The 72,089-nt window shown below is 44.0% G+C and overlaps 2 long non-coding RNA genes across 2 annotated transcripts; both read left to right on the forward strand.

Moving 5' to 3' along the window:
• Positions 1-6,173: 6,173 nt before the first annotated feature.
• Positions 6,174-32,881, forward strand: LOC307220199. The gene is made up of 3 exons (XR_013840765.1): positions 6,174-6,214; positions 8,088-8,129; positions 32,668-32,881. It is a non-coding gene; the product is annotated as an uncharacterized lncRNA (long non-coding RNA).
• A 3,224-nt stretch (positions 32,882-36,105) lies between these two features.
• Positions 36,106-57,043, forward strand: LOC307220201. The gene is made up of 5 exons (XR_013840767.1): positions 36,106-36,281; positions 36,552-36,656; positions 45,175-45,277; positions 46,799-47,147; positions 56,783-57,043. It is a non-coding gene; the product is annotated as an uncharacterized lncRNA (long non-coding RNA).
• Positions 57,044-72,089: the final 15,046 nt, after the last annotated feature.

Raw genomic sequence — 72,089 nt, forward strand, 5'->3', positions numbered from 1 at the left:
TATACGTGTGTGGCCTGTATGTGTAATGTTTGTGTGCATGTATTTGTGTATGTGCCGATCTTGATCTTTCCCACTGGTGGCATGTGGCCATCAGAGGGGTTGTTGTTGTTTAGTCGTTTAGTCGTGTCCGACTCTTCGTGACCCCATGGACCAGAGCACGCCAGGCGTCCTGCAGTTTGGTCAAACTTTTTTGTAGCTTCGAGAACATGCTCCAACCATCTCACCCTCTGTCGTGCCCTTCTTCTTGTGCCCTCCATCTTTCCCAACATCAGGGTCTTTTCCAGGGAGTCTTCTCTTCTCGTGAGGTGGCCAAAGTATTGGAGCCTCAGCTTCACGATCTGTCCTTCCAGTGAGCACTTAGGGCTGATTTCCTGAAGAATGGATACGTTTGATCTTCTTGCAGTCCATGGGACTCTCAAGAGTCTCCTCCAGCACCATAATTCAAAAGCATCAATTCTTCAGCGATCAGCCTTCTTTATGGTCCAGCTATCACTGCCATACATCACTACTGGGAAAACCATGACTTTAACTATATGGACCTTTGTTGGCAAGGTGACGTCTCTGCTAGGTGATGTCTCTGCTATCAGAGGGGTGCATGACTGTAAATGTGTCCCGTGAGTCAAAAACAAAACAGTTAGATACCCCTGCCTTACATGATGCTTTGTGTGGACCACGAGAACTGTAAGGAACTAAAAAACAACTGATATGGTGGAATACTCTCTCTATGTTAAAGTGCCCTCCTTTTTATTCTGGACTTCCTACACAAACAATTTAAATCAAGGTGTGATTTACGTTGACTTGCAGTAGTGTTGTGTTACATTTAAGGAAAATGTACAGTGGTACCTCTGGTTAAGTACTTAATTCATACCTGAAAACCTCTAACCGTTCTTAACCTGAGGTACCACTTTAGCTAGTGGGGCCTCCCGCTGCCGCCGCCATGCAATTTCTGTTCTCATCCTGAGGCAAAGTTCTTACCCAAGGTACTATTTCTGGGTTAGTGGAGTCTGTAACCTGAAGTGTTTGTAACCTGAGGTGTTTGTGACCCGAGGTACCACTGTACTAGAAATCTAAGGGAAAGGAAAAAGGGAAGAACTGAAGCCCATAGGAAGCCATAGAATATCTGGTGAAAGAATTAGGAGGACACATTCTTGCCCCAAAGGGACGCAGGTGGCGCTGTGGGTAAAACCTCAGTGCCTAGGACTTGACGATCGTATGGTCGGTGGTTCGAATCCCCGCGGCGGGGTGAGCTCCCATCTTTCAGTCCCAGCTCCTGCCCACCTAGCAGTTCGAAAGCACCCCTAAGTGCAAGTAGATAAATAGGTACCACTTTATAGCGGGAAGGTAAACGGCATTTCCGTGTGCTGCGCTGGTGCTGGCTCGCCAGAGCAGCTTCGTCATGCTGGCCATGTGACCCGGAAGTGTCTGCGTACAGCGCTGGCTCCCGGCCTCTTAAGTGAAATGAGCACACAACCCTAGAGTCAGACACGACTGGCCCGTACGGGCAGGGGTACCTTTACCTTTATTCTTGCTCCACTGCATTTCTGTGGGTGTTCTATAAACACAGGACTGACACTGCTCAAATTCAGAACCACTTAGCAATACAGAATGTTTGTGCTTCACCATTCTCAGCTACTTAAAAGAAAACCTGTTTCCTATGTGTAATGATGAATGAGCTTTGGCCCTCATTTGCAGCTCACATAATTGCCCAAGGTATGGAGGTTTCCTTTTACACATTGTACTATGTGGCACAAAGGTTTTCCAGCTAGATGAAAAGGTCTCAGCCTTAAGTGGTCATTTTCTATTGTTTTTAAAGCTATCTTCAGATTATTTTTTCGTGCTCTTTTCATGCTAGCCTTTTGAATCACCTTGAGACAGATGTAAAAGGCAATTCATAAATCATACTTCATAATCTAGAAATTATAATAATAATAAACTTATGATGGTAAAGAAGGCATGTGAGTCAATTCACACATCTGTGCATCCCCCTCCCGCAAGCATAAAGAGCAAAATAGTTCTCATTAAGTAGCACAAAAAAACCCAAACCCATATGGCTTAAGAAGTGTAACTTAAAGGCAGGCGTGGTGGCTACAGGAAAGGGGGCAGTGCATAAGATTGGTCATTATACTGAACTAGCGTTTTTGTTTCTTTCTTGTTAGAAAACAAGTGGACTGATTAAAAAGAGTTGCACAATAAAGATTGATGACTTCCTTGAGAATTTCACAGATAATACCCAGCAACCACTAATGACTCTGGATATAGAGGCTTTGGTTGGAAACGTAATAGTTATGCAGTAGAGAGGAAAGCAATCAAATGGTAAGTTACAAATTAGGAAGCTTTATTCATGAGGGCCTGGGAGACTAATACAGGGGTGGGAGACAGAGACAGAGAGAGGTGGGTTGCTGTTATTTAAAGAACTCAGCTTAACTTGAAATTTAATAACTATCTTACTAAAAACGAGATTTGCAAGATGATAGAATGGGGATGGTAGTTTAATTTTTTTCAGTATGATGGCCATGCACAAGAGCTCTGTACATGCTGGGGCTTTCTCACAGTTTTCTAGAAGGTGAAATGCATATAAAGGGAAATGCCATTGGCCATGTGTTGTCGTTCAGCCACATTTGCATAATCATGATTATTTATTAAATTTCTCTACTGCCCTTCTTCCCAGGATCACAGGGAGATTTACAGTAAAGGTAAAAAGGTAAAGGACCCCTGGACACTTAAGTCCAGTCAAAGGCGACTGTGGGGTGCAATGCTCATCTTGGTTTTCAGGCCAAGGGAGCCAGCATTTGTCCACAGACAGCTTTCCGAGTCATGTGGCAAGCGTAAATAAATCGCTACAGGTGCACAGATTCACAGTATAAAAGCACAAAAATACACGTGGTAACAAACAAATTGGTGCTGGAGGAGACTCTTGAGAGTCCCATGGACTGCAAGAAGATCAAACCTATCCATTCTTCAGGAAATCAGCCCTGAGTGCTCACTGGAAGGACAGATCCTGAAGCTGAGACTCCAATACTTTGGCCACCTCATGAGAAGAGAAGACTCCCTGGAAAAGACCCTGATGTTGGGAAAGATGGAGGGCACAAGGAGAAGGAGACGACAGAGGACGAGATGGTTGGATAGTATTCTCGAAGCTACCAGCATGAGTTTGACCAAACTGCGGGAGGTAGTGGAAGACAGGAGTGCCTGGCGTGCTCTGGTCCATGGAATCACGGAGAGTCGGACACAACTAAACGACTAAACAACAACAACAAACAAAAGCAATAAACCCTCCCCACACACAGCTTAAAAGGCCATAGACTGTTTAATTAACTGAAGGCTTGGGAGAAGAGGAATGTTTTTGCCTAGTGCCTAAAGATAGGTAATGAAGGCACCAGGCAAGCCTAATTGGGGAGAGCATCCCACAAGCAGGGAGCCAGAAACAGGGAGCTAGAGGCTGGAAACAGCATTTATAAGTAAGTCCAGTGCTTTTTTCTGGGGGGATGCAGGGAGACACATACCCCTAAACATTTTGTGGATTTAATACTGAGGAGCAGTATTTCAATAGGTGTAGGAAAATGAGAGTACCCCTAAACATTTTTTTAGAAAAAAGCATTGAGGAAGTCATTGTTTAAATGCCACAGGTTTCCCACTCCTGCTGTAAAAGAAGACCCTAAACACAAAAGGGCATGCTAGAGCAGTGATGGAGAACTTGCATCCCTCCAGATGTTACTGGACTTCAACTCTGTTTATTCTGGAAAATTGGACATGGAAGTTGGAGTCCAGCAAGATCTGGAGGACCACATGTCCCACACTGCTCAAGTTTCGAGTCTTTCTAATGCACTCTGTTCGAAGGCATTTTGGAAACTGCAGCTAGTAAAAAAACAAGGCAGACTGATTTAATATCTCACATTAGCTGCAGATAAAACACATGCCACTTGTTCTTCATGAGTTCTGGTGGGTGCTGATTGGTTTCTAAATTCAAGGTGTTGGTGCTCAATTCTAAAGCTCTTTATGGTCTGGGCACAAGATACCAGGGACAGTGTCTCCTTCCTTACATAACTTCCCAAATGGGAATTAAAACTGTTTGGAAATCCCACCATCCATTAGAATGCTGCCCCAAGATGACTTTTTTGGGGGTTCCCCCTTCAGTTTTAGAATGAGCTTCCTAACAGAAGCTTGCCCCTTTTACGTAGGCAGTGTCTTCCTTTGCAGATTGTATTTTTACGATGTGTTCTTTTTTTAAAAGTCGGCTCAGATTTCAGCTTGTGTGTCCATCATCCGTTTTCTTCTTCAGAGTCCTATGATTTTACCTGTACTGTATAAATTTAAATTTTCCTGGTTTTGAGAACTGTTGGGAGTGAAAACCAGGATTCAAATAAATGAATGAAACTGAATCCAAGTAGAGGTTAATGGAGGGTTTAAAATAGTGCAAAACATTTGACATGAGAGTTAAATGGTTTTCCTAAGGTAAAGATGGGGAACTTGTGAACCTTAAATTGTTAAAGGGCATCTTTCCCATCAACCCCAACCAGAATGGCCAATGGCCAGTGATGATGGCAGTTGAATTCCAGCAACATCTGGAGGGCACAAGTTTTCCGATTCCTGCCTTATGGGCTCCGAGTGCACATGGAAGGAGGTTTGATCTGGTCATCTCTGTAGACCAAGGGATGCTCTTCCAACCTGGTGTGGGTAGATTTTCCAAGCAAGTAGAGAGAATTGGTATCATCTTTAGAGGACCGGGGCTATTTCTGCACATCCATTAATTGTCAGGAGAACACTGAAGTCAAATTACAGCTTATAAGTGTATGACCTGCAATCAACTCAATCGCACAATAACAGTAAGATGTAAAAATAGCTAACACTAATTCAGGAAGACACACACTCTTTCCCCCTCTGTAGATTTTAAAGCGTTGGTAAAAGTGATTGCACTCTTTCACAGCATTGGTTTTATGTCCTTCACGTTCATTGTAGATTTATTGGATACCTTATTTGGGTCACTTTTTCTTCCCGATTTATGAGCCTGCTGGTAAAGGATCAAGGGTGCAGATATATATCGCTAGATATGAATGTTATTAAGGTTCAAGGGGGCAGATATGCATTGCTATTATATTAATGCTACTAAAACCAATTGTACAAAATAGTCCATTTCACATTCTAGTAGATAGAAGGGGAGAGCATGGAAATACCATTAATACCAAAATGTATTAAACTTTCCCCTCTATAGTATTCCAAACTGTGTGAGTTTTATTTTGGGCGGGACGTGTGTAAATGTTTCACTAAAGTGTTTGGAGATACACAAAACACTTTAGATTGGGGGCTTGTGCCTATTTTAATTGCCCCATTGAACCCAAACCCCTTTGATGTTATATACCTCAAACCACCTAGAGTCCACTTCAATCATTCTCTCCCTACACCAAGGATGAGGAAGTCTTTGGCCTCTCAGATGCTACTGAACTCCATGTCAGGATGCTGTCAGCAGCTCCCGGCTGGTTGCCCAGGAAAGTATAAAGACAAGGAAAAGTTTCTTTTTTTATTTCAATCTTTACAGAGAGAGGCTATAGAACCCAGCCTCTTGGATAATGGTGGTGTCCCAAGTGAATTTCCACCCCCTGTCTCTCTCACTTCTTCATTCGTCTCTTCTACGGGTGCCCTCTGTCTTTGAGCTTTTTGCTCTCCTACTTTTAAGGCCAGGTTCTGAGAGATGGAGGGTCTGGAATGCTTTCTAATGACAACATGTCAGCTGGGTGTTGTTCTGGCTCTTCCATGATTTCCCAACTTTCCCCCTCCTCTGCCTCTGAGCTGCTCCTTCCCTCAAACCCCTGTTGTTAATCTATACTATCTTCCTCTTCCTCCCTGGAAGTGTCAGGATGGGGAGGAGGTCTCTACCATTCCTCCTCTGCCCAGTCCCTGACAAATAGTTTTCTTTAACAGTGGAAGCAGGTTTTCAGAATATACACAGCTCTTCTCCAGGCTTTGATTATGAGAACAAAAATTAAACATCCAATAGTCTAGATCTGAACAACTGGGTAGTCAGGCTGATGGTTACTTGGCTGCAGAAGTTTACTGGCCATTGCTGTTGGCATGGAGATAGTCTAGGCTGAATCCAAATATGCCATTCTGATGTCATGTGTGATGTCACAAAGGGGATATGCTTTAAGTCTTGGTAAAGCCAGAAACAGTTAAGAGTCAGACTGCATCTCAGCCCTGTCAAGATGGATCTCCATAGCAGGTGATGAATAGTTTTATTTGGGGGATATATTAACTTTTAGTATTGGGAAAAAGTTTTAGATTGGTTTGCCAGTTTGTAACCCATCAAGTTGAGGCCAATAAATATGCATTCACAACTCTGTACACATCAAATAATCAACTTTATGTGTGACTTTGGGACGGATTCATACAACCACATTTCCTTTCTCAAGAAAGGTTGGAAGGTGTGTAATTTGAATGGCAATTGCTCTCTGCTCCCTGCTGTCAGGGTGCTGTCAGCAGATCCTGGCTAATTGCCCAGGAAAGTATAAACACAAGGAAAAGTTTCATAGTCCTTTTTAATTTCAATCTTTACAGAGAGTGGCTATAGAACCCAACCTCTTGGATAATGGTGGTGTCCCAAGTAAATCTCCACTCCCCATCTCTCCCACTTCCTCATTTGTCACTTCTATGGGTGCCCTCTGTCTTTGAGCTCTTTGCTCTCCTACTTTTAAGGCTCACCGGGTTCCGGGAGATGGAGGGTCTGGAATGATTTCTAATGATAACACCTCAGCCAGGTGTTGTCTGCCTTTCTCATGATTTCCCAACTCCCCCCCCCCTCATCTGCCTCCAAGCTGCAACCTTCCTTAACCCCTTGTTGTAAATCAATACTCTCTTCCTCCTCCCTGGAAGGGTCAGGATGGAAAGGCGGTCTCCACCATTCCTCCTCTGCCTAGTCCCTGACACTCCAATATCATCACCCTTGATATATATAAACTGTGCAAAGCCCCTTTGGTTAGACTGTAGCAACATGAGACGTGTATATAAGACAATTTGCATATGGGGAATTCTTCCATATAAATAACAATCCTAAATGCATCTGTGCAGCAGGTTCTATTGATTGCAGTGAGATTTACTCATGAGTAAGAGGATTTCAGCCTGAAACTAGTTAGTCAATTTTATTGGAAGCTATACAATCCAGTTTCCCGCCCCGACTGCAGTAGCACAGTCAGAAGGTGAATGACAGTGCTGGTATATTGCACTATAAATAAATAATAATGTTAATCTTAAAGAGAGGGGGAGAGTGGCAATTATAGCTTAGCCTTTACATTTAGCGTGCATAGCCTGTGGCATTTTAGAATCCATTGGTGTATGAAGGATAAATTGCATTCTAAAGCTGTTGTTCTTAGCTTATAATTTAGGCGAGAGTCACATATACGTTAAATAAAACGGAAAGAGGGGGGGAGTGTTCATGCAGGACCAGATTAAAACAACTGGAGGCTCTGGGCTAGGAGACAATGGGAGGCCCAAACTTAATAGCATCTGACCGTGAGAAACAAAACTTTCTTCTTTTCTTTATTTACTCAACAAAAGTAGAACATTGCTGAAATTTTAGGACTGATAAAAAATTGTTTATAAATTTATAACCTTTACTATATTTGCAAAAGTATGGAATTATTGAAGACACATATAGGGGAATCATATCTTTGTTATGACATTATGTCATGTACGAAGTCGGAATAATTTCTTTCAAGCACTTTTGGATGCAAAACTATCAATTATATCATTAAAATCGGTTAAGTCACAGGTTATCATTTTCTGTGCCGAGAATGCTTAGTGCAGACAACTGATCTTGGAAATTGTTACTCTGGAAATTGATATCTTGCAAGTACAGTTTGTAACCATTAAACACAGGAGCAATCTGGGTTCCACCCTCCCCCCCCCCAAAAAAAAAATTCTCCTGGAATTTTATTTGTTACACACCTTGGGGGCTGAAATTTTCTTTTTCAGGTGAGCTTGTTTGACGTACAGGTGGAAGTGCAAGAGTTAATTGACTAGACTAAGGTCAACATCCTTTGGATACTCTCACTCAACATCACAACACCATTGTGAATCTGTTCCTTGGTCGCTTGCAGGTTCACCATGTTGAAGAAGGTTTATTCTTGCCCAGGAAAAATGTAAGTGCCGATTGCTTCCACCTGGCCAGATCTCCATGGTAGCTGCTGAACCTGTAACTGGTATCTGGCCAGAATGTGATTGTCTTGGCTATATAAGGAGGGCTAGACCAGCAACGTCTGCCTGCTGCTCAAAATTTCTGCTGTGTGATTCCTACCTCCTGGTTGCTGCTGGACTATGTGCTGTGCATGGAACTACATTTGAACCTGCAGCCTAGATCTGGACTTTGCTGGTGCCAAGTCTCTATCTAAAGGAGTACAGTGGTATCTTGATTCTCAAATGCCTTGGTATTCAAACGCCTTGGTTCCAAAACACTGAAAACCCGGAAGTAAGTGTCCTGGTTTTTGAACATTTTTCGGAAGCCAAACATCCAATGTGACTGTCGGCTATTGTTTCTGGGGCGCCTGCAGCAATCAGAAGCTGTGCCTTGTTTTTCAAACATTTCAGAAGTCAAACAGACTTCCAGAACAGATTAAATTTGGCACTTTTGTTTTTGCTATTTATTTTGCGTTTTTGTTTTTGAGGCTTTTTCGGTTAATTTGTTTTTGTGACTGTGTGGAACCCTGTTCAGCTACTGCTTGTTTGTTTGTTTGATTGATTGAATGAATAACTGCAGAAATGGATAAAATCCCCTTCATCCAAACAATGACTATCATCAGTGCAGGTGATGAATTATTATTTTTTTAACTTTTTATCATCTACAATACTGTCTTGTATTGTCTTGTGAAATAAAATAAAATACTTCCTGCTTAAGTAGTTGCACACATAGGCTGTTTTACCATCAAACATTGCTTTGAGTGAAGCCCGTTATTCTTTTCATACCCTTTCAAAACTAGTTCATTGTGTTTCGACTTGGACTTGCAGTTATGCATCTTACATCCATACCATCATTCTTCATTTTCCATAAAACTAAGACACTATTTCCCTGTGTGAAAGCCTAGTTGTCCATCAGCACTTTTACTGTCCAAGTATTTTATCTGACTTGATTGACTTGCTACATCTCTCTCTTTTTCTCTCTCCCTCTATGAAACATAAAAAATGACCTCTTCTCCATCCCTCTGGGAAGATCTGGTGAATCTGAAGCGCACATGCATTAGCAATTCAGTCCATTACTTTCAATATTGCTTTTCGGGGGTGAACATTAATATCCTGTGAATAAAATAAATGAAGTCCCTTATTCTCTAGTTCAGTACTTAATGCTGTTTTTAAAAATTAAATAACTTTTGCACATGTGGTTCTTCTGCACTTACACAAATACCAACTGCAGGGAAAATGCAGTATATCATTCTAAATGAGAAAACATAAAAGGTACCTGGAATGCTAAGAACATTACTAAACAAGAAGGATTCTTCACAGTTCTCTTAAAGAGCCATGAATTTTAATCTATATATCCATATCAGTAAAGGGAAATTATGAAACTGATAAATTCATGCTGTCTTTTATCAGGGACGAAAAGGAGCCACGTTAGACAGCCATACATCTTCTGGAGTTGCCGGCAGTCTCATTAGTGTGCTGTGATATTCGTTATATAGAACATCATAAAGATGAAAGCTTTTAAATGAGAAAGTAGCTTTCAGTTCTATCACCATAAAGCAACTATGATTTATTATTCAAATTGATATAAGTACTACGAAGGGTAAGTCAGGATGCTGACTTACAGGGAGGACTTGAAGGTACTAAGCTAGAACCCAAACAGTTTGCTTGATTGACAGGAACATTGGTGCAATTCCAGGTCTTACTCTGCCATTAACACATTTGCTGACTGTGGCAAGCAATATATTCCCTGTCAAAGGAAAGAACAGGTGAACAACTGGCAATAAATCCCAGTATAAGGGAATACCCTATAACTGGTCTTTTAAAGGATAGAAGATCACAGAACATTCAATAAGAATAAACTCTGGAAAACCACATCACCATTAATATTTCTTTTGACCAAGGTGCATAGGACATCCTCATGATTCTCTTTCTCTCCAATAATGCTGTACCCATGCTGTATTCTCCATTAAAAGAGGGCAGGGGATTTTATTATTAGGGCATTGTAAAATGTATGGTATGTCAGACTCACATTATTGGAGAGGGACGCGGGCAGCGCTGTGGTCTAAGCCACCAAGCCTCTTGGGCTTGCCGATTGGAAGGTCGGGCGTTCGAATCCAGGGTGAGCTCCCGTTGCCTTGTCCCAGCTCCTGCCAGCCCAGCAGTTTGAAAGCATACCAGCACACATAGATAAATAGGTGCCACTGCGGCAGGAAGTTGAACGGCATTTCCGTGCATTCTGACATTCATCATGGGGTACTGTTGTGCCAGAAGCAGTTTAGTCATGCTGGCCACATGACCCAGAAAGCTGTCTGTGGACAAACACCAACTCCCTCAGCCTGAAGCGAGATGAGCACCGCACCCCATAGTCAAGTTTGACTGGACTTAACCATCCAGGGATCCTTTGACTTATTGGAGAGGTCATAACAAAAAAAATCATGCAGAACTTTATATAGTAAAACCTTTGAAAGCATGCGGAGGCTTACTTGCTAATGTTGCTAATGCTGCAGTTTCTTCCATTCCTCTTAATTAAGGGCTATGCTTAATTAATGAAGGACAAGGGTTTATTTCTCTCTCTTGCCTTTGTACCAGGCTTTTACATCCCCCTCCCTGGATCCTCTTCATTAAGCCTCTGCTGATGCAGCAGTGCAGTTGATGATGTCATTAGCATGCATAAATGTGGACTGGGCTTGGGCCTAGTGAGATGTGCCACTGCCATTTTTTGGAATCCATTGCTTGGGATGGGTACAGCAGTTCATTTTGGTTCATCTCCATTTCTCATTTGCCTCCATACCCTCCAACATCCTGCTGATCAAAATTGGGACACTTGGGGGGGGTTTTGTCCCAAGCTCTGGCAGGAGCCAGCTGTTTTTGCTTAATTTTGTGCCCAACTATTTAAGGTTTACAGTCCTTGCCATTCTCTGGGTCTGATCACCTGAGCACCTGGTAGTGTTTAACGTTACATAATATGATGCTGTCTCTGCCATTTCCATTTGTTACCTGCTTCAGTCAACTTTCTGAAGGCACATCTTTCCCCCAGTCTTTCCTTGATTATTAAAAATAGACACTGTATTGTGTACATTATAATGCTTTGTTGCATTTCTGTACCTTTCATTGCTGTTCTTGGTAGTTGGTATCAATGGTTTTATTGTCTATTTTGTGATATTTGTGCTTTTAAAATGTGCTATACACAACTTAGATATTATATATATATTAAGCGGTATCAAGATAGTCTTAAATAAAGGAATAAATTATTATTATATCATTGATCTACATCATCAAGCCACAAATACATTTGAAATTATTAAGGGGTCCCCTTATTTTGAAATAGCCTTCTGTATATTCCACCCCAGGGTTGAAGTGGTTTTGCCCACAAATACTTGGGGCATTTTGCCTAAATGGCTATGATGGTATCCCAGCTAGGAACACCATCAGTCCAGTGTGATCCGTCAGGAGCTGCTATCAAGCCACATGGAGAGTCATGACATAGCAGACAGAGTGTTGGACTAGGACCTGGGAGACCATGGTTCAAATATCCACTTGGCTGTGAAGCTCACTGAGTGTCAGGAATGAGCCAGCTCCAAGCGAAGGTTTGCAGCCAACTGCAGAAAGCAGCCAGGAACAGAGAGTCTTTGATATTAGTCAGGCAGGGGAGAGCCAGCAGCTGCAGACTTCGGCTCTTCCTGACCTTGATATTCCGGCTGATAAAACAGTAGCTGAGAGCAGGCTAGAACTCAGTCAAAGCTCGCCAGAAGCACAAATAGGCACGAAAGAATTCAGAGACAGCCTATTGGAAAAGGAAGAGGTGGGAGATGATCCATTAATTCCGAGAAGTTGGTGAATGGGAGGGCTGTAAGATAGGAAGCAAAACAAAAGACATAAGGTTCATAAGTTCAGTATCTTCTGTCAACGTCATAAGGAGTCTTCAGAAGGCTCATCTTGAGTAATGGTGCCAGAGGCTTTGTCTGGAGCTGTTTGTTTTTTTGCAGTAAAGCCATCCTTTTAACTAGCTACGCTTACTGTGTTATCAAGCTGGGAACCTGGATTCCTGACACTGGGTGACCATAGGCCAGGCATAGGCAAACTTGGCCCTCCAGATGTTTTGGGACTACAACTCCCATCATCCCTAGCTAACAGGACCAGTGGTCAGGGATGATGGAATTTGTAGTCTCAAAACATCTGGAGGGCCGAGTTTGCCTATGCATGCCTTAGGCCAATCACTGCCACTTAGCCTAAACTACCTCACAGTTGTTGTGGGCATTACGGTAAATGAGGGGGGAAACCATGTATGTTGCCTTGAGCTCCTTGGAGAAAAAGGGAGGGGGATATAAATGTAACCAATCCATATTTTCAAGAAGTGTCGAGATGGGCAGGGTATAAATAATAAAATTATTATTATTATTGAGTTTCACAGATGCCAATAAGGTGATTCACCCTATGGAGGAAACAGGTCTCCACAATCTAACCTTAGAATCATAGAATCATAGAGTTGGAAGAGACCACAAGGGCCATCGAGTCCAACCCCCTGCCAAGCAGGAAACACCATCAGAGCACTCCTGACATATGGTTGTCAAGCCTCTGCTTAAAGACCTCCAAAGAAGGAGACTCCACCACACTCCTTGGCAGCAAATTCCACTGTCAAACAGCTTTATACCTTGGTATAAAGAGGAGAAGCCCCAACACATCTTTCTGAATCTGGGCAGCTGAATTATACTAATGATGAATCAATATCAATCGGATTACATGAAACACATAGGCTCCAATATCACAGCTATGTTGAAAGAACAAAGCTGAAAGGGGGTTGGAAAACTGAAGCTCTGGCTGATTTCAACTGCAGGGGAGTGAACACAAATTAGGAATTGGTCCAATAAGATCTTTATAGGCACTCCTCACCAAGTAATCAAGAGCTTATATGCTTAAAAGCTCTGTTCCACTTCCCAATTAGAAAAGAGGTAATTTTATTCTAAATCTTACTCTAAAATTGGTTCATATTACAAAATCTCATTTTTGCAGCAGCATAAGGAAAATTAGTTATATGAATAGTAATATCACATTGCCACCACCTACAAAATCACAGTAGTATTCCAGTACAGAAATATGGTTAACATTCCTCTTACCTAGGGTCACCTCTCTCACATATGCCATTTTCATACAGATTGCTTATAAAACAAGTGAGGGAATAAGAGAATTTTAACTAAACCCAACAGTAAAGTTTGCCCTCGCAAGAAAACGATAGCAAAAAGTCTGTAAGTGGGCAGGATCCATAACCCCTTGGTTCTCAAGCCTGAAATTTAATCAAATCCTGTCTTTTTTAAAAAAGAGAGAGAGAGAGAGAGAGAAATCCTTTTGGGGCTTGGAAATCCACTCCACTTTCCAGTGGGGAGGAGTTGTGGTGGACCACGTGGCCACGCACTTCCCTCCGGGGGTGCAGGGACGAAGTCCCATGTACCCTGGAGGTTCCCAGCCATGTCATTCACCTGCCAGCCAATCCGCTGGCTGGGGGGGGGGGGCATGGCCAGGCCCCATTTAAATAGAGCTGGAGAGCTTCCTTTTGGCTCACTTCCTTGTTTGCCTAAGCCAATACCGCTCACATTCTGTAACCAATAAAGTTGTGGCCTAAATTTGTCCAATAACATTAACCTAATATCTGTGTCCTTGTGTCTTATTCATCAACAAGGGGGTGGTCTCGGGGTCCCCACATGCAGAAAGCAGGCATAAATTAAGCCAACACAAAGTTACAACAGATCCAAATTCCATTGCAGAGAAAGGGTGCTGCTAGCTGATCTGGCCCACGCCTGTCTGAGGGAATGCAAGCCTTTAAAATATAGTTTGACTTACACCACTCCTGTTGCCGGCTTCTCCTAAAACTTAAGTTCCCAGATCATGTGCTCATTACTTTTTTAAAAAGCAATGCAGAGGAGACACATTTTATGAGATGAATATGATAAGATGGAGATCAATCAAAGTGCAGATTCGAGAGTAGAACCTAATCTGATCCGTGAACTGGTTGAGATGGTGCAGATCAGGTGATTCTGCATTGCTTTTTGTCAAACTGGCACTCTGTCCCTACTGAGATTGCAAGCTAAATAAGCCATGACTGCATCATTCCAAATTGTGAAGATTGTCCATCATGCTAATAGCTGGGGAAAAAATGCTTTCTGTGATGAGGATGGAAAGAAAGGGGAAAGCAATTACTACTGCAGGAGACTGCACATCACATGGAAACATAGAAGCCCAGAGTTAAAGGAAGCAGTCATTCCAGAGGCCGTCAATGTAGCTATTCTTGTGCTCATAGTGAGGTGTGTGCTTAAGTACCTTTGTGATCTGTGGCCATAAATTGGACAAGAACTGTAGAATTACTGTCTTTGTTTAAATAGTTGATTATTACTCAAAAAGCATTAACTGCATTTTTATGCTGATGGCAAAAGACTTTATAGAGATAATTAAAGAGAAGCTTCAATTTTCATTATCTCCTTAAGCATCCTCTTTCTGCAATCCAGATTAGATTTAATAGAGCTATTTGCATGCACATTTGATTGATTTGAAGTTTTCAACCTAGAAACAAATTGCCATTGTTAAAAGTTATTGACATGCATGTCCAATCATCAAAGAGCGCCAAAGGAATGCTCTGGTTGAAGCTAATGGGCCAACCATTGGTGGGGAAGCTGTGAGGATTACACGTCTCCCTTCCACGGTTTCCCTCCATTTGCTGACCTATTGAAATACCATTAGCATTCTAACAAGACTTTCCCCCTCTGAGCTTTAAAGTCGAATCAATAGCTTTACTCCTGTACTAGTCACAGATTGACTCAACTAAGTAGTGCTAAAGGGATTTTCATTGAGCTTATGAATTGCTAGACGTTTCAGCAGAGGAACGGCCAGACTGGTTCCAGACATTATCACAATCAAATAAAAAACAAACTGATGGGTTCAAATCATTCTTGCCAGACTTGTGACACACCAACACAAATGTAGCCTGCTGGTTGAGTATTGTTGACTTGCCTGACTCTACCTCCACCCTTTTATCCCCTCAAGGAGGCAGAATAATGGGAATCTTGTTGGGCCAGTCATAAGCCATGCCTGTTTCTTTTCAGTTCAAAATATAATTTCCAAGGTCACCATCCTTCATCTGTTTACCTCCCACATTTCCTCTTCAGGGTCTTTCTTTGATGTTACCAATCAATCACCTCTTGTTGGCAGTAGATCTAAGCCTCTGTCAGATCTCACAGCACATTTTAGAGTAGAGAGGGTGGTGTGGGGAAAGGAAGCAACAGACAACTGCCTGTTTTCTCATCTACTTCCCCACTGGCTCCCCTACTCGGACCTTTGTCCCCAGTTTCCACAGAAAAGTGTAGTGCTGTGAAATGGTACATATGATCTCCCCATGGTATTTGATCTGTGTTAGTTCATGGATAGTGGGACGCGGGTGGCGCTGTGGGTAAAAGCCTCAGCGCCTAGGGCTTGCCGATCGAAAGGTTGGCGGTTCGAATCCCCGTGGCGGGGTGCGCTCCCGCTGCTCGGTCCCAGCGCCTGCCAACCTAGCAGTTCGAAAGCACCCCCGGGTGCAAGTAGATAAATAGGGACCACTTACTGGTGGGAAGGTAAACGGCGTTTCCGTGTGCTGCGCTGGCTCGCCAGATGCAGCTTTGTCACGCTGGCCATGTGACCCGGAAGTGTCTCCGGACAGCGCTGGCCCCCGGCCTCTTGAGTGAGATGGGCGCACAACCCCAGAGTCTGTCAAGACTGGCCCGTACGGGCAGGGGTACCTTTACCTTTATCTTTTAGTTCATGGATATATGAAAGTCACCTGAGGTCGTCCTCATCAGTCACCCTCATCAGCTGAGGAGCATGCATGTGTAGACTAACCCACAGACTAACAGGAGATAACTCTGGTTTGAAGGACATACAAAATGCAAGACTCTTCCTGGAATCTTTCTTTCCCACTTATCACAAACATTTGAAGTTCTGGATGTGATTACTCCTCTTGTGGTGAGGTCTTTCTTGACCTTCTGAGGAGTCTGTGGTCTAGTCATTGGAGACTGATGACAGAGTTGTCTCTTTGGAGTCCAGGGGATGAGAGGCAGGTGCTGGTGCCAGTGGATCCACATAGGGAAGATCTCCTCCTCCCTGGATCTACTTTGCATCTCAGAATTCCTGGTCATGACAATGTGCAGGGTTCTAATTGCACAAGGAGCTGTACTCCTTGATACAGATGTTTGCTTGCTGATGTGTGGAGCAGCATAGATTTAAGGGAGGAAGTGTAGCTAGTGAGAGTGGTTCTGCTTTCATCCTTTTCACACGAGAGAAAAATATCTAAACTAGGATTCAGTTGCCCTGATTATTTAAATATAGATAAAATAAAGATTTTTAAAAACAAACAGACATGATAAAATGTCATTTTTCTTAAGCAAAAAAGTTTTAGACACCAAAAACAAGATCCACATGAAACATTAAAAACATATCCAACACATATGAATTCTCCCTATGAATTTTAATAGGGAGAAATGTAAAGTATTGCACTTGGGCAAAAAAAAAATGAGAGGCACAAATACAAGATGGGTGACACCTGGCTTGAGAGCAGTACATGTGAAAAGGATCTAGGAGTCTTGGTTGACCACAAACTTGACATGAGCCAACAGTGTGACGCGGCAGCTAAAAAAGCCAATGCAATTCTGGGCTGCATCAATAGGAGTATTGCATCTAGATCAAGGGAAGTAATAGTGCCACTGTATTCTGCTCTGGTCAGACCTCACCTGGAGTACTGTGTCCAGTTCTGGGCACCACAGTTCAAGAAGGACACTGACAAACTGGAACGTGTCCAGAGGAGGGCAACCAAAATGGTCAAAGGCCTGGAAACGATGCCTTATGAAGAACGGCTAAGGGAGCTGGGCATGTTTAGCCTGGAGAAGAGGAGGTTAAGGGGTGATATGATAGCCATGTTCAAATATATAAAAGGATGTCACATAGAGGAGGGAGAAATGTTGTTTTCTGCTGCTCCAGAGAAGCGGACACGGAGCAATGGTTCCAAACTACAAGAAAAAAGATTCCACCTAAACATTAGGAAGAACTTCCTGACAGTAAGAGCTATTCGACAGTGGAATTTGCTGCTAAGGAGTGTGGTGGAGTCTCCTTCTTTGGAGGTCTTTAAGCAGAGGCTTGACAACCATATGTCAGGAGTGCTCTGATGGTGTTTCCTGCTTGGCAGGGGGTTGGACTCGATGGCCCTTGTGGTCTCTTCCAACTCTATGATTCTATGATTCTATGATTCTATATTTCAAGCACATGTCTATATTTTAAGGGTGTTGAGGAGGAAAGTACAGTTTCCAGGAAGGCATGTGCTTTGAATATGCATTCAATACAGTGGTGCCTCAGGTTACATACACTTCAGGTTACATACGCTTCAGGTTACAGACTCCGCTAACCCAGAAATAGTGCTTCAGGTTAAGAATTTGCTTCAGGATGAGAACAGAAATCGTGCTCTGGTGGTGCGGCAGCAGCAGGAGGCCCCATTAGCTAAAGTGGTGTTTCAGGTTAAGAACAGTCTCAGGTTAAGAACGGACCTCCAGAACGAATTAAGTACTTAACCCACGGTACCACTGTATATGGTGTGGATTCATCCCAACCTGGACAATGCCACTGACGTGTAGCATGCCAAGCCAATGGCTTCAAGTCACAAGAAATCGAGTCCTCCTCACAGAGGGCATGCATTGCTGTGAGCTCATTAGGACTGACCCCACTGTTTGAGTGGGTGGGAGTGATTGGATAGCCGCAACAACCCAATTGGTGGTCCCTCAGTTGCTGGGCAGATCTGGCCAATGAGGAATTTTGTGTGTTAACCGAGGGACCTTTATATTCTGCTGCATGATGCATTGAGCTTCCTCTTTTCACCTTGTGCATTGGATCACCCACCCATCCTCCCTATACTTAGGGTCTTGCTATTACCTTGCTACGGGACGCGGGTGGTGCTGTGGGTAAAACCTCAGCATCTAGGACTTGCCGATCGCATGGTCGGTGATTCGAATCCCCGCGGCGGGGTGAGCTCCCGTCGTTCGGTCCCAGCTCCTGCCCACCTAGCAGTTCGAAAGCACCCTTAAGTGCAAGTAGATAAATAGGTACCGCTTTATATAGCAGGAAGGTAAACGCCGTTTCCGTGTGCTGCTCTGGTGCCGGTTCACCAGAGCAGCTTCGTCACGCTAGCCACGTGACCCGGAAGTGCCTGCGGACAGTGCTGGCTCCCGGTCTCTTAAGTGAGATGAGCGCACAACCCTAGAGTCTGTCAAGACTGGCCCATACGGGCAGGGGTACCTTGCTATGCCATCGTGGGTCATCTGCTGTTGGAGCAGGGTCCCGGTAGGAATTTTCCCATTTGGCTGATTGGCCGATGCCACTTGGGTTTCACCTGCCACGTAGCAAATCGTCACAACATTGTAAGCTTTGGTGTTTAGGCATTGGTTCAAGGTGGTCTGGAGCCTCCAATGTGCAAAAGTATTCTGTTAAAGGAATCCAGGGATTCGCCATGCTATTCTCGACCCCTTTCGGAGGGTAGGGCCACACAAGAGTCCCTGGGAGCATTTGGGGTGAGTTTGAGTCTGATTCTGGACCATTGCTCCTTCACGGTGTTTACCTGTACTGATGATATGGTGGGGTCCAGTCGTCAGTGCTGCCTTGCAGGTGCAGCTAGTCAGGAACCAATGCCTAAACAAACCACTAATCAATAAAGTTGCGGCCAAAATTATGCCAATAACCTAAAACTAAATTCCATGTCAATTGTGTCTTTATTTATTGGGAAGCTCCTTGGGATTTTAACACGCAAAGGAAATTCCAACTAAACATGAGGAAGACATTTCTGATGGTAAGAGCTGTTCAACAGTGGGACAGACTCCCTCAGAAGGTAGTGGACTCTCCTTCATTGGAGGTTTTTAAGTAGAGGTTTGGTGGCCATCTGTCATGGATGCTTTAGTTGAGATTCCTTCATTGGAACCCTTGAAGCCTCTTCCAACTCTTCAGTTCTATGATTCTATACTTCTAAGTATGATAATTTCCGATCCCATCCCAAACACCCCTTCAAGCACTGGGTTCCCTGCTGTCTTAGGTTACTCTGTCCACTCATCCTTACTGTTCCCTCTGTATGAAACTACCTTCCTGGACATGAATGCAGAACACTGTTATTCATTTCCTTCAAAATCTTTTCCCGTTGCCAAAAAGCCAAGCTGCCAATCTGTCTTAAAAGCCGCTTGTTTCTTTGGCATCCGAAAATACTGCAAAGGAAAACACCAAGCCATTTTTGGCTCTCTGCATAGTTTCTTCCAAAACACACTCACACTCCATTGTGGATCACAGAAATGCTGTATTTGGACTATATGGGTGTTTAAATATTAAAAAGAGTCTCAGGGCACCTTGCAAAAACCAAACGAAAAGTAATAAAATCCACACTACTGTGAAAGAAGTTATTAAAGGTTCACAGTCCTTCTGTATGCAGTCATAGCTACCTAATGCAAATGCTGCAATTCTGTGTGTGTTTATGCAGTGTGGGGACTAGGGATTACTCTCAGGAAAGTGTGCATATGACTGTAGCATGATTTTGGACTAAGGTTGTACAGTCATATATATATATGTTCTTTGGGTTAAGAACTTAATTCGTTCCGGAGGTCTGTTCTTAACCTGAAGCACCACTTTAGCTAGTGGCGCCTCCTGCTGCTGCCATGCCGCTGGAGCACAATTTCTGTTCTCAACCTGAAGCAAAATTCTTAACCCGAGGTACTATTTCTGGGTTAGCGAGGTCTGTAACCTGAAGCATCTGTAACTGAAGCGTATGTAACCCGAGGTACCACTGTATATTTCTTTTTTACTTCTGTTGAAAATTTATTTTTCTTTTAGTGGAATTCAGATTTTGGTGTAAGTGCTGCTATACTATGGCAAGGAATTGGTCAACTTTGGTTTATCTCAGCTTCTCATTTTTCCCCAATCCTAAATTCAGTTCTCCATGTTTCAAACAAGAGTTTCCGTTTTTAAAAAGACGCCCCCATGAAAATTATTCCACATTTTAGTTGTGAATTTCTCCTAACACACACATTTTCCCAAAGCAACTTCCCCTGATATAATGTATTTTAATGTCATTTATTTATGATGTGTGAGTCTTTGTGCCCACTTTAGCCTAGTATACGCATTTTTGTCCACATTACTTAGCTGCAGAACTGCAATGCAAAAATCAGAGAAGTGTGAATTAGGTATGTTTTAAATGCAAACGGAATCCAGTTTCTTCTCCATTCTTAGCCATGGCCTTTCTCAAGCTGCCCAGTAATGGTGGAATTCGCATGACGGAAGTCCCCACATTGGTTTCTTCTAAGAGAATTCCATTTAGGCTGCATATTAAAATGAAGAAACTTAATTCATAAATCCTTAACCAGAAGTGGCCCATCCCAATTTGCAAAGTGGGAACATGGTGCCCTCTGCCCTCTCTGTGCCCTCTGCCATCACACAATTCCACTGGAAAGTTCCCTGTCTTGCTGAACTCAGTGAGATGGGGGAAGCATTCTGCAAGGTGTGGAAATGGTGGGGCAGGTGGGTTCCCACCTCTTGCACTTCCATCACCTGAGGTGAGTTTTTCACCCCACCTCATCTGTCCTGGACAAATACACAGACTAGAAACTTAACTATCACCCTGCTCTTGCACTTCTCTGAGCTAGGCACCACACTGTGTCCAAAATGCAGCCTTTGGGAAATAATACATTAAGAAACGCAGATTTAACATATCTACATACATAAAATATTTAGCCACATAAAGTACATTTAGAAATTCATAGACTGAGATATAAAAAAATACATATTTAAATACAAACGTTTAATGTGGGCATGGGAGAGACTTATGAATGAACTGACAGAGAGAATAAATTGGCAATCTGTCAATCCCTATGTTCTCCACAGTATTCATAGAATCATAGAATCATAGAGTTGGAAGAGACCACAAGGGCCATCGAGTCCAACCCGCTGCCAAGCAGGAAACACCATCAGAGCACTCCTGACATATGGTTGTCAAGCCTCTGCTTAAAGACCTCCAAAGAAGGAGACTCCACCACACTCCTTGGCAGCAAATTCCACTGTCGAACAGCTCTTACTGTCAGGAAGTTCTTCCTAATGTTTAGGTGGAATCTTTTTTCTTGTAGTTTGGAACCATTGCTCCGTGTCAGAAACTGGAGTCACACTGTAATAGTCTCCTCTCCCAAGATCACAGACTTACATTACCAGGTAGCAGAGAAAGAAGTTGCGTGTTGAGTCCCACAACGCCACCCTCACCAAGAAATCACACTTCACACATCAATTTTGTTTAAGGTTTTTGGCATGATTTTGGCCACAACTTTATTAAAATACAAATACGTGAGTGGTTGCTTAGGCATTGGTTATGACTATCTGTCCTTGCCCATGGACAGAGCTGGCCTTCCGGATTCCAGCGGAAGCCAGCGTGGGAAACAAGTATTGGGTGAGAAAATGAAGCCGGGTATCAGTCTCACACCTCTCACCCTCATGTTCCTGTGGGGCTTGCACGGCCCAAGTCCGACTCCGGGGACAAGGACGAAATGAATGGCAAGCCCCTGGATTCCTTTAACGGAATTCCCTTTCCGCACCACCATTTGGAGGGGTAGGCACTTACCCCTCTTCCAACCAATTTTAACCAATGCCTAACCGCCAACCTTACAAGTTGTGACTTATTTGCTACGCAGTAGGCGAAACCCAAATGGCCCCAGCCAATCAGCCAAATGGTAAATTCCTACCAGGCCCCCGCACCAAAGCGGACGACCCCATGACAGGCATAGCAAGGTCAAGCGAACCATAAAACCCCAACCCATTAAAGGGAGGGTGGGCGGGTGATCCAGTGCAGAGGCCAAGAGGACGCCCCAGTGGAGGCGACCTGTATTTATAGCCTCTGACCCCTCCTCCCCTATTGGCAACATGCAAAGTTCCCTGGCAACACAATTAACCCTTTATGGTTTGGCTTTATCCCCTACCCAGTAACTGTAGTGTGGCTTGTATGTCCCAACCGCAACACGTGTTCTCTTTCAGGGAGAACACGCTTTGCGTGTTGAGTCCCACAACGCCACCCTCACCAAGAAATCACACTTCACACATCAATTTTGTTTAAGGTTTTTGGCATGATTTTGGCCACAACTTTATTAAAATACAAATACGTGAGTGGTTGCTTAGGCATTGGTTATGACTATCTGTCCTTGCCCATGGACAGAGCTGGCCTTCCGGATTCCAGCGGAAGCCAGCGTGGGAAACAAGTATTGGGTGAGAAAATGAAGCCGGGTATCAGTCTCACACCTCTCACCCTCATGTTCCTGTGGGGCTTGCACGGCCCAAGTCCGACTCCGGGGACAAGGACGAAATGAATGGCAAGCCCCTGGATTCCTTTAACGGAATTCCCTTTCCGCACCACCATTTGGAGGGGTAGGCACTTACCCCTCTTCCAACCAATTTTAACCAATGCCTAACCGCCAATGGAGCCCTAAGCTCACCGCCAACCACTCACAGACCCAACCAAGACCTTAGCTTGGCTACCACAGCCCCCAGCCACGCCTTATTCCCTAAGGCAGAAAGGTGCACCCCATCATCCCTGTAAAGAGATTCATCCTTAGCAAGAATCTCAGGATGAGAAATCACATCACCATCCAGCTCAAAAACCTTTTTTGAGACCGCGGCGTTAATACGCTTCCTGGCCCTCTCAATCCCAGTTGGGCAATGACTGCCTCTCCAACCACGCCTTTGTAAAAATTTGGACCAGAAAATTTTTGCTGTCGGCACCATTGCTCGCAGCACCTCCAGGTCATTCAGGATTGCAGTGCGTAACCTAACACAGCCCATGGAGACCAGGTCATTCTCGCCCAGCTGCACCACAATGGCCGAGGGCGGCCCCTCCGCGCCCAACTGCCTCCTAATCAACGGCAGGAACTCTGTCCAAGACATTCCCCTTCTGGACAGCCATGACACGTGAATGTGACGAGGAAGGCCGAGACCCGATCCCAATCCAAACTGCCTGGCCTCGATGCCGGCCCAATGCACGATGCTGTGCCCCACCATCCAGATACGAACTGCTGCTACACCTGATGAACAAGTAAATAGAAGAAACATATGTTAATGAACATAGCCTCTAAACGCATTAGATTTCCAGCGACCCAAATTCTTTATTCTGCTGGCAGAGAGGCCCCAATGTGCTGCAGTCGTGGCGGCCCCGATCCTAAAAGAGTGAGGGGCAAAACCACTAGCAGAAACACCACAGGCCACGATGGCCTTCCGCATCACCAATGCAAACTGGCGCCTAGACAGGGGCAACCCATCCTCGTGCCTCAACAGCGGACCTTCCCCAGGGGCCCGTATAGCCAGGTACTTTCCAATATCCTTAACCGGACAAGGTCCCGCCCCCCCAGTGGCAGGGAGGCGAAGAAGGGCTCCCCTCCCTCTCTGGTCCGTCTTTGAATTTCTAATCATGAGCTTAAGCTCCGCCGGGAACAACTGTACATCCCGAAGCAAAAGTCCCCTGGAACGGCCATGCTTGTGCTCCTCCCAAACGAGTTCACCAACCCTCAGAGCACCAAAAAATGCAATAGAAAAGGCTGCCGAAAAAAGGCGAGCCTCATACCTGGACCAGCAAACTTCTTGCAGTTTCTTGCGCATTTTACAAAGCAAATCAAATGATATAGGGTGGCGAGTAGCTGGCTGGGAAGGACATAGCCTACCCCACCCCTCCAGGGCCTTACGCACCACGAACTTCGCGCAAGGGTCCTTATCAAAATAAAATTTACAGAAAAAGGCAATGGCCGCAGCCTGAATCCTTATCGTCTTAGCCGCGCGTCCCAGCTGAAACAGGTGCGCCAAATATTTTAGCACCTGAGAAGTGGATGGCAAGGCCCACCTCCTTTCCCCAGCTGACCTGTGCGTAAAAGACCAAAAATCAGTCCAAGCTTTTGTGTATGACCTGAGAGTAGAAGAGGAAATAGAAGCCGCTACTCCCTGAAAAACTAATTCCTGCCAAGGCTCCAGAGATGATCCGGGAAATATTCCGGACGTAACCGAGCCTCTGGAACCAGAAGTCTGAACCGCTCCATCTGAAAACGGGACAGAGCATCAGCAATTTCGTTAGACACCCCAGGGACGAAACGGGCAGAAAACACTATGTTAAAGCGTAAGCAATGCAAAACAAAAGCCCGCAGCAGGGCTGACACCCTAGGAGAACGGGACGACAGTTTAGCCAAGACATTCACCACCGCCATGTTATCAGTCCAGAAGCAGACACGACGGTCCCTGAATTCATCGACCCACAAGTGCACTGCCACTGCAATGGGAAAAAACTCGAGAAAAGTTAGGTCCCGCGTAATGGCTTCTCCCTGCCAATCTGGAGGCCAACGCATGGCACACCATCTGCCCCTCCAATATAGACCAAAACCTAAGGAACCTGCTGCGTCTGAGTGCACCTGGAAATCATTGTGCAAGTTGAGCGTGTCTTGCCATAACGACACCCCATTGAATTCCTCTAGGAATTCAAGCCAAATGTTTAGATCAGCCTTCACCTCACTAGAGAGGCGAACCCGATGATGAGGGGCCTTCAAACCCGCAGTGAGGCGAGCCAAACGGGAGCAAAATGGGCGGCCAGGGGCCACCACCCTACAAGCAAAATTAAGGTGACCTAATAGCGATTGAAGCTGTAGTAGGGACACCTTCTTCAACGGGAGCAACTCTCCTATAACCTTCTTCAGAGCAACCAGCTTATCCCTAGGCAAGCTGGACGTTTGGGACACCGTATCCAAAAGGATACCCAGGTAAGTAAGGCGGGTCGTAGGACCCTCAGTTTTTTCCGCCGCTAAAGGCACCCCCAATTCCTCAGTAAGGTCAGCGAATGCGCGTAACAACACCGAGCAATTGCCAGTAGTACAATCTGAAGCCAATAAAAAATCGTCCAAATAATGAGTGACTCCGCCCAGCCCTGTTTTCTCCTTAAGGGCCCACTCTAAAAAGGTGCTGAAGGATTCGAAAGCAGCACATGCTATCGAACAGCCCATAGGCATGGCTTTGTCAAAGTAATAATTACCCTCAAACTGAAAACCTAGTAGCCAAAAATCCTCCGGATGAATAGGCAGTAAACGAAATGCCGACTCAATATCACACTTTGCCAGTAAAGCAGCATGGCCAAACTTCCGAATCATCTTGATCGCGTGATCAAGGGATGCATACTTTACTGAGCAAAGCTCCGGAGGAATAACGTCGTTGACCGATGTGCCCCTAGGATGCGACAAATTATGAATCAAACGAAACTCTCCAGGAGCTTTCTTAGGCACAATGCCCAATGGGGATACATGCAGCTTAGGAAATGGAGGGGCACAATAAGGGCCAGCCATCCGATGCAAGGCCACTTCCTTTGTAATCTTCTTTCGGGCGACCTCAGGTAAGTCCCGAACTGATTTCTGATTAGACGGGTTTCTAGCCACAGGAGGCATGGCTACCGGGATACGAAAACCAACAGAAAAACCATCACTCAAATATAGTGCCGCCTCCTTATCCGGGTAACGCCGAAGCCACAATAGCAGGGCCGGCAAACGAACAGGAGTAAAGGCCAAAGAAGTCAGTGCATTATTTTGTTGTTCCTGAGGTTGATGAGGTGGGGGGGGCGGACTTGGGGGGTTGCTGAGAACCCCCCTTTCCCCCTCGAAAGGGCCGCCGACCACCAAAGCAAGAGGAAGCGGGGTGCGCTCCGTTGCACTTTTCGCAAATGTGTGCAAACCTACAAGTTAGGCGCTGGCAAGAGGCCCTGTTAAAATCCCAACATGGCAGGCGTCGGCCAGGTCTAAAAGTAAAGTTTCTCAGCCTCTGCTGCTCTGGTACCTTTTTATCAATAAGTGGGGCCACGTAAGTAGTCCACACGTCAAGATCCTTCCGATCCCAACGAGCGGAAGGAATCTTAGCAGCACGGCGCCTGAAATTCTCATCATATTTAATCGCGGCTTTCTCGCCAGCTTTAGTGAAAGCAGAGCGCACAATGGATAGATAGACCAGCAAATGAAGGGACCTCCGCAGATAAGCTGCCATAACTATGCCAGCAAAGACCTGGAAACAGTCGAGCCAACGCTCGAAAGTCCTGTCAACCGCAGAGGACCCTGCCCGTCTTTTTGTAGAAGAGCTTCCCTTGTCTTGATCTTCAGAGGGTGGGACTAACTTGAACATATCAATGTAGCGTCCATTTAGTATTCTGGACCGCAATTTTGATGACAAATGAGAGCCGGGTATAATATCCCTGGCTGAGTTAGTGGAGACCTTTACGTCAGGAACCAACACGCCATCCTTGCATTCCTGAACAGCCCCATATCTTGCCCGATGAGTGTTAGATCTGCGTTCCCAAGCCCACCGTGGGAGCCCAGAATCTAATTCGCCAAAGCCCCAATAAAGCTCCATGCTGCTACCCTCATCATCAGAGCTAGACGAAGACGTACCTGAAGGAGAGGAAGAAGAGTCATCCTTCTTCCGCTTCGCACGCTTCCGGGATGACCTCCTGCGACGACGCTTTCCCCCTAACGACTTCCTGGCAGGAACCGGGAGACTATCTTCGATAGTGGACTCCGAGTCAGGATTCCGCCGGGATGGAACTGAAACAGACTGCACAGAGACAACGCGTGAGATGCCAGAACCCGATGCAACGTCGGCTGGGGGCCGAGCCGGCGTACGCCGGCGAGTGGAAACCGCCAATGGGGCACTCCTTTCAGCGGCCCGCCTAGAGAGTCGGCCCGACCTCCGCGGCTGGTTCCGAATTGCCGGTAAGTCAGGGGACTGGGACAATTGAGGGTTCGCAATTAAGCCCCCCGATGAAAAACCCTCTCTCTCGTCGTCACTAGATGACTGCGAAGCTGGGGATGACACCAGTGCTGAAGAGGGCGGCCTTCCAGATGTGGAGGGTTGCGAGGAACAACGCTGCAAAACGCCATCCATTTCTGCTGCAAAGCGCGAAAGGGCCGCAGGGTCTCCAGCCATGCTTGCTACCAAAGATTGCACTCTCCCCACTGCTTGGCTGGAAGCGGGAGAACGGAGTGCCTGAGAAGGGCCTCTAATAGGCCGTTTTGAGGCAATGGCTGAACCAGAACGAGCAGCAGCTTTCTTTGGAGCCATACCTGCTAACAGGAAGAAAGCAGAACCCGTTAAAATTCAAAATATCGCCACAGCTGCCAAACAGTCAACAAAATTGAAGCAGTATAGCCACTGCTGGGCCTACACAACTACTGCCCAGCGGCTTCCTTAATGAACCACAGTACAGCAAATGTAACCTAAATGCAGCAAATAAAACAAGAAAAAAGTCTAGGCCAAGAACAAGAAATATTACAAAGAACGAATATAAGCCACTGACTATCTGTCTTATCTAACTGTCTATCTATCTATCTATCTATCTATCTAACAAGCCAATGGGGAGCCTAATGTAAACCAAAATCCACCAGCACGCTGCAGCGCTTAGGCCAACCAGAAGGCCTCAACTATAGCTGGCTATCCTCAATAGCCTGAAAACTAAACAATGACGGTGTAATACTCAAACGGCCAGCAGGGGGAGTGTGAGGCCGGCCACTCCAGTAAAAGCAATAAGAGGCGCAACGCCACTCAGAGCCACAAGGGGGAGCCCGCGTAACCAAGCGCAAAAACCGGGAACATCCACTAGGGGGCCGGCTGGCAGAAGCAATCAGTAGGCCTACTGCCCGTCAACAGTGATTACACAGCAATTCCGCTAGCGGCTAGAAGAAGGCCCCAAGCCGCGTCAGCAAAAACCCCTGAGTCACTGCAGGCCCCAAGCACGTTGGGGCGACACCCGAAAGGCCGCCCAAAGCTCAACGAGGCCTGTAGAGGCCCCCGATAGCGGGCGCCTGCACCGCTGCCACGCAATCACGCGGAGCAGGCCCCAGGACCCTGCAAGCCCGCGCGCACTGACGCGAGGCCAAGCAGGCCTCGCAATGCTCCGCAAGGCCTACAGCAGCCCCCCGAACTAGGGACCCCCGCGCCGCAGCCGCGCAAACGCGCAGGACAGTCCCCAGGGCCCCACAACCTCGCGCGAACCGGCGCGAGGCAGGCAAGTCACCCGCCGCCCCCGCGGTCGGCAGACGCCGGAACGACCGGCGTCCCTCCCCCGCAGCCGCGCTATCGCGGGGCGGGACCCCAGGCGAGCTCGGCGACGGCCGAAGAAAATAGTATAGGGCCTACCCGGCCTGCGATAGCCGCCGAAGAGAAAAACGTTCGCCGCGGCGCGGCGATGGGGGGGGGGGAGGACGAAACGCTCCTACCGAAACCGCCCACTAGCCTCCCTATCGGGCGACGAAAAAAGGGGGGGGGCAAAGAGCCGGGGAGAGAGCCCCCCCCGAACCCCTACCCTCAAACCGGGCTCTCCACGACTAAACAAAACGGGAGAAAACGGATAAAAAGAAGGGATAATAGGGAGAGACAGAGAAGGGGGAAGGCAATGAAAGGAAAAGAAATTAAAAGAAGGGAGAAGGGAGGAACGAAGGGCTGAAAACAAACAATGAGAAATAAAAGCAGCGAATAAGAACAGGTTTTGTATACAACCAGCTCCAACGAACTGCTCCGTGATCCAGTGCAGAGGCCAAGAGGACGCCCCAGTGGAGGCGACCTGTATTTATAGCCTCTGACCCCTCCTCCCCTATTGGCAACATGCAAAGTTCCCTGGCAACACAATTAACCCTTTATGGTTTGGCTTTATCCCCTACCCAGTAACTGTAGTGTGGCTTGTATGTCCCAACCGCAACACGTGTTCTCTTTCAGGGAGAACACGCTCTGCCATTCAGCTAATTCTGTACTGTTAAAGCCAATGCTAAAAATGGCCCCTCAGTCTAATGGAGCAGACAAGATCTAATACGAGATGAATCTCTCTGATGCTATGCTTCCCAGAAAGGCTGAAACCTTCCAATCAATCAGGATTACACAGTTTAATAATGACCCCTGTATATTTCCTGGCAGTCTTTCATCCCATGCTAATAAGAAAATATGTTCATCCGATTTATAAAAAAAACAACAAGCTATTAAGAAATATTGAAGGATTTTGTCTCCAGCAAAACAAGAAGCAATCGGTTAGCAGGCAATCAATAATTTATTGGAAGAAAATCCTACCCCCCCCCCCAAAAAAAAAAAATCCATAATGCGCTAGCTTGGATGTTGGCAATCTCTCTGCTCATTATGGTCCCAGGTTCTTATTTAATGTGTTTTTAGCAGTCTGACAAATTAATCACTGAGACCATATTTTTGACAATGCCATAATCACATTCAATACAAATGTGTCTTTTGGTCATAGCTGCATCCTCTCAACTATCTTTTGCAAGCAGCACATGAAAGTAATGACAAAAAGGGTTCTTATTCAGTGAAGTCATTTTGAGTTACTTTCTTTGTGGCCTAAGGGCTGGGGAGGGGAATCTGGTTCATTCAGTTAGCATTCATATAGATTGCTTGGATTTCTAATTTTTGGAAAACTCTGCTAATGTCAAAACATAACCAGGATGCCCTAATTAACCAAGCCTTGGATCTGATGCTATTATATTAGAATTCCCATCTTTTCGATGCTGCAGATGATTGACCAGCCAATAAATTGACCTGAACAAATAGTGGAATAGAAGTGCCTAGTAGCAGTGATCCTCAAATCACACAACCACAATATTAAAGGTAGTCCTGTTCAGAGCTTCAAAAGTCTGTTTTCAAAAGCAACTATTTCAAGTTTGACACATCCAAAAAGGAACTAATTCCAGTTCATGTTTACCCTGAGTTTGGTTCACTTTAGTTCACGGTTTAGTTCAGAACTTCATCTGAATGATATTTGGCAAATACCGTATTTTTCGCCCTATAGGGCGCACTGGCCCATAGGGCGCACCTAGGTTTTTTTTGGGGGGGAATAAAGAAAAAATATATATATTTCCCCCCCCCCAGGTGCGGGGCTGGGGTGGGGGAAGCCCGAGCTTGCCCCGACCCCAGCCCCCAGAATAGGCTGCTATTCGCAAGCCTGGGGAGCCCGGCGGGAACTCCCGCCCGGCTCCCCAGGCTTGCGGATATCTGTCCGAAGCCCGGGGTTTGCTCTGCTGTGCTCCCCGGGTTTCAGGCTGCAGGCTGCTGTCCGCAAGTCTTGGGAGCCCGGCAGGAACTCCCGCAGGCTCCCAAGGCTTGCAAATAGCTTCCTGAAGCCTGGAGAGCGAGAGGGGTCGGTATATAAAAAAATAAACAGCATATTATTTGCTTAAAAATATTAATGTAAAAAGTGTGAGTGGAAAATGTGTACAGTGGGATGGAACAGCACACAACAGGACAGGATGGACCTATGATCAAGTGCCGGCAAGGCCAAAATGAGAACTTTTGCTCTGCAAGTTTGCAATCACATACGAGAATAAGGCCTACATAAAGGCAATTGTGCCAAAATGTGTCAGTTGTACTGAACAATAACACCGATCATGGTTTCGGCATCCTCGAGCCATATTTCTCCTTTTTCATTCTACCACATTTAGCCATGCAGCTAGGCCAGTATATCTATTAGTTGCTACAAGATTTTGTGTGTGGATAGAGTACTAAGGTTTCGATCTGAGAAACGTTGTTCAAGGTACTTACCAGTTTCCCCCCTTTTCTCCCAATAATACCATGTGTGATGTGATTGCATAGCATTTTGTGTCCCCCTTCAGTTTATATTATGCATTGCTGCTGGGGCAGAGGAGCACACAACCCAATCCCATCACACTGTGAGTTTACCTGACTAAATGTTATGGGAAGAGAAAGCAGAACTGGATGCTGGGCTGCTGCTTTCAGCAGGTGCCCCGTGGTCCTAAGAAAAAAATAATACAATGCAATCTTCTTCTTCTTTGGCGATCACTCGTAGCCAAGTAAGATTGTCTTCCATAAACACGGTTTTAACAATGAGTGCATAAGTGACTGTGGAGGCCAATTCTGAACCCACACGTCCTTCCACAGTGGGGACATTGGTTCCTGGGCAGGAGTTGATCACGGTGTGGATTTGCCAAGCATGCCTTCCTTATAACACCTTTCTCCCTTGCATTCTGAGTTTGAGTGTCTTGAAAGTCCAAGACACCTTTGGTAAAGGCTGTTCTCCAACTGGAATGTTCGCAGGCCAGTGTTTCCCCATTGTCAGTGTTTATACTACATTTTATAGGGAAATCCCCTTTAAGGGTATTATAAGGAAAGTGGGAGCAATATGTAGATGCCAGAATCATTATCTTTTACATCCACAGGAGGCTTTATCATAATACTGGAACTTGGCACCATCCACTGAAACTAAATAATGGAAGATTCAGGACAGACAAAATACTCCATGTAGTGCATAGTTAAAACTTTAGAATCTGCTCCCCCAAGAGGTTGTGATGACCAACAGCTTGGCTTGAAAGAGGATTATACAAATTCATGGAGGCAGGGCCTCAGTTTCCAGTGGCACCCTGTGCAGTGCTAGAATTTGGCACCCCCTGACTCTCACTCTCCATTCTAAATCATAGCTGTGGCATCCCCTGTGGAGCCCCTAGGGATCCGCCTGTGCCCAGTGAGATTAAGCCAATCACACTTCTCTAAATCCACCTCTGATGGAGGAAATCTTATCAATGGCTGCTAGCCATGACAGCCATGTTATAACTATCTACTGTTGGAGGCAGTATGCCTCAGAATAGGGGCTGCAGGTGGCGCTGTGGTCTAAACTACTGAGCCTCTTGGGATTGCCAATCAGAAGGTCAGCGGTTCGAATCCCCATGACGGGGTGAGCTCCCGATGCTCTGTCCCAGCTCCTGCCAACCTAGTAGTTCGAAAGCACGCCGGTGCAAGTAGATAAATAGGCACTGCCGCGGCAGGAAGGTAAACAGTGTTTGCTTGTGCTCTGACTTCCGTCACTGTGTTCCATTGTGCCAGAAGTGGTTTAGTCATGCTGGCCACATGACCCAGAAAGCTGTCAGTGGAGAAACGCCAGCTCCCTCGGCCTGAAAACAAGATGAGCGTCGCAACCCCATAGTCACCTTTGACTGGACTTAACCATCCACGGGTCCTTTGCCTTAACCTTTGCCTCTGAATACCTGCTGCTGGGAATCACAAGTGGAGATGGTTCTGTTGCTTGTGGGTTTCCCATGAGCATTGGGTTGGCCAGTGTGGGAACAGGATGTTGGACGAGATGAGGCTTAGATCTGATCCAATAGGGCTCACTTCTTACATTCTTACATTTGTTTCCTGGTAAGAAGCAACTTTGAAATGCCAGAAGAGTGCAAATTCTCACTTATTTTACAGCTTACATGCCTGGATGAATTTACAATGCCAAGTCTATCCAAAGTCCAAAGGTTAAGACCATGTTAAGACCTTTATCTCCATTTGCATATTTTATAATGGCTATCATTAGCTGATAATGAGCTGTTAGCTTTCATTAGCTCTTCAAATTATTGCCATTAGCTTACTCCAAGTCCTTCCCATTCCAATGTAAATCACTATTTTTGGATCCCCTTTCCTACTTTACAGGTCACTCCCAGGAATATTTGAGTCCCAGCTTGCTGCCACCCTGGGAGGATTCCCACTTCATGCCAAAATGGATCGGCGATATAATATGCTGGCAAAATAGAACGATGACTTTCTCTCTTGGTCCAGTAAAATTATCTTCAAATTAAATCACATTTGCAATGCATGCCATGAAGACAAATGGAGAGCAAAATAGGAAGAAAATGGTGAGCAATCATAGCATAGCACTGTAGAGTTGGAAGGGACCCTGAGGATGATCTAGTCCAAGCCCCTGCAATGCAGGAATATCCAGCTGGTCCATACAGGGATTGAACCTGCAACCTTGGCGTTATCAATCCTGCCTCTCCCTACTGCACTGTTCTGGGGTGGGGTGGGGAGTCTCCTATCAAGCCAATTTGGAGGGAAAGGAGTGTGGGAAGAAGAGGGAAGGATAGCCCGTCACACAAGTGGAAGGCCTTGCATTGCTACTGTTAAAGGGACTTGTTAGCAGATCCTACAAGTGTCCCATTTTTCAGGGACAGTCCAAGAATTACAGAAGCCATATTGGTTTCTGATTTGATCCCAGAATGTCCTGCTTTTGCTTTGGATATCTCTATTTTCATCAGAGGGTATATAGTTATGTGACTCCTGAGCCAATGAAATACAGTGGTGCCCCGCAAGACGAATGCCTCGCAAGACGGAAAACTCGCTAGGCGAAAGAGTTTTCCGTTTTGGAGGTGCTTCGCAAAACGAATTTCCTATGGGCTTGCTTCGCAAGATGAAAATGTCTTGCGAGTTCCTGCGGGGTTTTTTCCTCCCCCCCCTTTTTCTAAGCCGCTAAGCCGCTTATCCGCTTATCCGATAAGCTGATAAGCCACTAAAAGCCGCTAAACCGCTAATAGCGCTAATCCGCTAAGCCGTCAATGGGCTTGCTTCGCAAGACGAAAAAACCGCTAGACGAAGAGGTTCGCGGAACGGATTCTTTTCGTCTTGCGAGGCACCATTGTACGTAACTATGCAACCTTTAGAAAACATCTGAAGGCAGCCCTGAATAAGAAGTTTTTTTAAAAAAATGTTTAATGCTTTATTATGTTTTTATATATGTTGGAAGCGGCCCGGAGTGGCTGGGGCAACCCAGTTAGATGGGTGGGGTATGAATAAAATTATTATTATTATTATTATTATTATTATTATTATTACTAGCATAGAATAGGACGTCCCTATTTTCATCAGAGAAATGTTGGAGGGTATCTGTTAGGTCAATCTGGTTATAGGAAGCAGTCATAGCTCAAGCTATTTTTTTTCATTTAGCCCTGTCCACTCTGAGTGGCAGGACCTCTTTGGCGCTTCAGATAGGAGCTTTTTATATCACCTACTCTCTGGGTCTCTTGTAAATGCAGATGCCAGGGACAGAGCCTGGGACTTCTTGCATGCCACTGAGCTGTGGTACCTCTTGATGGCATTTATGAGGACCAACATTTCACCATGTAATATATTTTTCAGTGCACGTGAAGCAAAAGTACTAAGTACAAAAGCTTACATAAATATGAACCTGCTGGATCAACCCAATGGCCCATTTAGTCCAGCATCATGTTCTTACAGTGGCCAACCAAATGCCTGTGGGAGGCCATCATCATAGCCATCATGGTTAGGAGGTTATTTAATAATCTAAGATAGCCAATATTTTTGTAAATCAAATTTGAGTGATTCTAATAAGTTAGACAGCATCTTAAAAAGCAGAGACATCACCTTGCTGACAAAGGTCCGTATAGTTAATGCTATGGTTTTCCCAGTAGTGATGTATGGAAGTGAGAGCTGGACCATAAAGAAGGCTGATCACCAAAGAATTGATGCTTTTGAATTATGGTGCTGGAGGAGACTCTTAAGAGTCCCATGGACTGCAAGAAGATCAAACCTATCCATTCTGAAGGAAATCAGCCCTGAGTGCTCACTGGAAGGACAGATCCTGAAGCTGAGGATCCAATATTTTGGCCATCTCGTAAGAAGAGAAGACTCCCTGGAAAAGACCCTGATGTTGGGAAAGATTGAGGGCAAAAGGAGAAGGGGACGACAGAGGATGAGATGGTTGGACGGTGTTCTCGAAGCTACCTGCATGAGTTTGACCAAGCTGCAGGAGGCAGTGGAAGACAGGAGTGCCTGCCATGCTCTGGTCCATGGGGTCACGAAGAGTTGGACACGACTAAACGACTAAACAACAACAAAACCAATAGTACAAAATAGTCCTTTTCACATTCTAGTAGATAATTGTTGCTTATGGGAGAGCATGGAAATACCATTAATACTAAGAGGTCATTTTAAAAAATGTATTAAACTTTTTTTTCCCCTATAGTCTTCCAATCTGTGTGAGTTTTATTTGGGCGGGATGTGTGTAAATGTTTCACTAAAGTGTTTGGAGATACACAAAACACTTTAGGTTGGGGGCTTGTGCCCCGTTGAACCCCAACCCCTTTGATGTTATATACCTCAAACCATCTAGAGTCCAGTTCAATCATTCTCTCCCTACACCAAGGATGAGGAAACCTTTGGCCTTCCAGATGCTACTGAACTCCATGTCAGGATGCTGTCAGCAGCTCCTGGCTGGTTGCCCAGGAAATTATAAAGACAAGGAAAAGCTTCTTTTTTTATTTCAACCTTTACAGAGAGAGGCTATAGAACCCAGCCTCTTGGATAATGGTGGTGTCCCAAGTGAATTTCCACCCCCTATCTCTCTCACTTCTTCATTCGTCTCTTCTACGGGTGCCCTCTGTCTTTGAGCTCTTTGCTCTCCTACTTTTAAGGCCAGGTTCTGAGAGATGGAGGGTCTGGAATTCTTTCTAATGACAACATGTCAGCTGGGTGTTGTTCTGGCTCTTCCATGATTTCCCAACTTTCCCCCTCCTCTGCCTCTGAGCTGCTCCTTCCCTCAAACCCCTGTTGTTAATCTATACAAGAGACAAGGGCCCTGCAGGACTTGACATCTTTCCGCAGGGCCTGCAAGACAGAGCTGTTCCACCTGGCATTTGGTCAGGGCGCAGCCTGACCCCCTCCTCTGGCAATCTTTACAAAGCTTTAGTTTATGGTTGCCATCAATTTTGATTTTAATTCAGTTTTATAATGTTTATAATGTCACACTGTTTTAATGTTGTTAGCCGCCCTGAGCCCGGCTTCGGCTGGGGAGGGCGGGATATAAATAAAATTTATTATTATTATTATTATTATTATTATTATTATTATTATTATTATACTATCTTCCTCTTCCTCTCTGGAAGTGTCAGGATGGGGAGGAGGTCTCCACCATTCCTCCTCTGTCCAGGCCCTGACAAATAGTTTTCTTTAACAGTGGAAGCAGGTTTTCAGAATATACACAGCTCTTCTCCAGGCTTTGATTATGAGAACAAAAATTAAACATCCAATAGTCTAGATCTGAACAACTGGGTAGTCAGGCTGATGGTTACTTGGCTGCAGAAGTTTACTGGCCATTGCTGTTGGCATGGAGATAGTTTAGGTTGAATGCAAACATGCCATTCTGATGTTATGTGTGATGTCACAAAGAGGATATGCTTTAAGTCTTGGTAAAGCCAGAAACAGTTAACAGTCAGACTGCATCTCAGCCCTGTCAAGATGGATCTCCATAGCAGGTGATGAATAGTTTTATTTGGGGGATATATTAACTTTTAGTATTGGGAAAAAGTTTTAGATTGGTTTGCCAGTTTGTAACCCATCAAGTTGAGGCCAGTAGATATGCATTCACAACTCTGTACACATCAAACAATCAACTTTATGTGTGGCTTTGGGACGGATTCATACAACCACACAAAGAGTCGGACACGACTAATCGACTAAACAACAACAACAACAAATCAGTTGTGTGCATTTCTGATCTTACCTAATAACCAATCTGTTGACAGGTATCTACACACTTAGTTGTGAGAGACAAACATGGACATTTGCTGGTTCATCTCTAGATAATGATGATGATGATGATGATTGTAGGGCACCAAATACTAGATAAGGTGAGCTGCAAGTGGATGTGCACTATTGCTTGTGATATTTTGTTCAGCATGGTATATTTTTCCATTGATCTTATTTATGAGAAAGTGGTTGATACGGAGATCATCTTGGTAGGGATGGTGCAATGTGCACTTCGAGTTTCTGAAAGACTCTGACATTAAAAACTTGTACATAGTATGCCATTTCTGTAATCGTAATGCTGTATTTCAGGAATGTTCAGCCCCCTGTAGAAAACTACAGCAAAATATAAAGAAAGTTGCAAGAGCTATTTATATTTTCCTCCAAGTCATTTGCAAAGCTTAATTAAAAGAAATCCATCAAGCCCTCTTCACTCTTTAAAAAGTGATTAACTACAACTCCAACCTAGTATAATTATGTCCTTCAGACTGTCTTCTTGGTGATTGAGACTTCTCTGAAATATATTCGAGAGAGAAAAAATCTCAAAATCTCTAAAAGATTTAAGGAACATTTAGCTCACAGATTGATTAATCAGAGTTCAATTCCACTGGTTTACACATATTTGAGAAAGTTCCCTTTTTTGTTGATGATGATTCCATTGATTTTCGTGGCGCTTCACAGAATAATATATATGGGATCTGTTTGTTTCAAATGATTCTATCCTTCAAATATACATCCTTGGATCAAGAAATAGGACAGTGACCCTACCCTGCACATTTTTTTAATTATATGCAGAAGATAGGAGCTTTGATTCCCATCATTATGTGGCTGAGATGCCTACAGAGCTACCATTTCCAGTTTAGTTTAAGAATAAATCATTCTCCCCAGGGAATTCTGGCAATTGTAAGTCTGTGAGGGCAATAGAGGTTTCCTAACAACCGGCAGCACTCTCAACAAACTACAGTTCCCAAGATGATCTGGGGGAAACTATGGCTGTTTAACATGGTATGGCATTGCTTTTGATGTATAGTGCTGATAGGGCCTTAGGCTAAGGTGGGAGCAGATGGCGCTGTGGTCTAAACCAGTGTTTCCCAACCGGTGTTCCGCGGCACACTAGTGTGCCGCGAGACGTTGCCTGGTGTGCCGTGGGAGGGAGGCGGGCAAGTCGGGCGGCGAGAGGCCTTAGGCGCCCTGCAGAAAGGCGTCCTCTTTGTGGGTGGGTTCTCCCCCCTCCCTTAGCGCATCGTATTTAGTTGGGGATTCTGGAGAGGGGGGGCGGGGGCGCGCTGGCCCCGAGCGGAACAGACGCGCCGTCGTCCCCACCTCCCTCTCCTCAGTAGCTCCGAGCCAACTGACTGAGGGTGGGACGCGGCCAGCGGCGTCCTCTCTCTCTCTCTCTCTCCGCCTCCCAGCACCGCTTTTCCCGAGGCGGGTGCGCGCCTAAGGCTGAATGGGAGCAGCCTGGAGGCTTGGCGGCCTCTCAGCGGCTCATGACGGGCGTCCCCGAGGCGGGAGGTGCTGAGCAGGGGCTCTGCGAGAGGGCGCAAGGGATGTGTGGTGGTGCCTGCGCGCGCGTGACTTAAGAGGGCGACCTGCTGCCTCTCCTCTCTCTCCCCTCCCTCCCCTCATGGGCACGGAGTCCCCGGCACAGCTTGGCGCTACTACAGCTACAGCTGCTGCTGCTCCTGCTTGGATGAAGGCAGCTGCTTCTTCCTAATGCCCAGCCTCTGAGGGACCGCAGTCTCCCACCCTCTTTTTTTTTTTTTTTTTTTTTTTTTTGGCGGGATGCTGAGGTAAAGGATCCCCTCGCGCGCGGGCGGGCATCCCTTTGGGCAGGGCGCGTGTGGAGGCTTAAGGTGGGGAGTGTGGAGGGGTTGCCGCTTGCGAGGGGAGGGTTCATATTGTATTGGGCTGCGGTGTGGGCGACACGGCTCTCCAATGGCCAGCCCGCGGAGGAACATTGAGTTGGAGCATTTCGAGGAGAGGGACAAAAGGCGCACTGAATAAAGTATTTTATAATTTTTCATATTTCTGTTTACTTACTATTTCATAATAAAGTAATTATAAAATACTTTCTTTGTGTTTATTTGATTCCTATTAAAGAGAGTTACTTTATATATAGTCAATATAGGCACAGAGTTAATTTTTTAAACATTTTCTAATGGTGGTGTGCCTCAAGATTTTTTTCATGAAACAAGTGTGCCTTTGCCCAAAAAAGGTTGGGAAACACTGGTCTAAACCACCGAGCCTCTTGGGCTTGCTGATTGGAAGGCTGGCTTTTGAAATCCCCATGATGGGGTGAGCTCCCATTGCTCTGTCCCATGCACTCTAACACTCTTCACGGTGTCCTGTTCAGCGGCGTAGCGTGGGTTGTCAGCACCCGGGGCAAGGCAAGTAATTTGCGCCCCCTAACCCGGGGCAAGGCAAGTAATTTTCGCCCCCTAACCCGGGGCAAGGCAAGTAATTTGTGCCCCTAACCCCTAACCTGCCGCTGCTGCCAGCTTCTTCTTGCTGCTGCCTGGGCTGGGGTATTTACGGTAAGGTAGCCACGGGGCGGCGGGTCTGTGTCAGGTGATCTGAGGCGAGTTGCCGCTGGCACTGCCGCCTAAATGACGCCGCTTGCCCGGAGGAGGAGGAGGGCAGAGAGGCAAGGAAAATGCAACATGGGCCAGCAGCTGCAGCAGCAGTGGCAGCGGCGGGGCTGTGAGGAGGGGCTGCCTGGTGCACCCTCCGCGGCCCTGACACGCGGGGACCGCGGCGAGTGCTGAGACGCCTTCAGCCCGGACGCGCGCACAGCTCGTCGGTTCCGCGAGACATGGGGCTCTGCTACAGCCTGCGCCCGAGGCTCTTCGGCAACTCCGGAGGCGGCGAACGTGCCCCCCCAGATGTTGCGCCCGGTGCGGCCGGGCCCCCCTGCACCCCCACGCTATGCCACAGGTCCCGTTGCCCCAGAAGCAGATTAGTCCTGCTGGCCACATGACCTGGAAAGCTGTCTGTGGACAAATGCTGGCTCCCTTGCCCTGAAGCAAGATGAATTCTGCACCCCATATTCACCTTTGACTGGACTTCACTGTCCAGGGGTCCTTTACCTTTCTTAGCTTTAACTAGACTAAGGCATTTCCTTTATTTATACAAGGTATGTGATGAGTTTACAGGATAATATTAATCCTCCAAGCACTGTGAGAAGTACACAGAAGAACAAAATAGCTTTAGAAGTTTGCAGGGGAAATAGAAGAGAGAGAGAGAGAGAGAGAGAATGTCAGCAGTATTGCTCCTACTACAATTTACCTCTCTTACTGCATTATGTTGGATAGAGTCCAGACTCAGCAATATGTCTTGGAAAAAAATGTTCCACATTTTGTCTTTAAGCTAACTGTGAAAGCAGCAAGTTTCTCAAGGCCTTTATCCCTCCTCTTGTGCTGTACTTTTAAAAGTGTCTTTGCTGTTTTGGTGCACCCCAGTGCAATAGCAATTTGATGTTATTATCAAAGTCTCAAAATAAAAGCTGCATCAGTCTGCACACAGGAGATTTGATCTCTGACAAATAAGTTTGTGTCACCACACTTAAAAAAACACACATCTCTTTCTTCTCTGGTCAGCTCTTGGTAGGCTTATTTTCTGATTTCTGGAGAAGGGTTGCAAGCTATGAAGATGTGAAGAAACATTGTAAACAACATACACGGAAACCTGCGGTCCATATTTTGCTTTAAAAAGCACCATTCTTTTTTTTAAAAAAAAATAACTTTATCCTCCACAAATCTGTCTAACCCCCTTTTAAAAACATCTGGGTTGGTGTCTATCATCTCGTCTTGAGATAGTAAATTCCACATTTTAACTATGTGCTGTATGGAAAATCATTTTCTTTCGACTTTCCAAAATCTCCTGTCATCCTTTGATTTCCCCATAGAAGGTACCATTTTCAGCTTCCTGAAAAAAATGTTCACCACCACCACTGTCAATTGCAGGGGTCAGCAAACTTTTTCAGCAGGGGCCGGGCCACTGTCCCTCAGACCTTGCGAGGGGCTGGACTATATTTTGAAGAGAGAAAAAAGTAACAATTTTCGCCCTCCCCCAAGAGGCCTGAACATGCTTCGCTTTACCTGTCCCAGTTGTCATCCCAATAGCCACAGTTGGGCTTCTCCAGCCAGCCAGGCGCCATGGCGAGGTAGGAGGCTGCGTTGGCCCGTGAAGACAGAAGCAGCAGCCCTGGCAGAGGAGCTGCGGACAGAGGTAGGGGAACCGGGGCGTCGACAGAGCTTTTACCCAGACAGAGCTGCTGCTGCTTCCCAAGAGGCACCATGGAGAAGAAGACTCTTATGTACTGAAGTTCTCACCCTGGGCCAGCAGGGAGATACTGTTGATAGTTTTCACTCAGGTCCACATATGCAAATAAGGGATTGAAAGTGCAGTTCAGTGATTGGCTAGTTACAGGAAGCTGCTACTGTTGCATTGTGGTGGAGCTCTATATAAGCAGGCTGGCTGAACCCTTCAGTTCAGTTCAGTTCTGTCCTGTGAATAAACAAGAGCTGTTTGAAGAATCGCTGTGTGGCCACCGCAACAGCCCACCTGAACGCCATGGGTGGAATGAAGGAGAGAGGAGGGGGGGCCACTAGGTGGCGCATTGGAAGATGGCTGACAATAACATCTCTCCGACCCACACGAGGTAATTTGGAGGCTATGATGGGGGTAATTAGCCTCCTTAACTCCCCCAGGATTATGGGGGGGACGGCCCTTGCCTGCTGTGCCCTATGCCACCCCCGAATTTGTGGGGGTGGGGGCACTAGGCACAAAGCCCTCCTGTGGGATTTTCGGCACTCCTCGACGCCATCCCCGATTCGCGCCGCTGGTTGCAATGATCTTTAAAAGAAATAATTTGGACATGATTAATTGCACATACATCAAGGAAAAAGGGGAGTAAATACTGCTGACAGAAGAGATCTCTGATAACAAGACAACAATAAAATACGAGAAGAACGTCAAGATACGGTAATGACTGAGGGGGGAGGGGGGGGAAAAACCTGCCTCTACCTTTTTATGTGACTTAACAAGAATCCCCCTCCCCTAATGAGTCAGAAATTAAGGACTTAAGCTGTGGATTTAAGGCTGTGTGGAGATAAACTTTCGATCCAAAGCAATGTTTCAAGATGAAGCTGGAAAGCTAAGAGTTTTGGAGTGACGCAGTCAGGAAAAAATGCCGTTCGCCATTTTGTGAGGCATTGTGGGAGCTCTTGGGTCTGGGAGGAGAAAGAGAGAAATAGAGTTGTTTACATATTGTGAATCAACTCCTCGGTGGGACTTAAGAGCGACAAATGCCAAAATTTACGATGGATAAAGTGATGGTATCTACGAAGGAGATATATGGAAACCATCTGGACTTAGTGGAGGAACGGGAAATCCACACAGGATTATTACACTTGCTATCGGCTTAAGGAGACTAACAGAAGAGATCGTAAAGGAAAAAGAGAAATTATACGAACAAGATATGATGTGGCAACACCAAGATAAGACTGGATAGAATTATGAACTTTGTTTGGACTGATTGGGACTGATTTGGACATTAACGCAGTAATAAGAAGATGATCTGAATTCCCCTTTGGATCTTGAAGTATGGGTTCCCCCAACAAAATTTAAAAATTTGGCTTTGTAATTCAGAATTTATATGATGTGATTTAATTTGATGTGATTGGCCAGTTAATAAAAATTATTAAAAAAAAAAAAAAGGAATGAAGGAGAGAGGCAGGCAGGCAGGCAGGCAGGCAGGCGGTGACGAAGGAAGCATGCGAGGAAGCGGCGTGGAAAAGGGGTGTGGAGAAAGAAGGAAGGGCGGATTGAGGGAGAGGGAGGAGGAGCAGGAGGAAAACGCAGCAGCCGGCAACCAACATCACACGCCACCTTCACAGTGCCACCCTGCTGAGGTGAGCAGGTGGGTAAGCCGACTGCCACTCCCGCTGTTGATGGCGCCTGGTGTGAGATTAGATTGCTCCGTCCCTGAGGAGAAAAGTGCCGCCGTGTGATGGAGAGGGAGAGAGAGGAAAAGAATGTGTGCGCTGGTGATCCACGCACTGTTGATCCACGTGGCGATTCCTTGTCCCTCCACGGGCCGGATCTAGAAGGCATTCGGGTCTGATATGACCCATGGGCCTTAGTTTGCTGACCCATGGTCTATTGGAACAGTTTCACTGCCTCTGCCAGCAGAAACTACTGGTACTACTGCTTTCTCCTTGTTGCTTTTGTTATGTATTTTGTGTTTTTAATTTTGTATTTTTATGCTGTGAACTGCCCTGAGAACTTTGGTTGAAGGGTGGTATACAAACTTAATAAATAAATACCGTATTGGCCTGAATATAAGCCACACTTTTTCCCCCCAAATGCAAACCATGAAAAGTTAAAATGCGGCTTTTATTCACAACCTTATGACATCACTGCTGAAACAGCTGCTCTAGGTCTGTGGCCCTGCCTTGCCTTCGAAGGCCAGAATGAAGAGTGCCATCCCTCCTGCACAGGATGACGCCACAATGCTGTAGGGGGGGGGCGGACAACGGTGCCCATCCTGCCTGTTGCTCCCAAGCCTCCCCAGAGCCATGAGAAAGAAGGGAGGGGGGAAGGCTGCCAAGAAAGCAGTGCGGCTCCCCCTGCCCCAGGAAGCAGCCCGGGAGCATGAGTGCCTGCAGAATTTTAAGGGAGCGGCTTATATTCGGGTAATGTCTCCCCCCTTCCCCCCTTGATTTTTTTAAAGTTGTGGCTTATATTTGGGTGCGGCTTATATTCGGGCCAATACGGTAAATAAATAAAAATTCAAAAGTCATTGCATGGTGGCACTGTCTCACTGGGTGAGTTCTAATAGATTATTTATTTAGCAAATTTTATATAGCCCCTGATTGTTAATACAACTGCTAAGTGGGTTGCAAAGTCAACAAACAAACGTTCAAATTGTCCATGAAAGTCAAAGTTGCAATTTAATTAAAATCAACAGTTAAGATAAGAACAGATTAAAGCACACGTCAACTTCTGTATGTCTGGATAGGCTTCCATAAACAAAAGGAAAAATTAGCAGGTGCCTGCTTGATGCCAGTAGGTGTCAAGGACTGGAATGGAGAGGCAGGCTTAATGGTGGAGATTGCCTCCCCATTCTCCTGTATCTGACAGGGGAGAGAGAAACAACATTGAATTGCAGCCAAGCCAAGAGGGAGATAATGAGGCAGAGAGGGGCAAGCAGCCAAGCTATGCAGAGTTAGGAGAAGTGAAGGGGGGAAGACAGAATAGCCAGGGAACACTTCATTAGACAGCATAGAGGATCCCCCATCCCCTAAAACACGACTGTCTTAAAGGGTACAAGAGCAACATACACAGAGGCGTTTGTCAACGGGAGGCTTCCGTAGGGGCCAATCCTGTTGGGAAAGGGGAAAGGAGGAGGAGCCAGAGTGAGCAACTTCATTATGGAGGAAAGACTGGGATTCTTTGCCTGTTATCGCAGTGATTGAATAAATCATAAGTAAAAGCTTTCTTGTTTCCTCCCAGCTCCTTGAAACCATCGGGAGGGGGAGAATTCTGACAATAGGCTGGATATTCTAAAATTTCTTCCATAGCCACAGCCTCAACTCAAACAATGCTCTCAAACATTGCCCTGGCTCTCTCTCCAGTTTGTAGCTTTATCTTTAGGTCACATCACTGCTACCTTTGCTCCAAACTCTGGTCTTTTCCATGGAGGGAGAGGGACCCACATATTTACTGTCTCTCACGGGGCCCATTAATCCTCTTTAAAGTCTCCTCACCCAGGCTACCATCTCACCAGAAGGCTAGCCTGGCTATTCCAATAATGAAAAGCCTTCTAAAACTTGCTAGATAGAGGGATCAGATGGGTCTGGTACGTAGCTTAACATCCCAAACTCATAACATTATCTTTAAGTGTCAGGCAGAAACATTAGTTTATAACCAGGCCTTTGGGTTGATTAAATAATCTATGGCCTATTAAATGTGTTTAAGGGAGAGGGGTTATTGATTTATCTGTGTTTTTTGTTATGTATTTTGTGTTTTGTATTTTTATGTTGTGAACTGCTCAGTGATCTTCAGATGAAGGGCAGTATACAAAATTAAGAAGAAGGAAGGAAGGAAGGAAGGAAGGAAGGAAGGAAGGAAGGAAGGAAGGAAAGAAAGAAAGAAAGAAAGAAAGAAAGAAAGAAAGAAAGAGTTTGTGCCTAGGAGAGGAGAAGGAATAAAATATTGAGTTGTATGGAGATCTCCTTTCATGAACATTACCCTGTGGGCTCCCTATTTGTGAATTTATTGTGCCTACCATTAGTTACTTTCAAAAATTACACCATATAAATAACATTCCCCACACAATGGGGTTGGGAACCATTGCAAAGTTGAGATTATTTGGAGGGAATGCACTAGCTTGTCAAGTGAATTTCTTAGAGTATCTCCAACGGAATAATTTGAATTGGCCCAGCTTTCTCTTTGGGAGTTAGGAGCAACTTGACATCTAGCTTAAACTATAGAGACAAATGAAAAAGAACAGTGAAGCATGTCACAGGTTTACAGATTCTGGACCATCAAAATGCTGTTCAGAAATATTTCAGCCTACCTGGATCCCTTTGCAGTTATTTTTATCTATGTTTGTAGATGCTTCTGATGTGAACATGTAAGCTGAGCACAGTATTTTCTCCCTGTGGTATAGAACCTAAGTAAAGATCTAAGTCCATTCAAACTATTCTCCTTATCTCAGGTATATTATGATAGTTAACTAGATGTTTGCCCACAGAAAGAGCAAAGAAACACTATTTCCTCATGCAAGAGGCTGAGCAAATAGCAATATATTTCTTTCATCTCAGTAACTATTTGAAGTCAATGTGGAAGATGTTAGAGCTACATTTAAGGATGTAAGAAGGCAACATCTTCCATTCCACGCTGAAATTGTGGCATGAAGCCCTGTTTCTTTTCTGCTGCAGTTCATCTTCCATAAAAAAACCTGATCAGCTAGATACTAAACTTGCTGTCTGCTGTGGCAAAATTATGTAACATGTAATTCACTGCGTAAAATACATTATTATTGTTATTCCACTTCATTCATTTCAGTGCAAAGGAAATGTACCTGTTGGATTGGTTTTTGTTCCAGACATGGCAATTTCCACTCTTGTTTCTGTCAGAATTTTCTGACATCCCTTACACATCATGAATGTGCCTTCTACCTATTACATCACCCTTTGCTTTACATTTCATTACTTTAGCCAGACAGTCCACATACCCTTGTGTCAGATTTCTAATTATCATGTGCTCATGATGATAACCTGGAGCACTCTGAAGACATGCAATGTTAGGGTGACTGAATAAGGTCATTTTCAGTGAATCAAAAAGGCACCTGAGTGATTTTTAATTTCTCTACATTGTGATACTCTCCAAATGCCTTTTGACTGGCTGGTGTTACACATGCTCTGGTTGCTTTTGCCATGATCCAGCACATAGGTTAAGAGCATGGATCTCTCTATGAATTGGACCTCATACGTAACAAAATATATTGGCTCAGGGGGAAAGTCCATTCAAAACCCAAGATGCATTTCAGTCAGCATTGTCATGGGGCCATCCACTTTACCCATTGTTCAGCACCAGCAACATAGGGACATAAAATGATCCTGCAGGATCAGGCAAATGGGATATCCAGTCTAGCATCTTGCTCTCACAGTGGCCAGCCAGATGTCTGTGAGATGTCTGCAAGCTGGAAATTAACCCAATAGCACTCTGCCTACCTGAAACTCCCAACACTGGTATTCAGAGCCACACTGTCAAATCCAGCAACCCACAACAATCTCGCTTCCGAGCACAATTCAAAGTGTTGGTGCTGACCTTTAAAGCCCTAAATGGCCTCAGCCCAGTACACCTGAAGGAGCATCTCCACCCCCATTGTTCCAGCCCGGACACTGAAGTCCAGTACCGAGGGCCTTCTGGTGGTTCTTGCATTGTGAGAAGTGAAATTACAGTGAACCAGGCAGAGGGCCTTCTTGGTAGTGGCGCCCATCCTGTGTAATGCCCTCCCATCAGATGTCAAAGAAATAAACAATTATCTGACATTTAGAAGACATCTGAAGGCAGCCCTTAGGGAATTTTTTAATGACTGATGTTTTAATGTATTTTTAATATTTTGTTGGAAGCCGCCCAGAGTGGCTGGGGAAACCCAGCATGATGGGCGGGGTATATTATTATTATTATTATTATTATTATTATTATTATTATTATTATTAATCACAAACAGGGGAGGTCTTCTCACTTTGCAACAAGACTGCAACAAACAGTTACACATGAGGCCTTTATCTCTTCACTGGCATTTATTTATCTGCTTCCATAATGAAGAGTAATCAGGAGAAGAAGAAAGAGACAGTAGGAAGAAGGACAATTATCTTGCTGCTAGAAACTCCTGAGTCTTCAGGCTGTATTAAAGTTGCTGCCTCTAATTAGTATCAGTCATACTTCTTCGATTCCTTTGTAGATCTTCAAAAAGAGCCCCTACTTCATGTTGCATTTCCATCTGTCTGAGAAGCTTCAGGTGGTTCTGGGAAAGGTACATCTCAATTGATATGACAGGAGGCTTTACAAAAGGAGAGGTAAGTATCATAAACCAGCTTGAAAAAGGAGGAGAAGAATGGGGTGGATGGTTATGTAGTTGGATGCAAGAAAATGAGAGAGATGGGGAGGAAATAAGAAAGAATAATAGGCAGGTAGCTAAAAAGTAAATGAAAGGCAAATGAGTACTTGCTGCTTCCTGATAAATGCACAATAGGAATGTCTCTAAAATAAGAGCAGTTTTTATGATATCACTATTTATAAAGTCCCCTATTAAGTCAGACTTTTTGGCTAACCTTTATTATCCTATTCCCAAAGCATCTTTCTGCTTTTCCCATCCAAATTGCTCTCAAATGAAATTTCAGAAAACAGGTATATTACTACACCTATTTGTGAGGGTATAGCTGTTCTGGGTGTAGAGCTGTCTGAATACTATCCTGCTTCCTTTCTGTTATCATGATGGATGATTCCAGTAGTGTGTGTGTGTTTCCTTTTTTTGTAAAGCATTGTCAATGTAAAACAGGAGCATATTTTGTGTGTGAAGACAAAACAATACCTCTACTCAGTTGTTCTGGACCAGAATGCTGTGATTGAAGGATCTTAGGTGCCCAAGTGGTTTCTAGCAAGCTTAAAAACCTGAAGCACCTCCTTATTTAAAAATGACATCTTAAAGGGTCTGTCAAACTGCTCCAGCCATTCCGTTCCACAGTACATGCTGAGTTACTTCCCTGTCTTTTCATCTTGAAACCAGTCAGAATTTTTTGAAGCATATTCTGCAAACAAACATATGTGTTCTTGCCCTTGATCTTAACGGGTGGTGGGAGGGGGACGACGACGAAGATGACTGCAACAGAGTACTGTGGATTTACAAGCAGATGATAAATAAAAGTTTAAAATAATATTGGACTCACACCCTAGGCCAATCCCAACCTCTCTCACCACCAAAGGAACACAAGTGAATAGCAAAGAACCTGTAACAAGGGACGCTGACACAAAACCCCACATATATTAAGTAAAATAGAAACATCACCACCCGACCCCCCCACCTCTCCCCCTCCACCTCTCTCCTCCTTTTCTTCCTAATGTCTCAACAAAGAAAACTGATCCATAAAAATGTTGCTTGAAAAAAGAGAGAGACATTGCACATACTTTTGTAGACCAAGAAAATCTTTAATAAAAATACATTTAACAACAACAACAACAACAACAATATAGTGGTACCTCGGGTTACAGACACTTCAGGTTACAGATGCTTCAGGTTACAGACCCCGCTAACGCAGAAATAGTACCTCAGGTTAAGAACTTTGCTTCAGGATGAGAACAGAAATCGTGCTCTGGCGGCGTGGCAGCAGCGGGAGGCCCCATTAGCTAAAGTGGTACCTCAGGTTAAGAACAGTTTCAGGTTAAAAACGGACCTCCAGAATGAATTAAGTTCTTAACCCGAGGTACCACTGAAACAAATAATAATAATAATAATAATAATAATAATAATAATAATAATGGACCCAAGAGAAACAACTACAGCCTTATGTGTGTGCTGTTGAGATGGTCATATCTGTATTTTCATCAACTGTGGTGCTTGTTTAGGATGAAATGTCTGAATGCCTCTTTCAACAGCTATCAAAACATAAGCCCCTCAAGGGCCAATCACTGCTGTGTGTGTCTCCTTTTTGGTCATCTATCAGCAGCAGATAGGGATGCAAGAAGGCATTGTTCCTTATCCCATCCTGTATTCCTTGCACTGTTGCCATTCTGTTGCAGCTTGTCTTCCACCAAAAGCTATATTATTCATCTCACTGTCTATTGGGGCAAAGTTATATAAGTTATGTTGTCATTATGTCGTTCCACCCCATTCATTTCAAATCAAAGACAATGAAAATGGGGTGTAGTCAGTTGCATATCATTTGTGTACTGATAGCAGCAGCAGCAGCAGCAGCAGCAGCAGTAACAACAACAACAACAAAACAATTGCATTTGCTGGATTGATTTCTGTCCCAGATATGGGACAAACAAACAAATGTTTAATTGCTTTTTAATGATTCTTTTTTCAGTGTTTTTAGTTGTTTCAGTTTAATCTGCAAGTCACCTTGGGTTCTTCTCTGGGAAAGAGGAGGGGTATAAATATCAACAAGAAGAAGATTGCTGTATAGATGGTACTTAACTCCTGTAAAATTAGCAAAGATTTATCACAATAGTGATAATTTCTGCTGGAAATGTAAAGAAAAAGAAGGTACCTTTTTCCATATGTGGTAGACCTGCCCAAGGTGAAAGACTTCTGGGAGAAGATTTATAATGAACTGAAAAAAAATGTTGAAATGCACATGTATTAAGAAACCAGAGGCCTTTCTCCTTGGAATAACAAGTTTGGAACTGCCCAAGAAAGATGTTAAATTATTTTTGTATGCTACATTTGCTGCTCGAATTTTATTAGCTAAGAATTGGAAAACACAAGAAGTACCAACTGTGGAAGATTGGTAGATGAAGATGATGGACTTTTCGGAGCTAGCCGACCTGACCGGAAGAGTCCACGACCAGAAGGAGGAGGACTACCAGGAAGAATGGATGAAATTTAAAGCCTATTTAGTTAAATATGCTAAATTAACCTAATTGGAAAGCCTGCAAATACCAGATAGGCTTAGGATTTAAATTTATAATGTGATGAAGTAATATGTTTAAAGTTGAATTGTTAAGAAAGAAAGATGTTAAGTCATTAAGTTAAACTTTTAAGAATTTAGGTTTTGGAAAACCGTTAAAATGATATATACTGAAATTCAACCAGGGGGATACGAGGAAGCCACTTAACAATGTTATGAAGTTTGATTTAATTACGGTGGAGATGTATGTTTGTCTGTTAGTTTATTTGTTTTTTTTAAAAAAAAATCTGGAAAATCAATAATTTTTTTGAAAAAAACACCCAAGAACAACAAGAGGTAAGAGCTGTTCAACAGTGGGATGAACTCCCTCAGAGGGTGGTGGATTCTCCTTCCTTTGAGATTTTTAAGCAGAGGTTGGGTGGCCATCTGACTTGGAGACCTTAGCTGAGAGTCCCTTTCACCTCTATGATTCTATGACTCAGACTGGAGAGAAGCAGCTTTAAATGTGGACTCAGCCATGAAGATTACTGAGGGCTTGTCCACAATTCCATTTGTCTCTTGCCTGGACAGTATGGGTCTGAGCAGTTTTTTACATAGGTCTAAGCGGTTTTCTGTTAGGTGCACAAGCAATTCTGGCTTAAAACAGGACGAGCATTTTCCACTTTAAAACATCCAGTCTAGAGAACAGCATCGGATTCCTTATTATAAACCTTTCACTGTCTTACTTAGCTTTTCTGTTTGCAGGTTTGATTCCCTCTTCCCCACTGCAAATCAATTCCACCTCCACCCCCCGCCAGGCTTGATTTTTCACAAATTGGTCAAGTCTATCCAAATATATTAAATATATTTACAAGGGGATGATGGAGAAAAGCATTTTGAAATACAGTACGGTACCCAGGAGTAACATTCTGCTCTTTGACTCATTTCTTATAAGCTTGGAATTCCTCATTCTGTCTTTTGAATTCTCTACGCCTATTGCCGGTTGGAACAACTAAAGCCTTCTGGGCGAAATCACCAAATGTAATCTATGATTGCCGTCTTGCTTTCCAATTCACTTTGTTGATGTCCTGCAGTGGAAGCATCATCCAATTTATATTCATGCATCAGTTTATCATACCTTTCTCTCATTTACTGGGATGCCGTGAATGTGAAATGAATACTTGGTAGGTGTTCTATCCGGCGTACCTTTTTCCTGCTCTGTTTAGGCTTCTGGGATGCTGAAAGCAGATGAAATTTATATTACATTTCCTCATTGGATATTCTGAATTATGCAGCCCACTTTAACATCTGGATGATAGAAGAACTTCAACAGAGTGGATCGTTCTAAATGGAAAGGACTGTGGGCTGGTTTTTGTCACCGTTGTTGTTGTGTGTCGAGGTCCCCAGGGCCACGCCAAATAACTCACACATCACACCCAAATTTTAGTTTAAGGTTTTTGGCATAATTTTGGCCGCAACTTTATTAAAATACAAACATGTGAGTGGTTGCTTAGGCATTGGTTGCGACTAGCTGCCCCCACCATGGGGGACAGTTTGACATTCTGCACACATGCAAAAGTCAGAAAAGGGGAATACACTTGGGGCTAGCTACGGAGCAGGGAACCTGCCCTCAGCCCACCCCAAATGCAGCCAGGAGCTCTTGCAGCGGCCCAAGCCCCCTTGACAGGGTGGACAAGCAATAGTTAGCCCCCGATTCCTTTAATGGAATCCCTTGCAGCAGCAGCATTAGAGGGGCAGGCACAGCCAATCCATGCCCCTCAACCAACCAAACCATAAACCAATGCCTAACCGCAACCTTACAAGTTGTGATGATTTGCTATGCAGTAGGCAAAAACCAACTGGCCCAGCCAATCTGGCAGATGGACAAAATTCCTACCGGGCCCCTGCCCCAAGAGCGGACGACCCCATGACAGGCATAGCAAGGTCAACCAAACAACCCTAATTCTAGGGAGGGGGGGACGGGCAATCCGATACACGGGCGAAAAGAGGAAGCCCTAGCCTTGTGCAAAGAGTTTTAGCATTTCTGGTTGTCAATCAACAAATGGCAACGTTAACTTCTTCCCAACGACAAGGGAAGCCCAGTCGCATCAGTGGCCAATGGTCAATTAGCCCGCCCCACAACTTTGGAGTGTCCTGGCGGCCCCCACCGCAACACGCGCTCTCCATGAAGGAGAAAACGCTTTATGTAACAAATATATATCCTGCCCCATGGCAAATTAAATCCAGAGGGTGACTCACAATACAATCATCTGAACACCCAAATGACCATTAAAGTTTGATTAGTTTTAAGATCCATCATTGACAAACAAACAAACACAAAACCCTGCCATAAATCCAAACAAAGGGTCAAGGCTCCACCTCAAAGACCCTTTTCCCATTTTCAGTGTGCCAGGAATCTATAGGTTAGGCTACTGTAACACACTTTAGATGGGTCTGCCTTTGAAATTGCAGAGAAAAAGCATGGCAAGTGTCTTTAAAGCAGGAGTTGGCAAGGTTTACCTCACCTGGGCCAGTTCACTCCAGCGGAGATCCCTTCTTGGGCCTGATTGCGCGCGTGCGTTAGCGTTTCCATCTCTGTCTGCGCAGATGCGATTTCCAGTGCTGTGAAAGCCAGTCCCCGCACCGCACTGCGCTGGTTTAGCGCAGCACAGGGGGACTCACCGAGCAGGCGGCTTGGTTCGGAGGTGGCTCGTGGGCTGGTTAAACGATCTCTGTGGGCCGCTTGTGGCCCATGGGCCTTAGGTTGCTGACCTCTGCTCTAAAGAATAGGGTGACCAGGTGTCCTACATTACAGGGGACAATCCTATACAGTAGTACCTCAAGTTACAAATGCCTCAGGTTACAAATGCTTCAGGTCACAAACTCCGCTAACCTGGAAGAGTTACCTCGAGTTGAGAACTTTGCACCAGGATGAGAATAAAAATCATGAGCTGGCAGCGCAGCGGCAGCAAGAGGCCCCATTAGTGACAGCACACCTCTATTTAAGAACAGTTTCAGGTTAAGAACAGACCTCCGGAACGAATTAAGTTCATATCTAGAGGTACCACTGTATTTGAATGAGTCCTCAGTTTGAAGAACTATCCATCCAAATCCGTTTTAAAAACAAAGAAGACTTATAAGAAGGAGAGCAGAGGTCCTGACACTACCCATCAACAGTTAGAACCAGGGACAACAGATTAAACAGGCACACAAGTCATCCAGTCAGAGTTTTCCCTACAATGATGAGATGCGTTGTATTCCTATCAAATGCACATGCATGTCTTTGCTTTGGGGAAGTTACAGTCTCTCGGCCCAATGGTGGTTGAGAGGATAAAATACATTAATTGTGTGCAGGCCTCTTCTGTGAGATCTTTAGCACAAGGCAGGATAAAATACAGCCAACAATTAATTTATAGCTTGCCTTATCCCCCACCCCCTTGCATGTAAGTGGTTCCTCGGATAACACAGTTGTTGCTACCTGGAAAAGTAAAATAAACTGGCACGGCAATTTGGAATGTAAAGCCATCAGGCAGAGAACAGTTTTAGCACCCCTCCCTCACCGCCTCTCCATTCTAAACTCATTTTATTTCTTTTTAAAAATCCATCAGAGCTTCCTTAGTTACATTTGCATGCAATGCATTTGTTGCTTTTTAGATAACGCAGTGACTTTGAAGTTGGTATATACTGACTCATCAGTCAACAACAATACTTGGTCATGCCCTAATTATATTTATAATTATAAGATATAATATAATTTCGAGCATCTCTCTCTGGTGACAAAAAAAGGTCAGTCAAAATATATGGTGCAGTCAGATTTCTCACACATTCCATTTTTAATTTAGTTTATCCATGCCACATTTATTCAAAGACAAAAAGACAACTACTTTCTCGTCTCGGCACTCTTCAGAAATAACTTTTGCTTTTAGGCCGACCAACTTCTTCCATCTCTCTTTCAGATTGGGGATGATGAACTGTTTCAGGTATGCATTAAAAAGAGAGTTAAAGAGTATGCATATATTCTGTTTAATTCATCACTCTCTTCTCAGCAGAGTAAAACGTAAGAGAATGAATGCTCTGTCGAAATCAAACGTAGCATAATTTACAAAAGTTCCTTCACCTTATATTGTGAGTCACGACACTTATAGTCGAAGCCTACATTTCATAAAATCTCGAGTATTTCAAAGCACAGCCATATGCAAGTCCATACTCTCCAACATTTCTCTGATGAAAATAGAGACGTCCCATTCCATAATGATAATTTTACTATTTATACCCCCCCCCAACATCTTACTGGGCTGCCCCAGCCATTTGGTGCAGCTTCCAACACATATAAAAACACAATGAAACACTAAACATTAAAAAACTTCCTTATACAGAATTGCCTTCAGGTGGCTCAGGGGTCGAAAAACTCCATACCCTCCAACATTTCTCCAATGAAAATAGGGACTTCCTAAGGAAAAGGGGGACATTCTGGGTTCAAATCAGAAAGTGGGACGGCTTCTCAAAATCCAGGGCATCCCTGGAAAATAGGGACACTTGGAGGGTCTGTAAGTCTCATAAAACACTGAACTCATTTCAATGTACACTATTCTGGCATTCCCTTAACTGTTAATTTCAGCATTACCGGTATATATGCACTTTCAAACAGTGCAAAAGCCAACATGAATAGCACAAGTTTGGCACTCATTTTCATGTTATTTGTAAACTCCCCGCCCCCCTCCGGAAGCAAAAATGACCACTAAACTTGCACTAGATTTTGCTATGTTTCCAGAAGTGGCTTTTACATCATGTGAAAACTCAGGTACAATGTGGGAATTAACAGTTATGGAAATGTTATGGAATTAGAACACCTGGCTATGTGAATGCAGCTCTACACATTAGGCATTGAGACTAATAAGATTTATGACCAAGTAGGGCAGTGAAGGGGGTTGGAGAGATTGCAAAAGATCAGCTAGAGGGGTTGGGGGGGAGGCTTATTGTTCAGTTTCTGCATAGCTTTTGCGTGTTCAGACCCAGAGATCTCCCCCCTAAATAAAGTCACACTTGACTCAAATTTTAGTTTTGGCTTTTGGCAGAATTTAGGCCACAACTTTATTGATTACAGTAGGTGAGTGGTTGCATAGGCTCTGGTTCGACTAGCTCCCTGCACCCTTGCAGGCAGCGCTGACCCAGAGCTCTATCATAGGTCAGCCAAGGGTGAACACCTGGGTAGGCAAAAAGCCAGGAAAAGACTATGTTCACCTCCCAGATGCTCCCCTGGACTCAGGCACAGGCACAACCCCCTCTTGGGGGTTGACCAAACCAGGTGAGTCCCTGGATTTATTTAAAGGAATATCCTTTACATGGGGATGGCGAGACCGTTCTCCCATCCCTATCACCTGAATCAGTGCCTTTCCGCAACCTTACAAGTTGTGACAATTTGCTATGCGGCAGGTGAAACCCAAATGGCAACAGCCAATCAGCCAAGTGGGGAAATTCCTGCCGTGCCCCTGTCCCAATGACAGACGACGCACAACGGCATAGCAAGATCAAGCACACAATGCCCTAAAAGTAGGGAGAGGTGGGCAGGTGTTCCGATGCACGAGCCAAAAGAGGTAGCTCTGGGTCATGTGCATGTGTATATATAGGTCCCTCGACCCATTTAGACTGTGGCCCATTGGCCAGATTGAACCCAACATTGAGGGACCTACCAATCGGGTGTTGTGGCTGACCAATCTTACCCACCCACAACACAGGTGGTCAGTCTCCAGGTCTCACCGCAATCATGTCCTTTAGGGAGGACACAATTTAACTATACATAGTGCCTATAGGTAAATCCAAAGCTAGCCTGTTGTGGTTTACTTAATGTTTTTTGAATAAGCATGCTAGACCTTAAAAATAAGCCAGAATAAAGCTGGCATGTTTCCTTTCTTAATCAGGAAGAGTTTCAATTTAAAAACAACAACAAAAAGCAGATGGTGGATACCCAAAGGGGAAGGAAGGGGGGGGGGAGATAATCTTCTTGCCATCCTACTAGATTTAAATAGAGCAGTTGGCTGGCAGCAGTTGCAGAAGGAAAATATGTTGTTTCTTGGGCTGTGTAGCATATGTTCTTTTTTTAAGGCAAAACATCATTCCAGAAGTGGGAAAACAAGGATCCATTATCCTACTACCTAAGTTAAAGAGGCGACAGTCCATAGGGACATATACTAACACTTTCTAAATACGTCCCAGTATACATATCCAGGAATATTCCCTCTCCCTGTATATGGAATTTCTCTGGACCAGTTCTATAAAAATATTCATTCCTTTGGAAGCTTCACATGCCATGAAATCAGTTGCTGCTCAAGCATCAGGGAAATTGAATATATGACAGGGATGAGGAACTTGTGATCTTCCCCATGTTGTTGGACTGTGTCTCCTATAATCCCTGACCATTTTCATGGCTGTCTAGGTTTACTCCAAAAAGATATTGAAGTCTTACTTTGGTAGGGAGGAGATTTTTTTTTGGGGGGGGGCAATTACTCCTGACACTATATTTATGATCATAAATAAAGACATATAGCAATATGGAGTGATACATATCGACAGTACAGTGGTACCTCGAGTTAAGTACTTAATTCGTTCTGGAGGTCCGTTCTTAACTTGAAACTGTTCTTAACCTGAAGCACCACTTTAGCTAATGGGGCCTCCTGCCAGAGAACGATTTCTGTTCTCATCCTGAAGCAAAGTTCTTAACCCGAGGTACTATTTCTGGGTTAGCGGAGTCTGTAACCTGAAGCATATGTAACCTGAAGCGTATGTAACCCGAGGTACCACTGTACTCCATTACATTCCCTACCCCCTACTTTTCTGTCTCCCCCCGCCTCACATCACCCTAATTTCCACTCCTGTCTCTGATTTCTCTAACATAACTAATGCAAATTAAAAAATGGCAATCATAAAGAGAGCATGGGGAAAAGAAAAATTAGTATCAAAAAAAAAGTGCAAGATATTTGTATATGAGAGATTTAGGAATGTCAGGAATGAACATGGCGGATGAAACATTGTCATATAGATTTAGGGGATTTGAAAAGCATCTTTGCCTGTGTGTTAAAATGGTTTCTAATAAACTCATCCCACAGGCCCTGCAAATATGGACATTTGCCCGGCATTTTATTTGATGAGTGCTTATATTGAGTGAGGCAACATCTTGTAAGTATGCTGTTTTATGGAAATGGAACGGAGTGAAAAAAGTCTGCTATAAAACTAGCATTTTACTGCCACGATGAATACTGCCTACCTGTTTGAAAACTCAACTTTCTTGAGGTACATTTGCATATTTGCTTTGAAAATTTGGGGATGGAATTCAACAGCATGCTAAATTAAATGTTGCTTAGTGATGAGCTAGTTACCCTAGCAGTATCTGTTGTGCAACTAATTGTGCAACTAGACACAAGGGTTTGTTTTGTTTTGTTTTTTAAAAAAATCAGATCAAGCACATCAGTCGGGAAAGGAAAGAAACATCATGCATACACAAACACATGGAATACCTTGATGACCCACAATAAACAATGCTTCTGGTTGTGCAAGCTGTTGCACCATGAAATCTGCTAGCAAAACTGTTGCACTGAATTTCACTTTGCCCAACCTCTTTTTGCATCTTTGTGCTAGAACAAAAGCCTTTGCACAGGTGGTCCAAGAACACTGAATTTACGCACTGCTGAAGAGACAAGCTGAAGAGACAAGCTGAAGAGACAAGCTTAAAAAAAGAAGTTTGCCTCTTCCGCACTGAATTTCTCTTTGCCCAACCTCTTTTTGCATCTTTGTGCTGGAACAAAAGCCCTTGCACAGGTGGTCCAAGAACACTGAATCTGTGGCACTGATTTTATGTACTGCTGAAGAGACAAGCCACTGTGAAGCTTATAACAACAACTTAATATTAAAAAAACATTAAAAAAACAATAGTCCAACAAACATTAAAAGCTTCCCTTAACAGGGCTGTCTTCAGATGCCTTCTAAAAGTCTGGTAGTTGTTTTTCTCTTTGACATCTGGTAGGAGGGGGTTCCACAGGGCGGGTGCCACTACCGAGAAGGCCCTCTGCCTGGTTCCCTGTAATTTGGCTTCTCGTAGTGAGGGAACCACCAGAAGGCCCTTGGCACTGGGCCTCAGTGTCCCGGCAGAACGATGGGGGTGGAGATGCTCCTTCAGGTATACTGGACCGAGGCCACTTAGGACTTCAAAGGTCAGCACCAACACTTTGAATTGTGTTCGGAAATGTACTGGGAGCCAATGTAGGTCTTTCAAGACTGGTGTTATGCAGTCTCAGTGGCCGCTCCCAGTCACCAGTCCAGCTGCCGCATTCTGGATTAGTTGTAGTTTCCGGGTCACCTTCAAAGGTCTCCCCACGCAGAGCACATTGCAATAGTCCAAGCGAGAAATAACTAGAGCATGCACCACTCTGGCGAGACAGTCCACGGGCAGATAGGGTCTTAGCCTGTGTACCATGTGGAGCTGGTAAACAGCTGCCCTGGACACAGAATTGACCTGTGCCTCCATAGACAGCTACGAGTCCAAAATGATTCCCAGGCTGCGCACCTGGTCCTTCAGGGGCACAGTTACCCCATTCAGGACCAGGGAGTCCTCCACACCTGCCCACCTCCTGTCCCCAAAAAAACAGTACTTCAGTCTTGTCAGGATTCAACCTCAATCTGTTAGCCACCATCCATCCTCCAACCGCCTCCAGACATTCACTCACCACCTTCACTGGTTCTGATTTGAAAGAGAGGTAGAGCTGAGTATCATCCGCATACTGATGAACACCCAGCCCAAACCCCCTGATGATCTCTCCTAGCGGCTGCATGTAGATGTTGAAAAGCATGGGGGAGAGGACAGAACCTTGACTCACCCTACAAGTGAGAGCCCAGGGGTCTGAACACTCATCCCCCCCCCCCACTTTCTGAACACAGCCCAGGAGAAAGGAGCGGAACCACTGTATAACAGTACCCCCAGCTCCCAGCCCCTCTAGATGGTGCAGAAGGGTGTTATTGTTATGGTTTGCCTCTCCTGCAGTGGGGATTGCACCAATGTTCATGTCACCACATGCATGGAGGACTTTAGAGCACTTGTACAAAGATGTTTCCTCCACCTGCAGTCTGCAGTGCTACAGTCAAAAGTTTTAATGCTATAGTCTACCATCCTATTTTAAAAGTGCACTTCAGAACACTCCTAATTTGCCTCTTAGACTTCAAGTTTCATTGGATGGTGAGTAATTGTGGGCAAATTGCCTTTCAGGGTCTACCATAAACTCAGCTTCTCATTGAGAAATCACCGATAAGCTTCCAAGGGATTCCATTCTTTCCTGGAACATAGCTTGAGAACTATTGGTCCACACAAGGTCCTTATCTGTAAATTTGTAAAAGAGGTATATTCCACTGCTGCAAAATATTATTAATTCTTTCTTTCTCCCACTTAAGATAGAAAGCTGTTTTATGCAGGAAAGTGATGGACTCCCAGTATCTGTTGTTACTGTGAACTTGCTTTTTCCCAATATGAAGAGATAAGAAGCACATCTTCCATATTTAGAACTTGGAACACAGTAGATTGGTACTCAGAGCTCAGAGTTTGATACAGCCAAGATAGTGATTAATAGCACCTACCAAACCAGTCTCTCAAATCAATATAACATAGATGCTAATCAGAGCATTTATTTAACCACTACTGCACATAAAAGTGCAGAAGAATGAGTTGATGCACGGTGAGCTTCATTAGTAAGATTTATTTTATATTATATCGGCATTTTCCATCTTGAGATTGTTTAATATAGCATTTTCCAATATTTTAGCAAAAATATTTTTTCCTGTACTTAATTAGCTTCATTCCAGAATTTGTAAATGAGCTTGGGGACTGATACAGGAAGTCCAGAAAATATGAAGGATTACAATGTAGATGATCCAGATTCAGACCTTAAGATATTTTTGTTGTGGAGTTTCCCATATTGCTGGTTTGATACCTTGTTGCTAAATCAGACATGCCAGAAATATTACCTGTTGAAAGGATTATGTGCTGTGGAATTTCAACACTACCTCACCATGTGAAGTAACAAGAAGAAGAAGAACAAACCAGACACTAGGCATACCTCAAATAGATGTCATATTATTTCTTGGTCCACAGAAAAAGAAAATGGCAGCTGGATGTACAAGCCAATTGAGCATGCAGTGTGTTACAATGAGTCTAAGCATGCTTACATGGAAATAAATCTAACCAACTTCAGTCAGAGTTACACGGATTGTTGTCTGTGTTTCGAGTGAAGATTTTGATATGGAGTTAAGTGAATTTTGTGAATTGTGCACATGGGAAGGAAAGCAATGATTTTGCAATGGAAACAAAAATTACATGGGGTTATGAGGCAAGGCCTTTGGTCTGATCAAGAAAGGCCTATCCTCTTTTCATACCTGTGTAACTCAACTGAATAAGCCACCTATCCAGGATGCAGCCCAGTTGAGTCTAGGGATCTTCTTCACCGGCATATTCCTCACAGGGTCTCTGACACCAAAGAACAGTGTTTTTGTTTTTGTTTAGATACAACTGGTTTCCATTTTGAATCTAGGGGCAGACTGAACCTTCCAAGACTGCTCTGATTTTAACCAGCGATTTCAAAATTGCAGTGAGGTTTTTTTGCTTTGGAGAATTCCAAGGAATGCTGGGCTGTGACTTACATATAGTAACCCTGTAATTTTAAAAAGGTAAAGATAAAGGACCCCTGACAGTTAAGTCCAGTTGCAGACGACTCTGGGGTTGTGGCGCTCATCTCGCTTTACTGGCTGAGGGATCCGACGTTTGTCCGCAGTTTTTCTGGGTCATGTGGCCCAGAAACTAAGCTGTTTCTGGCAAAACCAGAGCAGTGCAAGGAAACGCTGTTTACCTTCCCACCGGAGTGGTACCTATTCATCTACTTGCACTTTTGGGTGTGCTTTCAAACTGCTAGGTTGGCAGGAGCTGGGACCGAGTTACGGGAGCTTTACACCATCGTAGGGATTCGAACTGCCACTGGCATCCCAAGCCTGCATCTTACACACTTTAACTTGTGCACATTCAGCTTTATGTGCTTGGCAAACTTCTTTAAAAAAGATTAAAGGGGGGAAGGTTTGGCAAGCCCACCCATCATTGCATCCAATGTGTTTTGACGATACACAATTTTGCTTTTAGGCACGATCCCCGGAACGTAACCCCCAGTTAACCTGTCACGTTAATGTACAGTGGTACCTCAGGTTAAGAACTTAATTCATTCTGGAGGTTCGTTCTTAACCTGAAACTGTTCTTAACCTAAGGTACCACTTTAACTAATGGGGCCTCCCGCTACCGCCGCGCTGCCGCTGTGCGATTTCTGTTCTCACCCTGAAGCAAAGTTCTTAACCTGAGGTACTATTTCTGGGTTAGCGGAGTCTGTAACCTGAAACGTCTGTAACCCGAGGTACCACTGTACTGCTTTTCATGAGAAAGGCAGTTGAGAGAGAGAGAGAGAGAGAGAGAGAGAGAGAGAGAGAGAGCGCATGCAATAAAAAGCCAGTGACAATAAATTAAAATATCCAAAAATTTTCAGAGCTTCATGAAAAGCATAAAAATCCCTGAATAAATTTTCAGCACTAACACTGTAGGTGCCTGCCACACCCCTGTGAAGCTGATGAATGTTGCGATTCCGGTTGTTCCTTGTGGTGTCCCTGGAAACATATGCAGCACAGTTCCTGTGGTGTCCCTGGAAACATATGCAGCTTCCCCTTAGGATGAAAGCTCAGGCAGATTGTGTGATTACATGTCATTCTAAGGACACATTCCCCTAGTGGGGTCAGCATCATTAGCATGGTGTATAGCTGTGCAATCTGCCCTAGCTAGAGCTGTTAGCAAATGGCCTTTCAAAAATTTATCCACTCTATTAATAGGCAGAGAAAGTGGGATGGAAGATTTTACTGAATTTATTCTGGGGGCAGAAACATTATCCAACATATTCTTGGATGCTGGGGGGGGGCGGGGAGAGGTGCCATTAGCAGGGAGTTAGCACAGATTCTTAATTTGTTTCCCAATGTTTATTGTTGCCACTGTGAGTGATAACAGTAGCATTTTCATTGGCAGTCAGGCTGCCATTTTGCATCTCCAACCATATACTGCCCCCGATCTAGAATCATCCTCTGGAATGGGAGTGGAGGAAATTGGGAAGGCAGAACACCACCCACCCACCTACACCTAAGCAAGATTTGTAGAAACTATGCAAAATTGTCTTCTTTTTCTTGGAGAGTGAGAAAAAGAGAGCAAAAATCTTAGACGTTTGCTCATGAAAAAAAAAGACTTCTGAGAAATTTTGGCTCAGCTTTAGCTTTAGCCACATGTATAGAAATTGACTTTGTTATCAGATGTGGCATGGGGGCAGCCATGTGATGGTGGTCAAAGTGAAACTCAAGTGGAACTTACCGCTGCTCCCCACCCCCCCGAAGAAAAGATGGTATGAGTATATTTATTAAGATTTTACAAAGTCATAAGTACAAAAATACATAGTGAAACAGAAAAAGAAAAAAAAAACTCTCAAACAAAAATACAAGGTACAAAAAACAAGAGAAATAGAAAAATAAAATAAAAAAGTTAAAAACAAATCCATTTTTTATAACTTTAAACTCATTAGCTTATTTCTTTGACTTCCTCACACCTCCCCATTTTGTATTCCCATTAATATATTCAAATCAGCAAATCCTTACCCTCTTTCATTTATCTTAACTCTATATCTTAACATATTATAACTCTATATTTTCACCCATTATCAATTCATTTTTGCATACTCTTTTTAACTTTGTTGCTAATGCCACTTATTTTCAATCCAACATCATTTTAACATTCATTAATCTTACAGTGTTTCTGCAGATAATCTTTAAATTTCTTCCAATCTTCTTCCACCAACTCTTCTCCCAGGTCTCGGATTCTGCCAGTCATTTCCGCTAATTCCATATAGTCCATCACCTTCATCTGCCACTCTTCCAGGGTGGGTAGATCTTGTGTCTTCCAATAACAAGAAAAGATGGTATGAATTCATATTGGGCTATATGTCATTTTAACAAGTAAGCAAACAGCTATCTGGGCTGGGGACCAGTGTCCATTATTTTTTGCTATCCATTGATGATCTGATGTCAAGTTTATCTGAAATACGATGGCATCACTGCTGTCTACCTGTTGTTTCCCCAAAGACAATGTATATATTAGGGTAGGAGTGATAGCTGCCTTGAAACTCGAGACAAATTTGTTACACATAGAGACAGACAAACACAAAAGGAGCTCCAGATCAAATGCAAATAAATGAAATATTCAACTGGCTCAGGTTATATGTGTGTTTGTGTTAAAAGCTCTGATTTGCAAAATCTAAAGTCACTTTCTTTCGGCAGCCGTCTCTCCCTCCCGTGTGCCCAAATAAATGGAGATTTCCATATCTGAAGAATCTGATACTTCCTGCTGCCATGGAAACAAAAAGAATAAATCCCATGCAAGCCCTTACAATGCATGCTGATGACAGCAGGGATGAAGAGTGAGCTAAGAACAAGCCTAAGAATATAAAAACCAACAAGTACGGAACAAAGGAGAAGTTACCTGTTGTATACAAGGTTCTTTATTTTGGAGGAAGCATGTCTTAATTCTATTGTGAGGTGAGGAAGAAGAATGAGTAGATGGGTGATATAGATGCTCCAGGATTCTCAAAAGTGAGCAGCTATCCTAAACAGAATTGCCTCTGGATCAACAGAAATGTCTTCACACCTTCCATTGCTCTGATGACTCTTCCATCATGAGTAGTAAGGCCCAATAACAAGACAAGTACCTCATTTCTTGCCTGACTTCCGACGGCTGCCATAAATCTGTGCTGTTATTTCAAGGCTTCTCTTCTCACCTGGCACTGGAGGAGAATGAAAGAGCCTCAGCTTCCTTAGGAAGCTGATTCAGTTACAATTTTTTATGAGGTTCCCCCCCCCCCAGTAGCTAGAAGAAGAAGAAGAGGAAGAGTTGGATTTGATATCCCGCTTTATCACTACCCAAAGGAGTCTCAAAGCAGCTAACATTCTCCTTTCCCTTCCTCCACCACAACAAACACTCTGTGAGGTGAGTGAGGCTGAGAGACTTCAGAGAAGTATGACTAGCCCAAGGTCACCCAGCAGCTGCATGTGGAGGAGCGGGGAAGCGAACCCGGTTCACCAGATTACGAGTCCTCCGCTCAACCACTACACCACACTGGCTCTCATCTTGATCATCTGTATCATCTGGTTCAAAAGTGAGAAGGGTGTTACCTCACATAATCAGATGCAGCTGTACAGTAAAATCAGATGCAGCTGTACAGTAAAAAAGCTATATAGTATCTATCTATTACAGTTTTCAGAGGAACATTAGATTGAGGGATAGCATAATATTCATTGAAAACTCTTATAAGTCCATTGTGGACATGCCAGTATTGAGTCAGTGGCTCATGTGAGGGCTGGATTTAGGTTTGATGGGGCCCTAAGCTACTGAAGGTAATGGGGCTCTTTATATGTCCAGCTGTCCTTTGTCAACAACAAATTGTCGCTGTTTTTTTGTGTTGAATATATGCTAGATGGTAATTCATGGACCTAATAGGTCCATACACAACACAAAATATTGTTGCTGTATGTAGATTTTATTTTACTGTATTTGTTTTTTATCTTATATTTTGGAAATATACATCCAGGTTTTTTCCTTTAATTTTTTGGGGGCCCCCAAGAGTGGGGCCCTAAGCTACAGCTTGTTTAGCTTATACGTAAATCCGGCACTGGCTCATGTGCTTCTGGCTTGCACTCTTTATAAAGATTTGAGGAGTGAGATTATTGCCCCTCTGTCATTTTCCATGCCAGGTCGCTCAACCATTGCTACTGTGTGCTTTTTTTTAGCACAGCCTTTCTCAACCTGTGAGTCCCTAGATGTTGTTGAACTACAACTCCCATCACCCCTAGCTAGCAAGGCCAGGGCTCAGGGATGATGGGAGTGGTAGTCCAACAACATCTGGGGACCAACAGGTTGATGATCAGCAAAAACTGCAGGGTTTTTAGCGGGGGCGACTAAAATAAGATCTATTATTTGATTATTGATGTAAACTCCAAAATGTATTTTCTATAGTTAAGTTTTTACCTCTATCTTCAGTGCATTTTACTTTATTTTGTTGCTATGGCTTCTTCTTCTTCTTCTTCTTCTTCTTCTTCTTCTTCTTCTTCTTCTTCTTCTTCTTCTTCTTTTTCTTCTCCTCCTCCTCCTCCTCCAAAGTAACTCCAGGAAAGAAGGTCAAAACTTTGAACTTTAGAAAATCCTAGTGTGCTAGGCGGCTAGCCAGCCACCAAGAGCATCTCATTCAAATAAATGAACAAACAAACAAAGAGAATTGAAAGGCATACAATTCTAGAAGGTGGAAATGTTAATGGTGTAGGTGGGAAGATCAACTGAGTTGATAGAATAATGAGTTTTGAGTGTCTCTAATGAAATGCAATGAGGGAGTGGGGGCGGTAGCTAGCAACAAAGGATCCTCTCATGGCAAGAATTCAAGGTACTGTTCCCTTTTCATGGACAAGGAAATTGTAAAGTCATTCTTGACTACCATTCCTGACTACTCAAATGATTGGAAAATGTTCTCAAAAACAATAATGTCTGTGCATACATGATCACTTGCATATAATCTCTTAGGGCTGCTACAGCCGTATCAAATCCATTAGCTCATACACTGCTGAAACAGAATTTGGTGCGTGATCTCCCCTAAAACTAGATCAGTTTTAGAAAAGGCAGGTAATTATGCAATTTGCACTTTCCCAATGAAGTCTAACACCATTCAAGAGATTTACCTGATTAGCGACCTTTAAAGACATCTTTGTAGAGCTGTAATTCTGCTCCAATTTATGCCCAGGGAAGATTGATGCATTTCAGCTGGCAGCAGACCTTGAGATAATTATTTTTTAATATAATATGTTACTTTCTTGTTAGCTCATATGCTAGAGATGCTCTCATGGGACAACCCCAGATTTATTACAACTTCTACATGTAAATGCGTATCAGTGTTGCCATCTTTTTGTGTATGACAGGGATCCTATGTCCTAGAGCAGCGGTACAAAATTCAGGAGATGGTTGTAAGCATTTTCTTTGTTTTCCTATGTTGAAGAAAAGTTTCAGATCTAGAATCTGTGTCCATTGAGAAGCTGTTGAAAGTACATTAACTCCCCTTGGGAAGGAGGGCAGGCGATGACAGACCCAGTGTGCATGTGTGCAGTTGAGAACATTGAACCAATTCGAAAGGAAAATGGCTCACATATGTTGATTTATTAAAGGAACATGATGGAAAGTGGAAATTAAGAGATTATGATGAGATCAAAGACCACTTTCAGAGTTGGTTGCATTATCGACAACTATATGAAACACATAAAGACAGCAAGAAAGGATTTAGTTATACTAGATCTAGATCTAAGAGTATTCTCCATTGCAGTTTTCTCCATTTGCAGCCTCTTTCCCCTGCTCCTAAATGATTAGAATGAGGATAAGGACCTGCTGTTTTGGCTCCATCATATTTTCATCTCATTACTACACTGTTTTGTCAATTGTACAGGGTCTTGGTTCATTACAGGGCCAAATCCCAAAGTACTAACTGAGAATTGCCTGCACTGGTTACTCAGATGAGTCAACAGTGCATAAGAATATTTGCCAAAACTTTCTAAAGGCATCACATTCAATACCATTTGCAAGGGACCATGACCTCTGTGTTGCCCTTTAAATAAAACTCTTCATAATGTGGGACCAGTGTCCTTGACAGCCTGCCTATTCCTACATAGGGATGGATGAATATGCCAATTCTGGTTTCTCAACATTCCTCATTTTTCCCACTTTTAAGTTCAGTGTGCCTAATTTCCACATTGGTCATATTTTCATACGAAGGTACTCACACATTTTCACACACATTTTTCCTGATATAATCATTTTTCCTATGCAATTTTACCTTATATGTCATTTTGCTGGCAAATTACACTAATATGATAATATTTTGCCCCTTTTGTAGATTATTTTCACTAATGTGTGCTCTAATCTATATGTGATTTATTTCTCCTATTAAATGCATTTTATATACCAGTTTTGTTTAGGGAACTGCATCCCGTTTAAAGAAATACAAATTTCAAACGACAGCTGTGTTTCAGTTTGTGTATTAGTTTGGGAAGTGCTAATTTGAACTGCATTAAACTGCAAACCAAATAAATTTACCCCCATCCTATGTGTGCCTGCCTATACACTACAATATTAAACAGCTCTCTCTTCTATTATCATCTGTGCTAGCTGAAGTTTCTAATTATGAAATGGTCTCCTAAGAAAGATCCACCTGGCACCTCCTGATGGGGGGTTATTTTATTGTATTTTCTCTTATTTTTCTAAACAGGTATTCAATTAACTCAATAGGGTATAACCAGAACATAAGAAGCAACCAATAAAACAAAAAAAACACACACACATGCTAATTTCCAGGAAGGGATGGAAGGTTCTATGAGTTTCATTTCTCTCAGTTTCTCATTTTCCCAATCTTAAAATCAGTTCTCTATATTCTACAGGAATTCTTTTAAAAAACAAACTTTTTTTTTTTTTAAAAAATATATTTTGTAAAATTCTCAGGAAAAGTCATCAGCATTTTAATGCAAATTTCACCTACTTTATAGGTCATTTGGTTGAATGTTCTTCTTGGATCTTTCAGTACCTGGGACGGATTCTTTTTTATTTCCCCAGACCTTTAGATCTCTGCTTCTTTTACTTCTGCTGAAGGCTTTGATGCAATCTTTAGATTTTGCTGTGCCTATTTTCTCCCATATGCTTCGTATTTAATTGATTTGCTGCATTTTTGTTCCTCCACCTCTCTACTTTATGCACCATTCTGGGAACACTTTTGAAGGGCAGAGTAAACTCGCGCTAAGGAATAAATGAACAAATAAAGTCAGAGGAAGCATGAAAAGTGCTTCGCACTTCCTGCCCCTCAGGCTTCTAGATCCTGATATCTCCTCATTCATTGGCGTTTGTGGGAAGTAAACAACTACACTCCTCTCTCTAGGACTTTAGCCTCATACCTCTTGAATTCTGTTGTCCCAAGCACTTACTTGCCCTGTCTACTGAGCTGTGCCAACCCTGTATTGCATCCCATAACATTCATCCGAGTCCATGACCTCCGATTGCCCTTTTAATACACACCTTTGAAAATGGGACTATAAAGCAAACATACATACAAGAGAGAAATAAAAGTTGACCTGACATCAGCCACAAAATTTGTTCTAAGACGAAAGACAAACATTTCTGACACTGCCTTTGCTCTGTGTAAATCTTCATGGCCAGAAGTAGGTAGACTTTTACGTTACCCTTCTGATGTTTCTGAGCTTCTGAAATTTATGCTTTCCAAACAACAGTCAGCACACACAGCTATGAGCACGCAGTAAATAACCAGTCTGACTGTGGATAGGAGTGCTACATTTTAAAACTGTCATGTTCAAGTGACCCTCTCCTGATTCACCTTTTATGCTGCACTTAATATGCCCTTCCCAGCTTTCTGTCTGGATAGCGTGTCTGAAAATGAAATGTGAAAAGGCACTTTAAAGGTCTGCAAAACACTTTATTACCTGACCAGTCATAGCAAAGCTATTAATTTGTCACAAATTGAATTGAGAAACAAAAGGGAAGGGGGATGGGGAGAGGAGAGGGGAGGGGAGAAACGAAATGTAATTCCAGATCTAACATTAGCTCCAAACCCTGGTTTGCAAATTAGGAGCCAGCCTCAGGAGAATGCATTGCCTTTTCTTCCCTCCTCCGCTTTCTGAAACAAATTGTATTGGGCCAACTTCAGTATCACATGGAATCCACAGTATCAATGATGGCCCCATGTTCTGGCCCCTGAACCTTCCATTAATTGGACTGGTGGGCTCAATGGGAGAGAGCTTTGGTTTTCCAACAGTAGTTGTGATGCTCCTCCATCTCCTCCTCCTTGCTTCTCCAGTGAGTTTAGGGTAAAGGGAATGATGCCATCAGTTAAGTATGCATGCATGTACTCCCAAAACTAATTCTTAAAAATGGGGCCATCTAGCTGAAATTTTGAAGGCTCTTGTTGTTTTGACATGCTGTTTTGACAGGATGGCATCTTCCATTTTCTAGCTAGGATTTAACCATGTACTGCTTAACTGATGCACTGGTGCAAACTATGGCTAATGCTAGCCATTCTTCCCTCAATACCTATGATTTGAAAAGCCACACTCAAATTCTTTAGAATTACAGGGGGCATTAAAGGGAGACGGAACATGCCTTCCTGAGCTCAGCTCCTGATTTGCCATGATATGCAGAAAACCAATATTTCATCAGCTTTGAAACGAAGGCAAAAACCTGCTGTTTATGCATTTCCCCCAAATTTATTTCAGTGCATAACAGCAAAAATTCATGCTTGTTTTCTCAGGCATTAGTCATATTTTCAATGGGGCTCATTCCCAAGTCAATGGACATAGGATTGCAGTGCAATTTATGCATCCAAGTCATACCTGCTGTCTCCAAAGAATAATGATTTGGAAGTCCATTTTGTTCCTTCCTACAAATAACTCAATGGGACTGAAATGGAGAGGTGTTAAGAGGCAGCAGGCTGAAATGAGGATGAAGATGCAATAGTAGATAGAGACAATGATCTAGCTATGCTGAAGAAATTTGATCTTTATGAATTCCAGTACAAACTGACTTTATTCTCACTTCCTGCACCGATGTACAGATTGGAATGTAGTTACGTCCTGGATTTCATACATTATTCCACCTTTTTTGTTTTGTTCTGCAGATTAATATGGAAACAGGAGGAACTTATATGTGAACACATGTAGAAGTGTTTTGGAATGATTTGTCTCTCCCTGAATAGGTGCAAAGCAGCCATGAGGAACCTGAAGTCCTTCAGATGTAAAATGGATGAGGTTAGTGTGAGGTAGATTTTCACCTGGTTGATTGATTGAACCCAAAGAACGCTCACTAATGGTTCCTCACCATCCTGGAAAAAAGTGACAAGTGGGGCGCTGCAGGGTTCTGTCCTGGGCCCGTTGCTGTTCAACATCTTTATAAACAACTTGGATGAAGGCATTGAGGGGATGGCCATCAAATTTTCAGATGATACCAAACTGGGGCGGGTAGCTAATGCCACAGAAGACAGAATTGGGATTCATGATGACCTTAACAGATTGGAGAACTGAGCCTAAACTAACAAAAGGGAATTTCAGTAGGGACAAATGTCAGCTTCTACACTCAGGCAGGAATAACCAGCTTTACAAATATAAGACGGGCAACACCTGGGTTGCTAGTAGTACATGTGAAAAGAATCCAGGGGTCTTAGTAGACCACTGGCTTAACATGAGTAGACAGTGTGACGCAGAAGCAAAAAAACTAGGCTGCATCAACAGAAGTATAGTGTCCAGATCAAGGGAAGTAATAGGACCACTCTATCTGCCTTGTTCATACCACAACTGTAGTACTGTGTCTAGTTCTGAGGACCATGATTTAAAAAAGGACAATGGCAAGCTGGAACATGTACAGAGGACGGCAACCAATATCATAAAGGGAATGAAACCCAAGCCTTATGAGGAATGGTTGAAGGAGCTGGGTATGTTTAGCCTGGAAAAGAAGAGCCTGAGATGAGATATGATAGGCATCTTCAAACATCTAAGTTGGAAGATGGAACAAGCTTGTTATCTTCTACTACAGAGGGTAGGACTCAAACTAATTAAAGTTACAGAATAAAAGTCACAGAAAAGGAGATTCCAACAAAACATTAGGAAGACCTTGATGATAGTAAGACTTGTTAGACCAGGCTTCCTCAACCTCAGCCCTCCAGATGTTCTGAGACTACAATTCCCATCATCTCTGACCACTGGTCCTGCTAGCTAGGGATCATGGGAGTTGTAGGCCAAAAACCTCAGGAGAGCCAAGGTTGAGGAAGCCTGTGTGAGAAGCAGTGGAATGGACTCCCTTGGAGGGTGGTGGAATCTCCTTCGTTGGAGATTTTAAGCAGAGGTTGGATGGTCTTCTGTTATAGATGCTTTGGAAGAGATTCCTGCATTGCAGGGGGTTGAGACTAGATATTCCTCAGGGTGTCTTCCAACTCTATGACTCTATTATTCTATGTGGTTTTGATTCTTTAATTTTGGCCATGCTGATTGAGGCTCATGAGAGGCCAACTACATTGGGGGTGGGGATGTGTTCCCGCCACCCCACCCCACCCCAGAAAAAGGGAGCAGCAGGAGCCAAAGGAAATCATTGTGGTAAAGCCATCTGGGAAGGCAAGCTGAGCTGGCCCTTCTTCGCCCAGTCAAATGCCATGGATTTTTATGGACAAATTTCCACACATGTCCCAGCCATTTGGTGACCTTCTTGCTCCTATGCAGCAACATTATAAAATAATCTTATGCCTCCTGGCCTTACTGGCAGAACTCCCTGCAGTCATTTACTAGAATCCATTCTCTATCTGCTGCAAGCTTAATTTTCTTTCAGAACGAGTCTTCTCCTTTCTGTTTACTTGTTTTTCAGTTTATTTATATCTCTGCCAAGGCCTCATTTAACCTTTAAGTGACTTCAAGACATGCTGCTCCCTTTATTTACGTGGTGGTAGGGTACCAGAGGCCTTTTGCTTGGCTTAGCAGGACTGACCTTTACTTGAGTAGTCCTCACTTCACTGTTTCCAGCTACTGTGCTACCAAAGTGATTTACTATGTCAAACTGGAGGAAAAAAAAAAGAATTCAGCCAGGCTGGCTTCTTCGTTTCTTGCTGGGTTCCCCTCCCATTTAAATGAGCACATGTGGATTAAGGCTCAGCCTACAAGGCCAAATGTATTTGGCTTGCCACAGAGTTTAATAGCTATAGAAAGCACAGCACACTAGCGGGAAATTCCAGCCAGTTTTGATGAGGTGCTGCTATGCAGCCACCTCTGTCTAAGCTTTGAAGCAAAACAACAACAAAGGGTGTCCTTTACAAAGCTTCCCCCCTTTTTTTAATGAGACTTCTGTACAATGAAAAACAAAACAACCAACTCCACTCTTCCCTCCAGCATTTAATTGTGTGATGAAATCAGTTTAAACCCAACTAGGGAACCTAGAGGGATTTGATCTCCCTGAATGATTTTGATCTGCTGTACCTTCTGGCCTAATGTACAGATTGAAATGGAGTTTTTGACCAGCTTTCACACTTCCTGAATGTTCTGATGCAGTTCTTGGCTAAAAACACAAAACTGAAATATGTTTTTAAAATGATTGCTGGGACAAAGCAGGTGAGGGTTGTGCATGTTGAGAGACAATCCATTAAAATTATGTATTTAACTTATTTGTGGATTTCAGTGCAAACTTTAAATATGGGAATGGAATGGAATGGAATGAACTTACAAGTGAACACATGTGCA

Source organism: Podarcis cretensis (assembly GCF_951804945.1).
Source record: "Podarcis cretensis genome assembly, chromosome: 7".
Lineage (NCBI taxonomy): Eukaryota > Metazoa > Chordata > Lepidosauria > Squamata > Lacertidae > Podarcis > Podarcis cretensis.